General features: G+C 38.9%; 1 protein-coding gene and 1 non-coding gene across 5 annotated transcripts; one reads left to right on the forward strand and one right to left on the reverse strand.

The window, feature by feature from the left end:
• The first annotated feature begins 5,107 nt into the window (after positions 1-5,107).
• On the forward strand, positions 5,108-36,290 carry LOC130976623 (transcription factor HY5-like). Of its 4 annotated transcripts, XR_009084721.1 has the most exons (5): positions 5,108-5,404; positions 6,266-6,458; positions 6,607-6,775; positions 13,208-13,364; positions 35,962-36,017. XR_009084721.1 is itself a non-coding variant. In XM_057901532.1 (4 exons), exons 1-4 carry the CDS (start codon positions 5,212-5,214, stop codon positions 36,007-36,009), a joined length of 591 nt encoding a protein of 196 aa, XP_057757515.1. In that variant the 5' UTR covers positions 5,108-5,211; the 3' UTR covers positions 36,010-36,290. The 4 variants fall into 4 exon arrangements, 3 of the variants coding, with proteins under 3 accessions (XP_057757515.1, XP_057757516.1, XP_057757517.1); XM_057901532.1 differs by lacking the exon at positions 6,607-6,775 and having other exon boundaries at positions 35,962-36,290; XM_057901533.1 differs by lacking the exon at positions 6,607-6,775 and having other exon boundaries at positions 6,269-6,458; positions 35,962-36,290.
• Positions 36,291-51,681: 15,391 nt separating this feature from the next.
• Positions 51,682-51,789, reverse strand: LOC130977379 (small nucleolar RNA R71). The gene has a single exon (XR_009085072.1). It is a non-coding gene; the product is annotated as a small nucleolar RNA R71 (small nucleolar RNA).
• Between the last annotated feature and the right edge of the window lie 20,300 nt (positions 51,790-72,089).

Here is a 72,089-nt window from a genome sequence, read left to right on the forward strand (position 1 = left end):
CTTAGGCTAGTTTTATAAGCCTTTTTCATTAGTTCTCATTTGTTTTCATGCATTTCTTAAGCAATAAGTAAGCATTTGGATGAGAATTGTACACATGCCTTGATTCAATCAAACATTGTTAATTATGTACATCTTTGTGAGATTTATGCAAGATTTACTTGATGCTATGAATGATGCAAAATCTTATGATTATGGCAGGACTTTGATGCATTTGTTTGGTTGATGATAGGTGAGGAGAAGCAGAGGAAGGGCAAGGAAGAAGCAGAGAAGGCAACGTTGGTGGCTAAAGTTGGCTCATCAACGTTGCCTCAAACGTTGCTAAGAGGAGGAGGAAGCAACATTGGTGGCCAAAGTTGGCTCACCAACGTTGCCTCAAACGTTGATAGAGGAGAACAAAGCAACGTTGGTGGCCAAAGTTGGCTCACCAACGTTGCTGGCAACATTCCAAGGGTTAATGTGCAATGTTGGTGGCCAAAGATGGCTCACCAACGTTGCTGGCAACGTTACAAGAAAGGGTGTCCAACGTTAGTAGGAACATTAGTGAACAAACGTTACCACCAACGTCTTCGATAAAATCTCAATTTGAAGTTGGAAAATTTTGTTGTGACGCATACGCGTCGATGACGCGAACGCGTGAAAGTGGAATTTTAGCCAGTCTCGCGAATGCATGGGCGACGCACACGCGCAAAAGGCAATTTGACGCGTACGCGTGGGCAACGTGCACGCGTAACCAGATGAACGTTGGTGCACCAACGTTGAGTCAAACGTTAGTGGCAACGTCTAGAGGGAATTTTGCATGCAACGTTTGAGCCACCATTTGTACACAAACGTTGGTCAACCAATGCTAGCACCAAATCCAATTCAAATTGGCACCCATGCAAGTATGAACGTTAGTTTGCCAACGTCCTTGTCAACGTCACTAAAAGCCACTCCTAACTTACTTCAATTAAGGCCAAGGCCCACATCCAAGTACTTGAAGACCCATTTTGAAGATGAGAAGAAGAGTATAAATATGAAGACTTTTGAAGTTAGAGAGGGGGCTCTGAAGGCTAGAGGATTAGAAACTCTAGAACTCTCTTGGAAGATTAAAGACTCCAGAGAGCTTAGTATAGGAATCTTAGTTTAGGTACACTTTTCTTCTATGCAATTTTTACATTTCAGCTTGTATTGAGTTTAATTTCTCTTGTGCAATTTAAGTTTCACACAGTTCTTCTTCTTCACAATTTTTCATTTCCGTTCGTAATGCGTTCAAGTTACTTTCATGCAATTTCAATTTCATACACTTTTACTTCTCTGTACTTTTACGTTTGAGTTTACAATTGAGCTTGATCTACTTTCATGCAATTTAAATTTCCTGCAAGTGTTTTTAGAGCGATGATCAACTAAACCCCAATCACTAGGGGGAGGAGCTCTATTGTAATTCACATGATTGAATGAAATTCCTCTTCTTTTCAATACGCTTGTTGTGGCTAAGAGATAACTTCTATTTTCATTTCGATCAATTCACTCCGGAAGGAGGTTTTTGGATCCATGAATTTTCATGTGAGCCTTGGAAGGGGAATCATGGAAATTAGAATTGGAGTTCTATTTCTCACAATTCTCTTGACCAACACTATTCGGGAGGAATTAAGATCTTGAGAATTTGTGTGGCATATGGATAAGAGAATGCACTTAACCTCTTCTCATGACAATTAGATCAAGGAATTGGCAAGATAGATTGTGATTAGAGAAATTGGGTTGCCAAGGAATTGGGATCCAATCGATTACAATTCGCCAAAGATCTACTCATATGATTGAGAAGGAAGTTGAGACCCATTTGATTCATGATGAATTATGATATCTTCAATCCCTAATGAATCTTTCTCTCTGTTATTTCTTACTTTGATTGCCTTGAGTTTCATTTAATTGCTTTGAATTCACTGCTTCTTTTAATTTTCCAGCACCCAATCCCCATTTACATTTCATGCAATTTGCTTTTCATGCAATTTAAGTTTCTTGCTATTTATGTTTCCGCAATTTACATTCTGCCATTTACTTTCAGCACTTTAGAATTCTTGCAATTTACATTCTGTTATTTGCTTGATCCAACAATCCCTGTGAAATCGATCTCACTCTTGTGAGTTTTACTACTTGATGCCACCCAATATACTTGCCGGTAGTTTGTGCGGATGCGTTTTCCATCATCAAGTTTTTCATCTTTGCCAAAAGGATTTATAAGTTAAACTGCGTTAGATAATAGATATAAATCTTAAGTTTTTGTTCTCTCCTGAATTTGGAACTCTCGAGATATTAATGAGGTAATTTAGAGGCTGTTATTATAAGTATGAAATTCAGTGTGGAACGTGGATCTTTTGATTTGTGAAGTTGGAAGTTTGAAGCATTGAATTTAAGTGTGTTTGTTTTTTCGTTTTTTTTTTTTAAGTTAGAACATTGGTTTGTGGAAGAAGTTTTTTATGGTAACTAGCTAACGGCAAAGACATTAACCTTCTTGGGCATCAGTTTGCTAACCTAACTTCTTTTGGATCTGTTATGGTCACCTTGGGATGGGTTATCGGGCTTCCCAAATGTGATTTGATTTATATTTTGTTTCTGGATTTTAGATCTCCCTTTTCATTTTTGGTTTACTTGGGATTCAACAACTATATCCTTCAGTAGAGTAGAATTATCATTCTTAAGCCTTATATCTTATTGTTTTACTCATTTTTGGTTTCATTGTTAACAACAAATAAATTAACAATTTTTGAATTTTATTTACAATTTTATTTAAGGAACAAAAATAATTCTTTTGTGGGTGTTTTAAGGTTTTAATTATAATTTTAAAAGTAAAATTAAAACTAAAAAAAATACACGTTTTAAAAGCACAGTAAAATGCAGAAATTAAAAGAGAAAGAAAGATAAAGAAGAACAAATAAAAATAAATAATTTTGATTAAAAATAGAAAATAGAGTACACATTTGAGTTTAGATTTAAGAAGAATTACTTAAAATTTCCAGTTTTATTTTGTGATGCCAGGAAGGCTGAAAGTGTTTTTGGATTTTCAAGTGTTTCCAAAAAAAATTGATCTGATTACAATGTTTACCCAAAATTCTGTTTATAAACTAATCTAATGTAAATTGACAGTTACTCCTATAATATCTTCATGTTGAGCGAAAACTGAAGCTCACGGATACCGACAAGTGCACTAGATCGTTTAAGTAATACCACAGTGAATGGATATCGTTTCCATGAGGATTAAAGGGTTGAGCACGCAAATATTGAGTTAAATGACTAATTAGATCAATAAAGATTGAAATTGATGAATGTTAAAACTTGCTGAAAACTTGAAAGACTTGAATATTGGATTGCTTGAGAGCAGTGAATGTGTAATTGATTGAAAAGAATATATGATGGAGAAGTCAAGGATTTTTGGAGATGTTTAAGTCCTTAGAAAAACCAAACTTTCTTTTCCTATTCTAAGGAAAGCAAATCTTTTCACAACGAATCTTAATTAACCGAATTTCAATGTCTTAACTCCTTAGTTTCTCTTCAATTAACCAACCGCCAATGTCTTGGTCTATCGATTAATCAAAGAGGTTAAGTGCTAAATCTGATTTAATTCTTCATAAGATTCAAAAGTAGTCTTTAAGTCGGATTATATGTCACATATCCAAGTTAGTCCTGTCCAATTGAATCTTATGAGAAAATATAATTTTTGAAAATTGTCCTAATCCGAATTATATGTCACGTATTCAAAACTAGGGTAATTGACAAATCATTTATTGTGTCACACACGTTAAAAATCACTATGTCTAGTCGATTCAAAAAATCATATGAAAGAGTTTTCAAGCATAGTTCAGATATTAGTTATGTCGAAACAATAAACAAATTCAAAACGGAATTAGTATGCTTGTCAACACTACAAATCCTTTAGGGATGAAGAACGAAACACTCAATCATAAAGCAGATCGATCAATGCAATACTTTAAAATAGAAGAAAATTTAGATTAATAATTCATATAAACATAAACTGAGCTCCTACTGCTTTGACAGAGAAATTAGTTACTCATGGAGGAATTGAAAAATAAAGCAAAAGAAAATAATAAGAAGAAGAGAGACACGTGAGGGATCTGAAGATCCTTTCCTGGGGTGTCCTCCCTTGTGAACAATCACTACAACAAATATGGGATTTAGCAACATCAAAATTTGCAACGCCTTAAAATTGTTCTCTTAGATAGTTTTAGACAATGGTTTTTTGTAGTGTTACGGTTGAATTCAATTTTTCATTATTTTATAGCAAAAAATTAAAATTGTTCTCTTTGACTATTTTAAAGAACGCTTTTATAACCGTTACCATGATTAGTTTTTAAGCAACGATTTTTTATTATTTTTTAAATAATTGTACAAAAAAACGCATAAAAACAGTTGCTAAAATGCTACACTTTAAAACCGTTCTGTTAGATAATTTTAGACAACAGTTTTTACAGTGTTATTGCTGAAATTCAATTTTTCATCACATTATACCAACAAAATAAAACCGTTCTTTTTGATTATTTTAAAAAATGATTTTATAACCATTACAACAATTGTTTATCAAATAATAATTTTTTAATATTATTTAAATAATTATTACAAATTAAAAGATACATATAAAAATAATTATAAATACTCATATAAATTTAAACAATTTTTTTATAAATACTAAATTTATAAAATAGTAAAAAATTATTGTTATAATTATATAACAAATATTATTTTTCAAAAATATAAAATAAAAATAAATTTATAATAAATATTATATATTTTTTTATAAATATATAATGTAACAATCCGTATTTTTGAAAAAAATAATCTAACTTTTCTTAATGCTAAGTTATTTTCAGTTAAAGAATTGTATTTTTTTTTTTCCAAAAAAAAATGTTATAGATTAAAAGCAAAGTTTGCTATATATGGAGAGTGATCAATAGTGTTTGACTGTTTGATATATCATGTATGTATGTAGACGCGAAAAAGAGCGAGTAGCAAAGTGTTGGCTACGTGCGCATCAACGTGTTCATTTGTGAACCAAACTCTTAGGCCCCATCGATTCCTTCATTCGCAATGGTTTTGGTTTTTGGATATATGATGAGATTCCGACATTAGAAAACACGCTTACATACACTTTTCAGTTTTCCCCTTCTTTTTCTTTTCTTCGGTTCATTCGTTGCTAATGCTCTTTCAGAAACACTAATAGACATGTCTCTTCCAAGAGCCACAACAGTAGGCAATAATAGTCCAAATAACAGCACTCTTCAACAGCAACTGATGAACAATGAAGGAAGAATAGCAACAGCACCAACTTCTTCTTCTTCTTGGAATAGGGTTACCAACAACAATAACATCAGAAACTCTGTTAATCCCATACCTCCACAAAAGAGAAGCAAACTTGGTAAGTTACGTTATATATCAATCATATTAGGTATATATCAAAATTAAATACTAAAATTAACTACTAGTATAAAATATATATTTAAATATAAAATATACATTAAAAAATAAAATTATACATAAATTTATATATAAATACATGATAGTTAATTTATTAGTGGTTAATTTCTGGTATATATATACTATTTTTTATTATATATAGTTATATTATACATGTATGTGTTTTGTTTATTATTATTATTATTATTATTATTATTATTATTATTATTATTATTATTATTAAAATTTGACTAATTTGGGTGAAAACATTGTGAATATACATATCTGCTATGTTGTTTTATTTGAAAATTTTGGTTTTGGTCACAGTTTTTCTGTTGAAACATTATGAGGGATTACTCCAATCAAAGATGTGACGAAGTAATCATAATGTAAACGCATCCGCCCTGAACTACCTAACAATGTATTACTTCCTAGCTTAGTTTCAATTATTTTTAAACCAACCTGTACATGACTATATATATATATATATAACAAAGAAAGGGTATTGTACTGCATTCGGTGAGAAACACACATTCATTGGAGTTGAACCCAGCCATAACTACTTATTGATAAACTCTTTTTTACACATCTCTATTAAGTTTAATTAGGATCTTGTATTCCAGTCGAATTAGTCTTCTTATTGGCCTTGGTTAAAAATAAAAGACATGTTAATTGAAATTAAGTATACCTTCTAACAATAATAATATAACACAATAGGGAAAAGAATATAACTTTTTGCTATGGCATGTTGATAAAGTATAATCACATAATTCTCTAGAATTCATATCTGAATACATTAGCTTCTTCATTGCTTATCCGCCAGAAGATAGCGACGAAGATCTGTTCACAGTTCCTGATGTGGAAACCATGCTGAGTGTGCATTCTACAGCGACAAATACAAATAGTGGTAACGTTGATCAAAGCAACGCAATAGACTCTCAGCTTCAAGCTGCCGTTGCTGGGAAACGCCGCCGTGGAAGAAACCCTGTAGACAAGGAATATAGACGCCTCAAGAGGTACACATCCCAAATCATACAATGTTATTACCTCATTTGAATATTTATTAAAAAGATATAAAATACGGATAGTTATTAGTTGCCTTCACGCGTTCGTATGTGGGACACATTTTGGATATAACACTCATAGATATTTGTTTCGGTCTAGTCCAACCAGAGACTCAGGTCCGACTATAGACCACCGACCCATCGGGTTACTCAACCCAGATCGAGAGGTGACCTGCGTGTCGCCTCACACCTTGCGGAGAAGACTTAGACAGCTAACAGAAGCTTCCAAGCATATGGACCCAAGTGAAAGGACCCACCCGGTTTCAGAGGTATGTCACCATTCTACCCTAATTGGCTGCCTTTTCGTATGAACGCTAACTTTAGCATCGAAGTGTCTTTGTAGGTGGCCTTACCCGCTAACCAACCGAAGATTCAGACGAATGTTTGTCTTTCTCGAAGTTTGCACCGCAAGCTAGACCCCCCATCACACCCAGTTGCTCCAATCTCGACTCCACCCGAACCGCCTTTCACCCGAGTAACTGAACATTAGCGCTGTTTGTGGAGAACTGGCGTCAACATGGAGCTTTTCCCTCGTAGAGAGGAGATACGTGAAGAAGGGGGAGCCTGCTTGAGAAGCAGGGTAAGCTCCGCAACATCTTCTCAAGTATTTTCGAGACGGCTGTCCCGTCAGGATGACCCCCTCTCGATCTCCCGAGAGACGCCAGTTTGGTGGCATAGGTGATGACAACTCGAAGATTATGCAAAAACTTCGGTATCGAGCGCAAAACTTGGAGAGGGATCTGGCCGCGAGTGACCGTTACTATCCCGAGCACAGCAAAGGCTCCCGCTCAAACCTGTCTTGTACCCGGTCACCGACTAAGGGACCAGAGGACCATAGGAGCCCAGGAGGGTCAACGAGCACAGACGAACCGATGGCTGGCCTCACACCTACACCCATGCCAGATCGGAAGGCCATGGGGAAACAAGAAGAGATAAAGGGAAGAAGCGGCGGGATCCCATTATTATAGGCGCAACCTCTTTTCATCCCTTGATTCTCAAGGTCCGGCTACCAAAAAATTTTGACAAGCCTACGGACATGAGATATGATAGAACAAAAGACCCCCAGGAACGTTTGACAGTCTTTGAGGCCATAATAAACCTGGAGGGTGGTGATGCTGTCAGGTGCCATGCTTTTCCATAAACCTTTCCCACAAGTCTATTACGGCCTTTGCAGATATCTCTCAGAGGTTCTTAGCGCAATTCACCACACGGATATCCAAGGCCATGCACCCAATCAACTAGTTAAGTGTGACGCAATGTGCTGTCGAGCCGACGAGGAAGTTCCTCGATCATTTCAAGATGAATTCCTAGAGAATTATGGCTCGACGAACTTGGTGGCGAGTCTATGCCTAACAAATGGCCTATTGAATGAGGACCTCAGGAAACATCTCACTACCAAGCCCGTTTGGACTGCGCAAGAAATCCAAAATGTGAAGGAGTATATCAACAATGAAGAAGTTAGTCAAGTTGTCGCCGCCAATAAGCGGCAGCCACCCAACCTGCCAGCTCGTCAAGCCGGTTACACAAAAAATCCAAAGCATGTGCCAAAGGAGAGAACGTTCGGGAAGCCACTCAAACTGTTTCCCCGAGTAAGCAAGTTTACTAACTATACTCCTCTCAGAACCTATTGTGGAAATCTATTAGCAAATTGCGGACAAAGATATACTGTCCAAATCTCGGCAGCTCAAGGATAGAACGGGTGGAAACAAAAGTGTGTATTGTGACTACCACAAGGTTTTTGGACACAAGACCCAAGAATGTTTCAATTTGAAGGATGCTTTGGAGCAGGCCATTCAAAAAGGTAAACTGACTGAGTTCTCACAATTTATATGAGAACCGAGAAGAAGAGAACGTGAACGGTCCGAGGAGGACCGCAGCCGAGCTGTGAAGCCAAGGCAGTGGGCTCCCGATAATGGGAAAAATGCTCCAATTGTGGTCATCAATGTTGTAGTCGGAAGGGATGCACCACCCAAGTCAAAATCAGCATCAAAAAAGGATGCAAAGGTTCTGGCAGTGACATCGGGAAGCCCTAACACTCAATCCAGAGTGCTCCCCAAAATTTCTTTCGGCTTGAAAGATCACTGGTGCAACAACCTCTCCTAAGACCGGCCAATGGTGATTACGACGAGAATCGGGATGGGACTCATCAAGCAAATCCTGGTGGACACCGGAGCGGACTCGAATATCATTCTTAGAAATGTGTTTGATGCCCTAGGGCTCAAAGAAGGAGATCTCCGATGGATTGGTCACACTTTCGATCTGTGTTGGATTCGGGGAGAATAGGAAACCAGCGATGGCAGAGTTCGTGGTCCTAAGGGACTCCACAACATACAATGTGATCTTAGAGAGGAGGACTATCAACGAGGTGTCAGCTGTTATTTGCACGAAACTTCTCACAATGAAGTTCGTAACGAATAGAGGAGTTGTAGCATCTATCAGAAGATACCTAAAAATGGCAGTCACGTGTGACAATGCCAGTCTCTCATTAAGGAAGAAGTCAAAGGAAGCAGTTGGGGTGTTCCTAGAAGAGTTGGATGCAAGGGTTGACGACAAGCTGAGGCTGGAGTCTCAGGGCGACCTGGAGAAGTTCTGGGTGGAAGACGCGGTGGATAAGTGTACCTTTGTAAACTGGAACCTCCCCCAAGAGTTAAAGAAACCTCGCATCGAGGCTATCAGAACAAATAGTGATTTATTCACCTGGACCCCCGCTGACATGCCAGGGGTGGACCTCGATTTCATGTCACATCGTTTGGCTATGAAATAAGACACCAAACCAGTAACACAACGATGAAGAAAGATATCACCAGAAAGGGCTAACAAAGTGGTTAGGCAAACGGCCAACTTGTTAGAAGCCAATTTCATAAGAGAGTTAAAGTACTTAACACGGCTCTCGAACGCGGTCCTTGTCAAGAAAGCCAATGGGAAAGGAGAATGTGCGTCGATTATTCGGATCTTAATAAGGCATGCCCAAAAGATTCATTTCCGTTTACTAACATCGATGCCCTAGTAGATGTGGTTGCAGGGTACCGGTTTCTGAACTTCATTGACGCGTACTCAAGGTACAATAAGATCCTGATACACCTCCCTAACGAGGAAAAAATGGCATTCATAACACCAACGGGGAACTACTGCTACAAGGTCATTCAGTTTGGACTAAAGAATGCGGGAGTCACATATCAAAGGTTAATGAGCAAAGTCTCAAGGAGCAAAGTCACATATTGGTAAAGACAGCCGAACCATGCAACCTGGTTGCTGACTTAGAAGTTGTCTTCGGGTTGCTTCGGAAGCACAATATGAGGTTTAACCCTCTTAAATGCGTGTTTGCAATGGAGGCAGGAAAGTTTTTGGACTTTATGATCACGGAAAGAGAGGTTGAAGCCAACCCAGACAAATGCGAAGCCATCATTCGGATGACAACCCAGGGTGTGTCAAGGACGTACAAAGCCATCATTCGGATGACAACCCAGGGTTTGTCTCATTTCCTCGGGGTCTCAGCAGTAAAGGCCCTCCCTTTTTTCAATTTAATAAAAAAGGGAATAGCCTTTAAATGGACCCCGGCTTGCGAGGAAGCCTTCAACCACTTCAGAGGATCCTATTGGAACCACCAATACTCGAGAAGTCGAAAGAAGGAGAGACTCTATTCCTTTATTTAACCGTGACAGAGGAGACCATAGTGGCCATTTTGATTCGGAAAGAAGACGAACTCCAACAACCAGTATACTTCATTAGCAATGTGCTCCAAGGGGCGGAGCTGATGTACACTAAGTTGGAAAAATTAGTCTATGCTTTATTAATCTCTTCCCGGAGGTTAAGACAATATTTTCAAGGGCACCCGATCACACTGAGGACTGACCAAGCCATTTGACAGATCTTGAAAAAATTTGACCTAGCGGGTCGTGTGATGACTTGGACAATAGAGTTATCTCAGTATGACATCCAATACAAGCCTCGACATGCAATCAATGTTCAAGTAATGAAGATTTCTTGGTAGAGGTGATTGGGGATTCCTCTAGAAACCCGGGCATATGGTGGAAGCTCCATATTGATGGAGCCTCCAACCAAGCGTTCGGGGGGAGCCGGGATCATTCTAGAAAGCTTGGAAAGTATGACCTATGAGCAATCAATCAAATTCGAGTTTTCAGTCTCAAACAACCAGCCTAACCAGGGACTCGGGGCTTGGACGATCGTCTCTCTCTCTCGCGCCCCGGTCCAGATTTCCCCTCACACTCAGTTCGTTGCTCCAACCTCGACTCCATCCGAACTGCCATTCACCTGAGCAACTGAACAATATTTATCTGATACACAAGTTTTTTTTGTATCTAATTGTATTTTAATTAAAAATATTTTTTTTTCAAACACACTTGAACACACCTAAATATTGTCACGTATTAGCGTGTCTAGTTTTATTCTTAACATCATGTATTCTTGAAATAAATTTAGAAATAATATACATTATTTATTAACAAATATTTTTAATAATTTATATGGTTAAAGAATATTAAAAAAGTTAAAATTAATTTATATTTTAATATTAATAAATTATTAAAATAATATTATAATTTATTTAAAAATTACTTTATATATATATATTTATTTATTTATTGTGCTTTCATATCTTATAAAAATTTAAAATTTGTGTGTTTGTATGTTTCTATGTTCATGTGAGTGTCCATGTACCATAGTTAGAAGTGAGGGTGTTAGTGGTATGGGTTTTTGAAAGGAAAATCAATTTGATCAATGTGTTTAATTTATTGCAATTTAGATTAGATGGATTTGATTTATTTTCAAAACCAATCCAATCCTATTCATAGTATTCTGGTTTGGATTGGACTAATTTATTCGAATTTTTTTAATATTAACATTTTAAGGTTTTTATTAAAAAATAAAAATAATTTTAGGTCGGTAAAATAAATAAATAAATAAATTTAATATTATATTTATAAAATACTCAATAAATAATAATAATACATGAATAAAATAAAAATATATAATAAATTAAATCTATTATATATAAAATAAAATAATATTATATCATCTTTTGTTATTTAGATAGGATTAATTTAATTTTGAGAAGTGGATTTAAAATTCGATTTAATCTATGCGGTTTGTTAGTAATGAAATGCAATTTGATTCAAATGAGTATAATTTTAATCAAATTTTAGTTTGAATTCGATTAGATGTACGATTTTGTTTGAATCGATTTGAATTTGAACACTCTTTTTAAAAAAAAAGTCCTTTATTATAATGGATTTTTTTAAGGTGAGTTTGCAAAAAAAAAAAATATTATTTTTAGAAACTATTTTATTTAGTTATTTGTAAAAAAAAAAAATCGAAAGTTGCTTTTTTTTAATATTTATTAATATATAACATTTAATGCAAGTCTATGGAATACGATATTTTCATTAAGAAAAAAAAAAAGAAACTGATTTGTTTGTATCTAAAATAATATTTTGGTACATAAATTGACTTGCTCAAGGCCAATCCTTATATTAAAATCATTAATTACTTGATAATTCTTTTGTGCATATTTACATGGACTAAGAATAAAAATTTTTGTACCTCTAGCGTAAATTTGCACAAATCATGTGAAATAACTTAGGAATTTTTATTTAATATTACAATAAACTTTCCAAGTTAAGTTACGAGTAAATATTTTAAATTACAAGTACGACCATGTTGTTTGACATGATTTTTAGTATTTTTTAGTTTACAATTATGTTAGATATATACTAAAATTAATTTTTAAAATTATAGAATATATATTAAAATATAAAATATATATTAAAAATAAATTAAAATATATAAATATATTTATATATAAATATATTTATATATAAATATATGATAATTGATTTTGATGTACCCTTAATAATCTCGTCGACCTGAGTTACATGGCCTCAAACGGCCTCCCTGGTGTGAAGGGGCAAACTCACACACACACACCATGGTATAGAAAAGTCATTCGAGCAAATTATTGTAAATTAAAGTTAATCATTTAATTGATAATACTACTTAAAACGGTTCTAAATATCGGGCCAAAGCTTTAATATTCTTGCGCACGACTCCTGTACAAATTTGAACCAAACATTGATCCAAACATTCTATATAAACTTGCATGAGAGATATTATGCTGATAGAATTATCAAATGAGCTGTAGAATTTTCTGTTTTATGTTAGATTTGTTATATTTGGCCGAAGTCCGAAGAGGTAGTTAGGAAAAGTGGGCCCATATAACGCTTTTTTTGTGGTGGAATATGAATCTAGAATCGAAATGTAGAGAGCATACATGACAAAATGACAACAACAACAAAATATGAGGTTCAAATTAAGGGTAAATTTATTTGCACATTTTCATGCAAATATATAAATATATAATTTTCTTATTAGTTAGTTAGATCATTCTTTAGAGTAGCAATGCATATAAACAAATTAATCAACGTAACATTATTTAATGTACCAACTTCAATAATTCTCAGTTAAAATTGTTATTATTAGATGTACGTGAAATATTGTGTCAAATATTTGTCCGAATAATGCAACCATCTTCCATCATATATATCCCACTAATCCACTATGGCACTATCATAGTTGAAGACACTATTGAAGGCACTTTGTATAGATTGCATATAAACCCATGTGCAATTATCGAAAATATTTATGGCTCCAATATTTATTTCATGACTTTTTGGCATTATAAACAGATTATTGAGGAACAGGGTTTCTGCCCAACAAGCACGCGAAAGAAAAAAGGTTTATGTGAATGACTTGGAATCAAGAGCTAAAGACTTGGAAGATAAGAATTCCAACATGGAAGAGCGTATCTCCACCTTAATCAATGAGAACACCATGCTCCGCAAGGTAACTGATTAATACCTATCAGCCTATCACTTTTTCCTTCCGTCAATATCATTCTTTTATGATTAATTAAGGAGTTGGTCTAAAAATCAGTTTTGGTCTTACTTTAATAATTTATTTCCACCTGTAAAAATTAGTTCGCAATTCACTAAACATACGTAGTTTCTTAAGTGTAAAATAACTGTCGATTTTTATAACAAATTTAGATCAAAAAGAATTTTTGCGAAAAGCCAAAAACTGAAATTTCAAATTTTTATAATGTATTTATTGAAAAAATTAAATATAATTATATTTCTAGTATATAAATGACGTTAATAAATGTCTTTATTAGCACTTCTTAACGCGATAAATTTAGAAAAGTACTAAAAAATTTATTTGTTTCAAAATGAGACTGGTTGGAGTAATTCACCAATATAAGATGTGTGCATTGTCTCTTGATAGCTGGAACTGTTTATTAGTGTAGTATTATACACTTTTTTCTTTTTCAACTCATTTACCTTTCACCGCCAACCAACCACCCCCTTTTGTAATCATACACATCAAACTCACCCAAACCAAAAAATTTGAAAACTTTTAGTAATCCTTTTAAAAGAGCTATAATTTTTTTTCATAAAAAAAAACATACAAGAGGCTTACAATGAAGTGCCATCTAAATAGGAACCACCATCCAGAAGTGAAAAACAAAGAAGAAATAAAGAAAAATAAAAAAATGAAAAAAAGAGAAATCATTTGACATTGCAGATGCAACACTGACTTTCTTTTCTTCTTTTCTAATTTTTGTGAATTTTATGTTTCTGTTCCTTAAATACAACAAGAAGGTTTTCTTTGGTTTGTTAGTTTCATCTTCTGAATTCTTTGATTTCCTGAAAAAATAAATTGGCATGGTACATGGGTATCTGAATTATGTGAATTTCGTTTAGATTAATTTCTATTTTTTTAACTCTTCTTTCACTATTTGCAAGTTCTGTTTTTTCTTTTTTTCGTTTAATTTTATTAATCCTTTTGGTATATTGCAAGATGCTAAAACTTGCTTCGTCTCAGAATCTCGTAATGTGCGAGAAGTCTGCGTTAGGTCGTTAAGTGTGAGAAGCTATGTTAACCAAGGTTTTGAAAATCGAATCGGTCATTGAACAGCTCTGGTTACTGATTTACTAGTTCATAGGTTTAACCGGTTCGATTGTAGTTGAACCGAAAAAATCGTTTTATAATAAAATAATAAATAAAATATAAATAAACACATGAAAATATAATTATAGTCTAATGTAAGCTTTAAAATATCATTCAAAGAAAATGCTTTTCTGAATCTCTTTCAATAAACCTTTACCCACTCAAAAGAATCTTAAGTTGTTATATGAGTGCTGAGATAGCTGAATCTAGGAAATTGGCTGCACCTTAGATGGCAGTTTTGCAGGTTTTTTCACTTCAGAAACCAGGGACAGCTGCAAATCAGGTTCAAATATTAGCTAAATATATATCAAAGAAAGTATGGATCATATTAACATTGGAGAAATGAAATACAATTTGTAAGTACCTTGCTAAGTAAATCTGTAGGTGGTTCATAATTAAGTCTCTTGTCATTTGGTTCCTATAAAGACAAAAGAAAGAAAGAGGGGATAGGAATTCAAATAAGAAACATACACAGAATGATTCATTCACATCTCAAATACAAGCATAAGATTAGTACATTACCAGTGGATATACTTTGATATTTCGGAAGACACCTCTTTCACCTTTGTTCGATCGTTGCTAATAAAAGCACCATACCCAGTTATAATCAATCACTTTACTTTACTTTACTAACAAATAAAACATGAAAAATTGGACCTATTCAAAAATCAGTTTTACAAACCGCATCCTTAGGCTCTCCTCAGAGTTTGTTAGTCATTCCATGTTTCTCCTGCCTTGAGCCATTGCTAAAGTTTGTCCTAGAAGAGTAATATAACCAGATAACAGATTATAATTGCTCACTTAAATGCAAAGATAATGAACAAGTCTAGAATATGAAATTGACGAAGAAGAGGAATCAGATTTCAATTTGAATTTCAACCACAACAACAATAAGAAGAATCAAACAGAAATTGCTGATCAAACACGAATTCAAAATTCAAATCCAGAAATTCAATAAAAAATAACTCTAAATCCAGAAAATCAAGTACGCTTAGAGACAATTACAAAGAAAGTAGAATTATAAATCAAGTACGCTTATGAATCAAGTACGCTTAAACAAAGTTCACAGTTCAGTTCACACTTCACAGAGCTTCACAGCCTTCACACTTCACAGTTCAGTATCACTATATCAGATTATCAGTATATCAAACTTCAAAGACTTCAGTTCACAGAGCTTCATAGATTCAAACAATTATTAAGTCATACTCATTAGGGAGACAGAAACATGCAACAGTTATTCAATCAAACAATCATTGTAATGAGGGACAGAGACAAGGAGCAGAGTGACCAAGACGCCTTCAGTTCACAGTTCAAAAAATTACCTGGAAGCTCGAAGATGCCTTCAACAGAGCATGAAAGAGGGAGACAGACTGACAGAGACTTCAACTATTATTATTACAAAGAACAAAAATTATACCTAGGGTTAGAAGCTGGAAGCCTGAAAAAATACAGAGCTGGCAGTGGTTCTGATTTTCGAGCCCACTGCGTGACGAAAAGTGGTTGCGTGAAGCCGTGAACAGAGTGACTGACGTTAGCTTCACGGACTGTGCAGCGGCAGCGGTAGCTGACAGAAGTTGCGCCAGAAGCTCCAACTACTGCATTGCTGCACTGCTGCTTCACGTTCTGCACTTCTGCTTCTGCGTGCTGGAGAGGAGAGGCTGAGGGGGTGCTTGCAAATGTTAGGAATTAGGGTTCATAAGTCACAACCAAGCTTCAACGCACCGTTTTTGAATTTTTATTTTTGTCCCATTTCAAAAACTGGCCGGTTCACGGGTCGGTTCGACCAAATCACATTTTTATTTTTACCCTTTCAACGGTCTAATGTCGGTTTTTGAATTTGGCGATTTTTGCTCCTAATTGAGCTCTTTTTTTCTGAAATGAGAGTGATGCCTTTATATAGGCTTTTTACAAAATGAAAATAAAATTGAAATGAAAAATAAATTAAATGAAAATCCTAATTCTAGCTTGTTCTTGTGCCTTTGAGTGATGATGTGGGATTTGCTTGCTTTGGATTTGAGGAGAAATGGGTTTGGTTGGCCTTGATTCAATTTGGTAAGGAATTGAATTAAATTGAATTTTGGTTGATTTTGGCCCATATGTTGCTCCCAGGAGGCTGCCTTGCTCTTGTGGAGGGCAGAGCAGGGAAGTTGTGTGAGGAAGCATGTTGCGTGCCAAGTGTGGGAGAGGCATTCAGGATGCTGCCCTGCCCTTGCGAAGGGTAGGGCAATGTTGTCATGGTGCGACCTTGCCTCCCTGCCCGTGCGTCAATGTGCGCAACAAGTCCCTGGCCATGTCATGCGCTCATGCTTGTGTGTGCCAAGGAGAGTTCCCAAGTTTAAACCTTTGTGAAAGCATTTGGGGGAGCAATTTTTCTTGATTTTTCATGAAGAGAGCATGACATTGCCCTGCTCTCCAAGAGGGCAGAGCAGAATAATGAGCGCTACTTTGCTTTGGAGTGAGGCTCCAGCTTCGAACCTTGGTGAAAGCACTTTGGTTTATTTTCGCTTATTTTTTGCCCTTAAGGATGCCTTTCACTCATGCCTCAATTGTACGCCAAATATGGATTGCCATATATCGTTGGAAAGCTCTGAATGTCAGCTTTCCAACGCAACTGGAAGCACATCAATTGGACGTCTGTAGCTCAAGTTATAGCCCTTTGAAGTAGGCATGGTCATGTTGTGAGCAAGGTAATGTGCGTGCTGGTTGTTTCCTCCTTTAATTTGGTCATGGGCCACACTTTTAAAACCGTGGCCTAAGGCTCCAAAGTGTGCCCCAACTTCAAAGTGTTCCCCAAAGCTCTTTTTTTTATCCTTTTTAGCTTATTTTGTGCTTCTTTGCTTCTTTTTCTTCTTATTTCCTACAAGATTTATAAAATTAAAAGATCAAGAAAATATATCATTTAAGCACAAAAGCATTCAATATTTAAGCACAAATCATCAATTTCTTGTATGAAAAAGCATAGAAAAATAGGTATATGATGACATGTCATCAGGTACGAGTTGAGAGATGGATCGGGAACTTGCGGGTCGAGGCGGATTGGAGGATTGTTTGACTGGAGCAAGGAGGGGTGGTACCTGCAAAGACACTTCGACGCTCAAGTCAGAATGGATCTAAGAGATAGAAGGTGTGAGGAAGTGATCAATACCTAGAGGGATATGGGCCCTCTATTTATAGGTGATGATAGCTATCTTATCTTATGCACTTTGGCTAAGATAGGGGAGACGTTTGAATTCGAAAGTTAGTTAGGAGTTCTAGCGGGCCGGTTTCGGGCCTTTTAGAAGGGTAAAGCAGGTCAGACCCGGGTAATCGGGTTCGGGGATCACTCCGGGTGTAGGATCCGTGGGTTGGATCCGTAACAGTTGCCCCCGCAGTGGGAGAGCGAGCGAGGTCAGTCAGCCGCTGGGAGATGCGGTTTTGATCGTTTGTGGCCTTTTCTCGGGTCGTCGTTAGGCGCTGTTGAGGAGAGGCCGGTGAGCCGGCTTTGGTTTCTGTGGCTAGGCCAAAGTTTCACTTAGCCATTTTGGTGTTGATGTGACTCTTCCGTGTTCTTGCGCCTGTTGCGTGTTTCGAGGCGTACTTTATTATTTCTTCCGAGGGCATTTATTATGAGGGAGCATTTTTTGGGTGGCCTTGCTTTATTGCCCCTATGCCCTCTCTTATTTTTCAGGGTCTTTTGTGTCTTTTTGTCTTTTTTGAAACCGTTTTGGTTTTCCTTTTTATTTCCCTCGGTTGTTTCATTTCTCTTTTTTCTGAGAATCTCTTTCTCTCCCTTGTGTTCTGGTGTTTCCTCTTGGTTGGATTTCTACTTCGCTTTCCTACTGCAGTATTTTTTCTTGTTTTCTGCATTGTCAGGTTGGTATCCTCCTGTTTCATCTTTTTCCATTTGATGGTATCTTGTTGTTCAGTTTTTTGCCATGCATTGTTACTGCTGTCTGTGTTGTTGTACTCTGTTTTTGGGTGATGGTGGTATTTTACATTTTGGAGGGGTTGAGCACCGCCGTGTTTGATAGTGGGTAGTGGGTTTTTGGTTGCCTTTTTCTACTTCTACGTAGGGTTAGTAGGCTGATCGTGGTGCTCCTCCCTATTTTAGGTATGCATCGGCAGAGGAGTGAGGGTGTGGGTACTCCGATAGCCCCTTCTAGGGGCATCCCTGCTCGCTATGCTTGGGTGACTAGCGATGTGTGGGGTGTTCCGTCACGGATGACGGAGGCCGATCTCCAAAGGCTCCGTGATCAAGGGGTGGTGTGTGGTGGCGGTGATATGAAGCGGCAATATGAGCTTGTCCTCCCTGATGAGGACGAGCGGGTTTGTTATCTGAACCTTAATTCGCCATCTGTGCTAGACTGGATGTGGATTTACGAATCGATGTTTACTCAACTTCGTGTGCGCCTCCCCTTTTCGCCGTTTGTTCAGGAGTTGCTGAGTCGGTGTTCCGTGGCACCTTCGCAGCTTCATCCGAACTATTGGGTGGCTGTTCGGTCCTTTGAGCTTGTGTGTCAATATCTCGATCTTCCGGTTTCTGTGCCTGTTTTCCTTTTTCTTTTCTTATGTACTCTTCCGACTAAGGAAGGGAAGCATAAGAAAGGATATATGTCATTCCGGGCTCAGCCTCATCGTCGTATATTTGGTTTGTTTGAGGATTCTTTCCACGGTTTTAAGAGAGGATACTTTAAAGTGCGCCCGTTCAGGGGCATCGTCCTTTTTGGTTAACGTTAGAAGGCGAGCGTCGGTTTCCGACTTACTGGAATTTTGGTGTCGGGCCGTCGGTTTTGACCAAAGTCACGTATGATGGTTTGTCTCCGGAGGATAAGGACATCGCTAGTGTTCTTTGGCATTTGTTTGGGGATCGTCCGTTGAATCCTCGGGACGTCATGGGGGATCCTGTGGCTTGTCGGACATATATTGGTGTGTTTTTATCATTTTGTTTTTCCTTGTGTCTGCTTTCCGGTTTTGTAAGTTGTATTTTTTCCTTTGGTTTCTTTCAGTTGAGATGGCTGGTGGTTTGACTTCTCTGGCGAGGTTGAAGGCTGTGATGGACCGGGAGGAGGGGACGTTGGCCTCTCTTGCTACCCCTGCCTCGAATCCTGCTGCGGGTTCTCAAGCTGCTTCTCAGGAAGTGATCTCGGGTGGGGTTAGGGTTGGTACCCAGGCTTCTCTTGGTCTCGTGAATTCGCTTGAGGAGGAGGTCGTTGTGCTTTCGGCTGCTGAGGCTTCTCGAAAGAGAAAGAGGCCTGAGGAGCCCAGTAGCGAGAACTTGGAGGAGGAGGGTGTTGTTCCTACTGTAATGGATCGGCGTTTCGATGCTTCGGGTTTTATAGATCAGCACTTGATGCCTGGCACTGAACCATTTTTTGATTATTGTGATGTTTCTTTTCAAGCTAAGTCGGTTTATCGCACCCTTCTTCGATCTGCTGTGATTGTTTGGAAGGCTGAGCCCGTGATGGCTCAGGTCGGTTTGTTGGATAAGAAGCTTCGTCTTTTCCAGGCCGATGTGGTAAAGTTGAAGGAGCAGCTTGAGGTTGTTAAGGTGGCGAGGGAAAAGGCGGTGAAGTCTTTCGAGGAAGCCGGGGCGGAGATCCTCCGTCTTTCTGAGGTTAAGACTTCGCTTCTTTCTCAGCTTGGTGTGGAGCGGCAGCGAGCTTCCGATGCGAGTTCTCAGGTCGCCGTGCTTCATGGCGAGGTGGAGGTTTTGAAGGTCAAGGTTGCTGCTCTGAAGAAGGAGAAGGTGGTGTTGTTGGCTGACGTGAAGGGTGCGATTATGGCTATCGAGGAAACGATCAGGGCTCAGGCTTTGGTGTTGGCCCCGGGTGTGGACGTGTCCGTGATGGGGGCTTTCAAGACCGTCCGAGATGGCCGAATCGTTGACCTTGAGTAGTTATATTATAACTTATTGTTTTAGTTTGTTTAGACTTGGTTTTATTTTGGATATTTGGTTGGCCGTGGGCCGTGTATTCGGTATGTTTTGAACTTTGGTTTGTGCCGTTGTGGCCGCTTATATTTTACTTTTCTTTGATGACTTGTGTGGCCGTTCGGGCTTTTCGATTTTATTCTGAGCCATTATATGTTTAAGCCGTTGTGACTTTAGGACCTTTGGTAGGCCGTTAGTGTTTTGGGGATATCCATTTGTTAGGCCCCGAGAGTGATCAGTTCTCGGTGTTGCAGCCGTGTCTCTATTCCGTTTTGGAAAAGAAAAAAAAAGGGGAAAAAACCCAATGGAATTTTATTGGGCCTCGTTAAAACCTTCCGTTTCAAGCGGGAAAGAGTACCTGTGATTAATACTTTAAAAGAAAAAAAAAGGAAAAACAAATGTAGTATGGTAGAGAAGGGAAATGAGTAAAATCTAAAAAACATTAGAAGACAAGGGATGACCTCGGGAGGTCGGTCTAAGTGTAGTAGCGTCGTAAGTTGGCGGCGTTCCATATTCTCGGAATTTCGTCGTCGTTGAGTCGTTCGAGTTTGTATGCTCCCTTTCTGATTGTGGCTTTGATTCTGTATGGTCCTTCCCAATTGGGGGTGAGTTTTCCTTCTCCTGGGGTCAGGGTTTCGATGTCGTTTCGCCGTAAGACGAGGTCGTCGGGTGCAAATTCTCTTCGGATGACGCCGTGGTTGTATCTTAGGCTGATTCTTTGTTTTAGGTCTAGTTCTCTGACGTGGGCTATGCTTCTTTCTTCGTCGATGAGGTCTCGTTCTGCTTCCTCATCGTTACCTCCGACCGTTCTTCTTGGGCTTGGGCCTCGTATTTCCACCGGGATGACGGCTTCTGCGCCGTATGTTAATCGGAAAGGGGTTTTGCCCGTGGTTGTTTCGGGGGTTGTTCTATATGACCATAAGACTGATCCGAGTTCGTCGGCCCATAGTCTCTTGTCCTCGTCGAGCCGCTTCTTGAGCTCTTTGACGATTATTTTATTTGGGAATTCTACCTGCCCGTTTGTTTGCGGGTATTCTACTGAGCTGAAATGGTGGGATATACGTAGTCCTTCTAGGAATTCTCTGAATTTTTTGTCGGCAAATTGGGTTCCATTGTCCGAGATAACGATCTCGGGGATCCCGAATTGGGTGATGATCTATCGCTAGAGGAATTTTCGGCATTGGGTTGCCGTGATGGAGGCCAGGGGTTCGGCCTCGATCCACTTAGTCTAATAATCTATGGCGACGATGAGATATCGGAGTTGACCGGGTGCTGTAGGAAAAGGTCTGACAAGGTCGATTCCCCAGGTGCCGAATGGACGCTCTGCCGATATGATGCTGAGCTGGTGCGGGGCGGCCTGGTAGATGTTGGCGTGCGTTTGGCATTTATCGCAGTTTTTTACTAATTGCATGGAGTCCCGGATAACCGTGGGCCAGAAATAGCCGGCTTAGATGGCTTTCTGGGTGAGGGTTTTACCTCCGATGTGGTGGCTGCAACAACCTTCAAGGATTTCATGGAGTATGTACTCCGTGTCCCCGGGTTCGACGCATTTGAGAAGGGGTTGCGAGAGTCTGCGTTTGTATAGTTGTCCTGCGATGACCGTGTAATTGGCAGCTTCCCTTTTTGTCCGTTTTTCTTCCTTGGGGTCTTTTGGCAGTGTTCTGTTGAGGAGGTATTGTAGGATAGGGTAGGTCCATGACTCTTGGCTAGAGTTTTTCAGGTAAGTATTAGTCGTGGTTGATATTGATGGCGACTTAACGACTTCCTGTATTAGCGATTTATTGCCGTGTCCTGGTTTGGTGCTGGCTAGTTTAGAGAGGAGGTCTGCCCTGGCATTTCGTTCTCTAGGAACATGCTGTATGGTTACGCGATTAAATTCTTCTTTTAGCTCGTTTACCTTGGCGAGGTATTGTTGGAGTAGGGGATCCCGTGTTTGGTAATCTCCGTTGATCTGGGAGCTGACTACCTGGGAGTCAATATTTACTTCCAGGACTTTTGCTCCGACTTCTTTGGCTAAGGCTAGGCCTGCTAGGAGGGCCTCGTATTCTGCTTGATTACTTGAAACTGGGAACTCGTATCATACTGACTGTTCGATTATGAGTTCGTTTTGACTTTCAAGTATGACTCCTACGCCTCCGGAGGTGAGGTTTGAGGAGCCGTCGACGTGTAGTTTCCATGATTCGGGGGTGGGGTTTCCCGGCGTCATTTCGGCGATGAAATCGGTCATGGCTTGTGCTTTGATTGCATTTCGGGGTTCGAACTTGATTTGGAACTGGGATAGCTCGACAGACCATGCTAGCATTCTTCCCGCTAGGTCGGGTTTTTGTAATACCTGTTTGACTGCTTGGTCGGTTCGAACTGTCACGGGATGGGCTTGAAAATATTGTCGCAAGCACCGGGAGGCCGTGAGGAGTGCGAAAGCGAGTTTTTATAGACGTGAGTAGCGGGTCTCTGCGTCTTATAGGACCTTGCTTATGATATATATGGGTTTTTGTTCTTTCTGCTTGTTTTCGCGGATGAGTGCTGCTGTGAGTGCCTCTTCCGTTATGGAGAGGTATAAGTAGAGGGTCTCCCCTGTTTGGGGTTTGGCGAGAACTGGTGGTTCTGCTAGGACTTTTTTCAAGTGTTGGAAGGCTTCTTCGCATTCTGTTTCTCATTTGAAAGGGGCTCCTTTCTTCATCAGTTTGAAGAAGGGGATTGCTTTTTGTGCCGATGCTCCGAGGAAGCGGGATAGTGCTGTGAGCCGGCCGGTGAGCTTTTGGATGTCGTTGAGGTTTTTTGGGCTTGTCATGTCGAGGATGGCGCGACATTTCTCTGGGTTAGCTTCGACTCCGCGTTGCGTGATCATGAAGCTGAGGAACTTTCCTGCCTCCATTCCAAAGGTGCATTTCGTCGGGTTGAGTCGCATTCGATGCTTTCATAGGGTGTTCATTATGAGCCTGAGGTCACTGATGAGTTGTTTGCCGGATTCGGTTTGGCGAGCATGTCTTCTATGTAGACTTCTAATTTGGTTCCGGACAGATTTTGGAATATCTTATTGACGAGCCTTTGGTAGGTTGCTCCGACGTTCTTTAGGCCGAAAGGCATGACTGTGTAGCAGTATGTCCCGTCGGGGGGTGATAAACGCTGTTTTTTCCCCGTCGATGTTGGGTAGGGGGAAGGAGTCTTTTGGACAAGCTTTGTTAAGGTCCATATAGTCGACGCACATTCGCCATTTCCCGTTGGACTTCTTTACTAGTACAACATTTGCCAACCACGTCGTGTATGGTAGTTCCCTGATGAAATTTGCCTTGAGTAGGGCCTTTACTTGTCTCATGACCTTGGCTGCCCGGTCCTGGAACATTTTTCGTCTTCTTTGTGCCATGGGTTTGGCTTTGGGATCTACGGCTAGCCGGTGGGACATTAGGTCGGGGTCTATTCTGGGCATTTCGGCTGGTGTGAAAGCGAACAGGTCTCTGTTTTGTTTCAAGAATTGAGAAAGGTCTTCTTTAAGGTCGTATGGTAGGTTCCTGTTGATGAAAGTATATTCGTCTTTGGTTTGCCCTATTTGTAGTTTTTCCATGTCGCCTTCTGGTTCTAGCCTGGGCTGGCCGTCTTGTCGGGCGTCCAAGTCGGCTAGGAATATCCCAGCCGCGTCGCGAGACTTCATTCGTAAAGCTAGGCTGGTGTTGTCGCATTCTGCTACGAGCTCGCGGTCTCCGTGGATAGTTGGGATGGAGCCGTCTTCCGCTATGTAGGAGGTATTTGGTAAAAATAATGGCAGAGAAGTCATTGATTGTTTTCCTTCCGAGGATGACGTTGTAGGCAGTGGAATCTTTTAGGACCACAAATTCAGAAAGAATTGTCTTCCTTTGATTACCTGTCCCTATGGTGAGGGGTAGGGTGATGGAACCGTCCAATTAGAGGAAGTTGTCCCCAAGTCATGTGAGGCCATTGCGGTGTGTTTGGAGATTTTCATTGCGAAGCCCGAGCTTGTCGAATGCTCCTCGGAAGAGGATGTTGGAGTCTACACCGGTGTCCACCAGTATCCTCCGAACTAGTCCCGTCTCGATCCTTGCCGAGATGACGAAAGGTGCATCTTCGGCCGAGGTGCCGTGTTGGCAGTCCTCGGGTAGGAAGTTTATCGTTTTGTTGGCGGTGGTAAATGGGGCTTGATCTCTGATGGCCAAGACTTTTAGGTCCTTTTTTAGTGTCGATTTTGATTTGCCTGATATGTCTTTGCCTGTGATAACATTTACTATTATGGTCGGGTCATCTTCTAAACTTTCCTTGGGAGGTTGTTTTTGTGTTTTCGGGTTGCGTCCTTCTCTTTCAGGTGACCTGTCCCTTTCTGTGCGTTTTGGTTCTCTGATAATTTTGGCGAACTCTGGGAGCTTTCCGTCTCTTATGGCTTGTTCGAGGGCGTCTTTGAGGTCAAAACAATCTTGTGTCCTGTGCCCGTAACCTCGGTGGTAGTCACAGTAGAGGGTTTTGTTGTGGCCTGTTCTTTCTTTGAGTTGCCGGGCTTTTGGGATGATGCCTCGATCTGCTATCTGGTGGTATATCTTGGTGATGGGGCCATTAGGGGTGTGTAATTAGAGAATTTGCTGATCCTGGGTGGTCGGTTTGTGTTTGTTGGTTTGGGGTGTTCCCTTAGGCCTTCTCTGGGTGGATTATGCTAAGGAGTCGGGTTGCCATGTTTGGTGTTGTTGTGTTGCCGTTTGTTGGCGGCGACGACCTGGCTGACCTCCTCGTCGTTTACATAATCTTTGCCGACGTTTTGGATCTCGTGCATGGACCATACTGGTTTGGTGGTAAGGTGTTTGCGGAAGTCTTCGTTCATGAGTCCGTTTGTGAGGCAGAGGCTTGCAACCGAGTCTGTGAGCCAGTCGATTGTTAGGCATTCGTCGTTGAATCAGTCGAGATACTTTCTTGTGGATTCGTCGTGTCTTTGCGTGACTCCTTATAGGCTGATTGGGTGTTTGGCCTTGGTGATTCTGGTGGTGAATTGGGCCATGAACCTCCGTGATATGTCGCGAAAGCCGGTTATGGATTCGTTGGGGAGGGCATTGAACCATTTGATTGCTGGTCCAGACAGGGTCACCGGGAAGGCTCTGCATCGGACGGTGTCGGTGGCGCCTTCTAGGTTCATTCTGGCTTCGAATGTTGTTAAGTGTTCCTGGGGGTCTTTGGCTCCATCGTATTTCATGTCCGTGGGTTTATCAAATCCTTTGGGGAGCTTTGCTTTCAAAATTCTCTCTGTGAAGCGGGTAGCTCCCATTATCACATGGTCGTTTCTTGCGTGTTTGGTTTCTCAGTATCGTCGGTCGTCGTCCGTGTGAGCGGAATCGCGAGATATGCTGCGGTCGTATCTTTTTCTGTATCTTCGTTCTGGAGATCTGTTACGTGAGGTGCTTCTATCATGCCTCTTGGCGTGTCGCCGTTCTGGCGACCTGCCGTGGCGGGACCTGGATCTAGAGGTTGCGTGACTTCCGTGTTCGGTGTTGTGCCTTTCTTTGTTGGTAATCCGACCTTCGAGTTCCTGTACTCTGTGACAGAGTTCTTGGATTATTTGTGCTGACTTATCTTCCGGATTCTCGAGATTCCAAATCTTGGCGGGGTTGTTTTCTTTGTTATGGACGGTGCTTGCTATCCTCCCTTGGAGTATGGCCTCTTGATGTTCCGGAGTAGGGTTCCGTGTTCGGGAGTTATCTTGGTGGCTTATGGAATGCTCTTCATGTTCATCCGCCATTCCGACTTCACCGGCGTAAGTTCCCCATAGACGGCGCCAATGTACTGGATATCTCCGGTACGGGTTGAGAGATGGATCGGAAACTTGCGGGTCGAGGCGGATTGGAGGATTGTTTGACTGGAGCAACGGGGGGTGGTACCTGCAAAGACACTCCGACGCTCAAGTTAGAATGGATCTAAGAGGTAGAAGGTGTGAGGAAGTGATCAATACCTGGAGGGATCTGGGCCCTCTATTTATAGGTGATGGTAGCTATCTTATCTTATCCTCTTTGGCTAAGATAGGGGAGACATTTGAATTTGAATGTTGGTTAGGAGTTCTAGCGGGCTGGTTTCGGGCCTTCTAGAAGGGTAAAGTAGGTCGGACCCGGGTAATCGGGTTCGGGAATCACTCCCGGCGTAGGATCCGTGGGTCGAATTCGTAACACAACTCTATAACATTGAAGTAAATAGCAATGGAGATGTAGAAGACGACATAGTAGTGCAACGTGGCGAATCAAAGGTCGGTGACAAAAACAATGGTGCCTACCTAGCTATGATGGTATCTAGTTCCCATGCTAAGGTCAAGCAGGGGACAAGATAACTCAATTTCTTGGGAGAGGAGTTTACTTTTCTTACACTATAGAAAAAAAATATTAATTACCATAGGATATGTCTGCAGATTACAATAAAAAATATCCCACAGAAAAAGCCTTGATAGAAAAATGTTATCAGCTGATTTTTATATCCGATGCAAAAGTTTTAAATGTTACAAGTGATTTTTTTTATCACAAACAAATATTTTTATTTGACAAATTATTTAAATGTTAACTCTAAATTTGACCATAGTATGTGACAAAATCTCCATTTTTAAATAAATAATAATAATTACCATCGGATTATCTCACACTAAATCTGATGATAAATAATAAATTTTATTTTTTAAACTAATTTCTATTTAGATATATTATATATTTATATTTAAAATTTTTTAATATAATGCATTATTATTAAACACACGACAAAATAAATAGTATTTTATATCAAAAACAATAAAATTTTAATAATACAAACCAAGGAGTATGAAATCAATAAAGTGTCGAATGATAAGTGTACTAAGAAAACAAATGAGGCTAAAGTCGACATAGTCATCTGCATCGTCCTTAGGCCCATCCCCTTCCTTTTGCAGGGTAGGATATATTGGTGCTGATGATGAACCCCCCTCATGCGGAGTTGCTAACTACACAAGCTAGGTGATAGTAGATGGTGACATCTTCTATCATCTTGCAAATTTTCTCTCGGTCCCTCAAGATTTGGCATGGGCTACCACAAAGATCTATCTAACCTCATTGACCATCGACTCATGTTCATCCAGGCAAGCAAGTAAGATACGACTCCTATCCTTAACTTCATATAAGTGGCAACCTTAATCATCCAATCTTGCGTAGGGTTGTGAATTTGCTTCATATATAACTCTGCGACAATCTCTTGAGAAGGTGGAAGTGCATTTGTGGCTATGGTGGACGCTTCCAAAGGACCCCATGGAAGAGTGCTGACAAAGAAGGAAAACTTTTCGTGAATGCAGTTTTTGTATGACTCTCCAAGAGTATGCAGCCAAACTGCATTCAGATCCACTTGCATAGTATAACACTTTAGCACTCAAAGCTTTATGCTTAAATCATAAATTAGAGGTGATGGTGAGGTATTACGATATCTAAAAGAAAAATACATATATAGGTAGATTTAAAAAGAAGTTTAACTAGGAGTCTTGACAAAAATTTGAACAAAACAGAAATAAAAAGTCGCTTCACACTCGAACGGTTAAGAATAAAACGCGTAGATAATAGTGAAACAGAAGGAACATAATACATATGGTATAAGAGTTTCAAAAGAAATACATATTAACAAGTTCCAGACTCGACTTGCGAAGCAAAGACCAGCCAACAATATTTACATATATATAAACTAGCTAGGTACACCATAAAAAGTCCCCAAAACGTAGATCTTCGCTTTCAGAGAGTCTCCAGCATGTTCAGTGAGGCGCCTCATGTCTTGTATCTGAAAAACAAAAGAATACGTATGAAATGAGAATCGAGAGTTCTCAGTATAGTAATAGTACTTAAATAATTAAGATATAAGGCCCTGGAAAGCTCAAATTATAGTAATTACATCAAAGGATTCTCGTCTAACTCTTCGTTTTTTGTTCTCTGCAAACCTCCCAATCATCAAGTGGAACAACCCTCAGCGTCACCTTTACCAGCATGAGGGATCCCTCATAAACAAATTTACAAGACAAACAAAGAAAACACATATATGGATAGTAGATACAGTAAATATATCAAGTAGCAGCTAATCACAGTTAGACAGGTAAGCAAACTAATACAAATGCACACTCAAACAAAACATACAAGTACACATGATGCATGTCTGTCCTTTGGCTAATAATATCATCAGTCAGTTGACATGTCCGGTAGCAAACCCTGGACAGTCCTTGCGTGTACGCATCTCCAATAGTCTATGCATATATATAATCATTCATTTATCGTCTCATTGGAGAAATCCGGGGAGTTAAAGTGCCAAGACACATCTTGCGACAGAGGGTATCGAGTCTCAAACTAGAGTAAGTGGGGGCAAACCAATCCATCTACCTAAGAAAACTCGTGTCTCAGATAATTTAAATGCATATGCCATCTGGATCTTTAAATCATAATTCATCAATAACATCATCACCCTTATTCATATCTCATACAATCATAATTCATCATTATCATCACTATCCTTATTCATATCTAATATAACTTTACCCATGCCTCATTAATTCAATTATTCACTTCACAAATCTTTCTCAATGTCGGCCTAACTCCCTCAATAAGTTTGCTCTCTTTCCCAAGCTTAACACTAGCTATCAGACCTTAAACAGGAGTTACAGAGGTTTGAAAAGTTAGAGGAATGGTTGAAAAATTAAAAAATACAACTTTGGCAAAACAGGCTGGTCATGCGTACGCATGCCACCCACGTACACAAAAATTCGAAAATTTACATTACCGCATACGCGAGACATGAGCTCATGAGGCAGGGAGCAATCCTCACGTCACGTGGCACTACCACATACGCAAGATTGCGGATTTCACAATGCCGCGTACATGAGACCGTGTCCGCATACGCGAGATTTCTAAGTAGAGGCCAATACCCGCGTTGCGTGACACTGTTGCATATGAAAGCATGTCAAATTTGCCAAAAAGCTGTTAAGTTCAAAAAATAATTTTTTCACACTGGTTCAGAATTCAAAGTCCACAAACTTACCGACAAGTGCACCGGATCGTATCAAGTAATACCTCAGGTGAGTGAGGGTTGATCCCACGAGGATTGATAGACCGAGCAACGATAGTTGACTGATTCACTTAGTCAGGCAGGCAGAAAATGGTGTTTTAAGGTTCAAAAGCATTAAACAGTAATTCATAGAGTAAGAATAAAGCAAACAGTGAAATTTGTGTGAAAAGATAGTTAAGATTTAAGAGTTATTTATTCTTCCGAATTAATATTTCTTACCAACTATTTCAATTATGTAAGATTCATTTCATGGCAAACTGTAATTAACTAAACCCTAATTCCTTAGTGATTTAGTCTTCTCTAACCTAATCAACCACCAATTCCCTAGTCACTTAATATAGATTAGAGGGTTAGGTTCAGTTTGAGTTTATTAGCCACAAAAATCCTAATTACCCAAATATACGGGGATTATATGTCACGTATCCCATTAAGTCTAAGCAATTAGTAGTCAAGGAGGAGTTTACTTTCAAACTAGTATTCAAGTGAGATAATGTTTCCAAGAATCAACAAGAGTTCATATAGAATAAGAGTGATTTTCCAATACACTCAAATTCATAGGACGAAGAACGAAAGTAATTCTTGAAATTAAATCAATACATTAATTAAAATAGAGTGACAATAGTATCAATCCATAGAATAAACTACGCTCCTAACCTTAACCAAGGAGGTTTAGTTGCACATGACTCAGAGAGAAAAACTTGGGTTCCAAGGTGTGTAAAAACTAGAATGAGGTTGAAGAGAAAAGAGACAAGAGATGATGAGAGCCAGAAGAGCTAAATCTTTTTTCTTTTATATCTAACCTGATTTGATTTCAAAATAAAATAGAATAATCACTACTAAAGCCCAAAAGATTGTGTTTGGGAATAAAAATAACTAAAACGAAATAAAATAAGATAAATATGACCCAAATCTAACTAATGAAGCCCTTTCCTTAAAGTTGGATCCGCACTGCTGGCGCTAAATGCTAGAATCGCCATTTAGTGCTCCTGGAGATAGTAAGCTTCTAGTTGTTGCTATCTTCCTGGTACTAAACGCTAGGTTCGGTGTTTAACGCCCCTCGAGGCAGTGGCTTGGGCGCTGGTTACGAGGAACCTAGCACTAAACTCTGAGTTGTGGCATTTAGCGCCATGATGTCAGAAGAGAAGTATAGACTATTATATATATTGGAAAGCTCTGGAAGTTGGCTTTCTAATTCTGCTGTAACTACGTCAATTGGACCTCTATAGCTCAAGTTATGCTCGATGGAGTGCGAAGAGGTCAGGGTTGACAGTATCCAGTTTCTTTCTTTTTCATCTGCACGAACTCTGTCAAACTCACCCGAATCTTTCTTGAAATTAAAAAAATCATGCGCCTGAAAGTAGCATCAAAATAGGCTTCAAACACTAAAATCTAAATAAAACTGAATAAATTCACATCTAAAATAATAAGAAAATATAGAAAAGATGTTCAAGCATCACACACCAAACTTCAAATGCGTATAATTTTTTCGTAAAAAAACATTTTTAGTCTATTCTTTAGATGTTATAAACTTCACAGACCCAATTTTTATTCAAGACAAGTTTTACAATATTTGGGGGTCCAGAAGCCATGTTATGGCCCGTCAAAGTTGGTCAAAAATAGGTTTTTACCAAAAGTTATAAATCCTATAGTTTTCCAAAACTCTCAATACAAACCAAACCAATCACAACCAAAATCAATCCCAATCATTCACATACATCATCAAATATTTGTCTACTACTTATCAATCACCCAGACACCAAAGTTATTAAACATCCATTATATCAAGTCATCATTATACTCATGATACATCAAAAATATACACATTTAATACACCAAATCCAATAATTCAGAGCATTCAAGTTTAACTTATGGCAATTAGCCTAAGTTTTCATGCAACGTTATATATTAACTACAAGAAATGGAAACCATACCTTGACCGATTTCTCCCTAAGCTCAAAACACCTCAAAACCCTCCTCTTCATAAGCTTTCAAGCTAACACAAGTTTTCAGCCACAAGAGTTCCAATCCAAGCACACCACTTCACCAATTTGACTTCAATTCACATGGATTCAATCTAATTTCATATAATTTCATACAAAACTACCAATTTCAATACCTAAACTTCATAAAATTAAAGAATTCAAAGGGATAAGAGTTCCTCACCTTTACTCATTGAGCACTTCGATGAAACCCATCTATATCTTACACTAGAGTACACCTAAACTATCAAAAGCATAAACTTACTAAATACCCAAGAACCAAAATCATGAAAATGAAAGAAGTGGAGAATTGGGTGAGAAATTCGAGTTTCTTACCACTTTGTTCATATAGATTTAAAGAGCCCGACGAGGTGAATGCGTGGCCGCAAACGGTACAGCGATCAGAGCTCCGAATTGAGAATTATGATTGATAGAAGACTAAATTAAAAAATGGAAGTTAGGGTTCTTTCTCAAATCTCTCTCTCAGCATGTTTCATTGTGAATAAAGGGGAAGAGTGGCTGATTGGGTTTAAATGTGTTGGGTCTTGGGTCCAGTACGGGCCTAGTTCAATCAATTTAGCTCGTTGCCCAACTTTGGGCCAAAATATTTAAAATTAATGTTTTAATTTGTATTTTAAATATTTTTACTTTTTCAAATCATAAAATTTATTTCCTAATATTTTTGGTTCATAATTAATTTATTAGTTTATTATTTATTATTTTATTGAATTTTACACATAAAATTTTTGAATGTTGCCTTCCTCAACACTCTGCTAGGATTGCTGGGTTGTGGTCTCCATGTTTTGTATAAATTTGTCATAGGTAATAAAAATATATTTTTGTCATCAGATTGAAATAAATAATATTTGAAATATTTTTTTAAAAAATTGAGTCTTATATACAAACGATAAGACTTTTCATTCACTCATAGAGCCTTGTTCTCCTTTCTGATCTAGAGATGTCTGAAGACTTCAAAGTTAGTTGACTTATATTTTAATTCCTTTGTTTGCACATAGTCCAAAAAACTTAGAAAAATAAAAATTGGTTTAATTAAATAATACAACACTAACTTTCTTTTGGTTGATGCAATGGTTGTTAAGCCCCCTACAGTGCAAATAGCCTCCCTTGGTAGACATCATGTTCATGTTCATAGTTTGGAGGTGGTTGAATTTTGAATCACTGCCTAGTGGCATCTTAACTCCTACTTTAAATCAGAGTGCAACCACATTGTGGGCTCTTCTTTCCCATTATGGATATCCGAAAGCATTTGTTGAAATGATCGACCACAATAATAGTCAAATGCCTTCCTTATGTATAGTTGGTGTATATAATCCCATTTGAAGTCCCGTACATATTAAGTAAAATTACAATAATTAAATTGCTATTAAGTTTAATTTAACTCTCCACTTTTCAAACCATTTATCAAATGACATTACCCGAGTCGCTGCATTATATAGAAGGGAACTAGATATGAGAAAAGCTGTCATTGTTTGTATACATATAAAACTTATTAATGGCAGTGATATGAGGTGATATATTGTGTACATATACAAATTATTACCCAATAGCTGTGCTCGAGCTTTATAGCTGAACCATGGTGTCTTCGTTTGTTATAGATGCCTTTGACATGTCTGTAGGTAGGGGGAGGCATTAACTAGTCTATGGAAGAGGTAGGTGGAGTAGGAGATGTCCACTCCGTGTAAGCATAAGGGGAGAGGAGAAGAGGACCAATATAGTTCGAGTTAGGAATAATGAGAAATGGTTGCGAAAAAGGTGCCGATGATGTGGTTGGTTAAGGAGGAATTAAGGTAAATGGTGTTGGGGAGGCAGTTGTTGGAGTATCAGGGATAATCATCACCCTACACCTACCTAGTCCTCGAGCACTACCTAGATTGCTACCAACCATTATTTTTATATGAATAAATAAGCATTTTATTATCAAGTTAACATGACATAAATAATATACATAAGGATAAACATATGCAGTGAATCGAAATTATTATTAGTTAAAGAGTAAAGTATCATTTTTGTCTCCAACATTTGGGATAAGTCCTATTTGTATCCATAACATTTAAATCCTCCTATTTGTATCCCTAACGTTTGTAAAAGTGATTCAATGTTATCCTGCCGTCAATTACACATATGAGCTTTAGTTTGAGTTTTGAAAATCTCTTCTTCATTTTAAAATACAAATGTCTATGATAGAATCGATAATCCACTTCGAAAAACATATCATCAAAAGTTGAAACTAATTCCTGCAACATTTATATAATTCACTTTTCTATGAATATAATTGAACCTAAACACAAATAGTGGGTACAATATAAAAATTGAATACATCCAACTGAGACCTAATTGAGAATGAATACATTCAAGTGAGAATAATTAAAAAATACAATCTAATTTGTTAGTATAATTGATAGTAGGATAACATTAAATTACTTTTATAAATGTTAGGGATACAAATAAGACGATTTAAACATTAGGAACACAAATAGGACTATCCCAAATGTTTGGGGCAAAAATGATACTTTACTCTTTAGTTAAATTTTAATATTATAAAACATGAGCTAGTATCTTAATTCGAAATATAGAGACCATCTTTAGTATTTTTAAAGCAAACTTCATTGTCCAATTCATCTTCATCATCTATCCCTTTCAAAACGTCTATTACTCACATGAAATTATCGATTAAAAGATCAACTTCATCATTTGCTAAAGAGAAACTTACATTGGTCGGAGGATTAGTTTCAACAATTATCTTGTAAGGAATTGGCTCAACAACTTGGTAAGCACTTGAGTTTTGTCCATTACATTCAACTCGACATCGTGGCTTAGTATTAACTATAACCATCTAATTTGATTTGAAAATTCTTGGGTAATACAATTAGTAGTGTACTTGACATGCACTTTGGGGTAGGATGAATGGATTATTTTGATTACTACTATTTATCTCAATAATGTCGTAGTCTTTATGTTTTTGTATTTTATTTTTTATATGTTTGGATCAAATCATTTATATTTAAAAAAAATTGCATACAGTCTAAAAAATACTCTAATTAAATTATGGCATGCAACACCCTATTCCAATTGTTCGTTGATTAGAACGTAATTTATATCCATTGGATCGCTCATGACTTTGCTCACTGGACCTATTTGAGTGTGACTAGTTCAACGTTGGATGTGTTATTAAGGTTATCAAACATAATTCTTGAGCCACATTGAAAATTAAACAAGGGTCATATCAGGATTTTTCTCATGGAATATCCTAAAATTAAAAACCATTTTCAAATTGTATTATATGCTGAGAATGATAAAACCATTTTCAAATTACATTACTTGCATGATAGTATGAAACCTTATCATAAGTTAAGTAGAACGTATAGCTGCATAGCAATTTTTTCCTTCTCATCTAGCCAATAAACATTACTCGCCCCTAAATACCATTGTCAAAAAATATTGGCACATTGGGTTAAATTGAGGATGATTCTCCATGTCATCATTCCTACTAAACGATAAATTGAAACTATTGCGTCACAAAGTGAAAACAACAGAAACATTAATAAAATCGTAAGTTTAAATTTATTTTACAAAATTTTAGTAGAACTTTTCCTTAAATTAAAAGCATCAACTAAAGAATATCCTCATTTTTTTGGGGCAAACAATTTGAGAAACATGAATCAGAATCATGATTACACAAAAATTCTTTATGAAATTTCGACAAGATTTTCCTTTAAATTACAAACAATCCACCAAACAACATTATTTTTGATAGAATAAATAATTTAAAAGTCATGAGTTAACAAGCAATCATACCATCCTAAGAATTTTGTTGCATTCTCTTTATTACTCCGTAATTTGCAATAAACAATGGCTGAAAATGGTTAACTAGTTATTCTGCAATTTCATGGCTTACAAATCTCTCCTATTAAAAATAAGTTTAACCTAAAGTTAATGTTTCTTAAACTTAAATAATTAAGTGATAGAGAACCAGCCTCAGCTCCAAGCAACAACAAAACTACACAATTCAAGTCCTACACGAAACAAAATGCAATTGACAAAAGAGAAATGATCACAATCCTAAAATTTAACTATATTTATTATTTATAATGAAAGATATTTAAAACCAAACAAAGTGGCATTATATTTAACTTTAGAAATAACAGAATATTTTGTTATATATATTTTGTATAGTGAAAGATATTTAAAAAAGAAAATTTGTACACCATATCCTTCCTAATCTGCATTATATATGTAATAGAAATAATAGATAATAGACTGATGGATTAATAGACACACTACCTATAATTCATTTTTTTAGTAAAAATGTATAGGAATAACAAATGGAAATAGTAAAAATAGTAAATAAGTTATAGTATAATTTGAACTAGAGATTTTCTTAATTAGTTTAAAATTTAAAAAATAATAGAAACTATTTATGAAAAAAAGTTATACACCAAATTTCTTTATCATACTGAAGTATATTGAATGTTGCTAAATTTACTGGCAGGTTCTGATGAATACGAGGCCTAAAGTTGATGAGAATGTTAAAGCATAGTCAAAGACGATTCAATAATAAAATATAAATGCTAAGCAGACTAAGATAGAGATGGCTAGCAGAGGAAAGCATTCAATAGTGTGTAAATATCATTGTTCCTTGTACACACAAGAAATATAAATCTCTACCTTCCCCTTCTACTCAAGTCTTTGCCCTATATGTATATTTATATTGACAAAGTTTTAATTATTTTGAGACAAATTAAGCATAGAGAGAAATGACAGACGTTTATTTGAATCCGCATTTTACACATCTGACAATATAATTACCTGTTGATCAAAGATTTTGAGTTTCTGATTTATTTCTAGTATAAATTCATACTCATAACCATAGAAATTAAATTCATATAAATGTGAATGCAACATTTTTTATCTATGGCTACTTATAAAAAGAATCATGTGTTACATGTATATATAGGACTACATATTCAAAACATAACGCTCTAATATGGTTCTCAACTTTTTATACGATAATATATTATTTAACTCCTAAAATTGTTTAATAATAAAGGTCAACTAAGTTTTTACATTATAAATAAATTCGTATTTTTTTGTCTTGACTAGTTTAGTGGTTTAGTGACACATTAATAATGCTCTAATTCTACTATTTTGACATATTGATACCTTGACATCTTTAGTAGTTTTTTAGCATTTCTTTAGTAGTTTTTCTTAGGTTAATTTCGATTTTGTTCGCTAATCTATCTTATTTGGAGTTGTTTTAGAGTGTTGTGTATCCAGGGTGATTTTTAAGAAAACTTAGATGATGAGAAGAAAAGCCAAAATTAGTCAGGAAAGGTGGGCGCAAAGCTCTTGCACGCTAGCACCCAGCCCTCAAGAGGAGAGAAAGGGTAGGTGCCCAGCGCCCAAGAAGAGAGAAAGGGTGGGTGCCCAGCGCCCATGACCAGCGCCTAGCTCCCAAGATTTCTTCATGTCCAGAGCCCCAGCGCCAAGCGACCAACCTTGATGCCCAATGCCTCAAAATAGAACAAAACAATAACTTTCCAATGCCAAGCGCCCAACCTTGGCACCAAGAATCCATGATCAGGAGAAATCCAAAAAGCCTAGGCGCCTAGCACCACAAGCTAGCGCCCAGCTCCCATAAAGAATTAAAGAGGGATGCCAGTGCCCAACATTTGGTGCCAGTGGCCATGCAAAATCAAGGCCCAGTATTCTGTCAAATGGACATGACTCGGCCCACACGCTCTAAGAATTTAAGATTTGATTAAACTTAGTTTAAATTTAAGATATTGTTAGGTTTATCTTATCCTTCTAGAAAAGATAAGACTAGGATTAGTTTAAATTTAAAATTTAGGTTAGGATCTAGATTATAAATAAGCTTGGGACGATCCATCCATCATCCACCATTCATTAGCATATTTCACATTTTTTTCTATTTTTGTTGAGTTTCAAAAAAATAATAACAATAATTGATGATGAGTAACGTTATAATCGTGGGCTGAAAGCCCAAAATGTAAGAATCGCGATTAATTAACCACTTAATTAAAATAAATTAATTGTCCAAAATAGGTTCAAAAATTTAGAATATTAATTAGAAAATTTAAATATGATATTTGGACTCAGTAGATTTTTCTGAGTTGAAAAATGTAATTTTCAGCAGAAAAATGTGTAAAAATGCGTACCGGTAAATTAGCTGGCAGTACCGGCTTAAGTCTGTCTAGTACGGCGTGAGAGTAATAAAAATGTTAGAAAAACTTATGAAAATAACTAAAGTTGAAAACCGGGCGCCAAAGTTGGGCCAAATGGCCAAAAACTCTAACTGGTGAGTTGAGAGAAGAGAGGAGAGGGTTTTACTATTCACATTCATCTTCTTTCGCTTATAATTGAGCTACGGAGCTCCGATTGACGAGCCGTTTGTAGCTACGTGAAGCTCTTGTTGAGCCCATTAATTTTATCTAACCAAAGTGGTAAGAATATCAAAAATTCCTGTCCAGTTTTTCCGCCCTTGTGAAATTTGAATTTTAGGTTTTAGTTTTGAGTGAAATTTTGTGTTTTGATTGTTTAGGTGCTAACAATTAGTGAGGAATTGTTGGATTCACCCCCAATTTCTGTGAATAGGGTAAGGTTTCTCAAGACCCTTGTAGTTTGGTATATTGTGAGTATTAGGTTTTGATTTTATAAAATATATGATGTTAGTTTGAGTATTAGTGCTTGTTGGAGTTGCCTTGGATATTTGGAAGCATTTGGATTGGAATTGGTGGCTTGATTTTGGTTGAAAGATTTTTTGTACTCAAATTTCGGTATTCTGCATATTTGGAATTGGCCAATGTATGGTGTTGGTTTCCTTTATGTAATACGTAATATTTCTGGACACTTAGACTAGTGGACCATAGGATTGGATTAAAATTTATTGTTGATAATTGTGATGTATGATGATTTTGATGATTGTGATGATAATGGTGAATGTTGATATTGAGATAGGATAAGTGATGTTTATGAGTAGTGAGATTATGTTAAAGTTGTTGATGTTGGAACCTTGATGTAGAAATTGTGGAAATTATTGGGTTTATGTGGATGAATTGATTGAGGTAGATGTTGAATCGATTGAGTTGGAATAGAAAGGTAAAGTATAGTATTTGGTAGGGTTGTATGGTGAAATTGAATAGGCTTTGAATTGGTTTGGTTGTGAATTTTGAAGGTTTGAGGACCTAGTGAACTTTTAGTAAAAACTAGTTTTTGGTGAATTTCGACGGATCATATCTTGAGCTAAGGTTTTTGAAATTTATTAAATTTTGTATCAAAGTAAAGATAATTTAAAGAGGTTTAAAACAATATATATTTTGTGGAAATTGAAAATTTTTAGAAGAAGATATGATCGTTGGAAGTTAGTGTCAAAAATCTAAAATTCTGTGATGTTGCAGAATTTGTGATTTTGGTATGTGTGCCCACGCACACTGCTATGCGTGTGCTCTAAACAGGGGCCACATTTTTACTTGTGCGTACGCACACCATTGTGTGCACGTACACCCTGTAAAATTGTGAAAACGTGCGTACACACTCTGGTGCGCACGCATACATAGGGATATGCCTACTGTTGAGAGTGTTTGCACATTATGTGGGCACACACACCTTGCAAAATTTGCATGTTGTGCATACGCACATGCTGGAAAGTGCCTTCTGTTGAGGGTGTTCGCACGTACCCTTGCGTGCACACAAAATGGAAAATTTTACTTTTTGTGCGTACGCACACCTATATGCATATGCACACGTTTGGAAAACTATTATGGGCATGCGCACGCACAACTCTATGCGTATGCACACTGCCCTATTTTTCAATGAAAACTTTGTTTTTAACTGTTTTACCTTCCCGGCAAGCTTGTGGACTGTTGGAGTACTTTTTTGATGAATGAGTATTGGTGGACGAAATTGTGATTCCTATTTTGTGCCTTTTGGCATCATTTGTGAAATTATTCCTTTTAGAAATTGACCTTCTTTCACAACTCCGTTCAACTAACCAGCAAGTGTACTGGGTCGTCCAAGTAATAACCTTACGTGAGTAAGGGTCGAATCCACAGAGATTGTTGGTATGAAGCAAGCTATGGTCACCTTGCAAATCTCAGTCAGGAGGATTAAAGATTTATGGGTTTGAAAATAGAAATAAAATAAGAAAATAAAAAGGGATAGAAACACTTATGCAGATGCATTGGTAGGAATTTCAGATAAGCGGAATGGAGATGCTGTAGAGCTCTCGGACGCCTGCTCTCCCACTGCTTCTACTCAATCCTTCTTACTCCTTTCCATGGCAAGCTTTGTATAGGGGTTCACCATCAGCTGTGGCTACTTTCAATCCTCACGGGGAAATATCCTATGCGGCTGTCACTCGCACAGCTAACCAGTCTGGAGGCATCACCCATGGTTGATAGCTACATCCCATCCTCGCAGTGAAAGCTAATGCTCACGCACTCTGTCACAGTACGGCCAATCACCGGTTGGTTCCCTCCCCTACTGGAATAGAATCCCTCTTTTGCGTCTGTCACTAACGCCCAGCAGGTTACAGGTTTGAAGCACGTCACAGTCATTCATGAACGGAATCCTACTCGGAATACCACAGACAAGGTGAGACTTTCCGGATTCCCAGGATCCTACTCGGAACACCACAGACAAGGTTGGACTTTCCGGATCCAGATAAATGCCGCCATCTATCTAGCTTATACCACGAAGATTCTGTTGGGGAATCTAAGAGATACACATTCAAGCCTTGTTGCATGTAGAACGAAGGTGGTTGTCAATCACGCGCGTTCATCAGTGAGAATAGTGATGAGGGTTATCTAACTCATCACATTCATCATGTTCTTGGGTACGAATGAATATCTTGGAATAAGAATAAGATAGAGATTTGAATAAAAGAAAATAGAACTTCATTAATCTTTGAGGTACAGCAGAGCTCCACACCCTTAATCTATGGTGTGCAGAAACTCCACCGTTGAAAATACATAAGCAAAGGGTTCAGGCATGGCCGAATGGCCAGCCCCCTAAAACGTGATCAATGATCTCCTAAGATGAAGAATAAAACAAAACTGAGACCAAAGATGTCTAATACAATAGATAAGTGTCCTATATATACTAGACTAGCTACTAGGGTTTACATGAGTAAGTATTTGATGCATAAATCCACTTCCGGGGCCCACTTGGTGTGTGCTTGGGCTGAGCTTGATCAATCCACGAGCTGAGGCTTCTCTTGGAGTTGAATTTCGAGTTATTATGTGTTTTGGGCGTTCAACTCCGGATCATGACGTTTTTCTGGCGTTTAACTCCAGAAAGGAGCGTGTACTTGGCGTTCAACGCCAAGTTGCGTCGTCATTCTTCGAATAAAGTATGGACTATTATATATTGCTGGAAAGCCCTGGATGTCTACTTTCCAACGCCGTTGAGAGCGCGCCATTTGGAGGTCTGTAGCTCCAGAAAATCTATTTCGAGTGCAGGGAGGTCAGAATCCAACAGCATCAGCAGTCCTTTTGTCAGCCTTTTTCAGAGTTTTGCTCAAATCCCTCAATTTCAGTCAGAATTTACCTGAAATCACAGAAAAACACACAAACTCATAGTAAAGTCCAGAAATGTGAATTTAACATAAAAACTAAGGAAAACATCCCTAAAAGTAGCTCAAACTTACTAAAAACTATATAAAAACAATGCCAAAAAGCGTATAAATTATCCGCTCATCACAACACCAAACTTAAATTGTTGCTTGTCCCCAAGCAACTGAAAATCAAATAGGATAAAAAGAAGAGAATATACTATAAGGTCCAAAATATCAATGAATATTAATTTAATTACATGAGCGGGACTTGTAGCTTTTTGCTTCTGAACAGTTTTGGCACCTCACTTTTTCCTTTGTAGTTTAGAGGTATTGGCGTCTCTGGGGGAACTTAGAATTTGGGATAGTGTTATTGACTTTCTTAGTTAAGCATGTTGATTCTTGAACACAGCTACTTATGAGTCTTGGCTGTGGCCCTAAGCACTTTGTCTTCCAGTATTACCACCGGATACACAAATGCCACAGACACATAACTGGGTGAACCTTTTCAGATTGTGACTTAGCTTTGCTAAAGTCCCCAGTTAGTGGTGTCCAGAGCTCTTAAGCACACTCTTTAGCTTTAGATCACGACTTTAACCACTTAGTCTCAAGCTTTTCACTTGGACCTTCATGACACAAGCACATGGTTAGGGACAGCTTGTTTTAGCCGCTTAGGCCCTGGATTTAATTTCCTTGGGCCCTCCTATCCATTGATGCTCAAAGCCTTGGATCCTTTATTTTTCGCCATTTTTTTTTTTTGCTTTTTCTTGCTTCAAGAATCAATTTCATGATGTTTTTCAGATCATCAATAACATTTCTCTTTGTTCATCATTCTTTCAAGAACCAACAATTTTAAACACTCATAAACAACAAGATCAAAAGACATATGCACTGTTCATTCATTCATTCAGAAAACAAAAGCATTGTCACCACATCAATATAATTAAACTAAATTCAATAATAATTTCGAAAATTATGTACTTCTTGTTCTTTTGAATTAAAACATTTTTCTTTTAAGAGAGGTGAAGGACTAATGGATTTTATTCATAGCTTTAAGGCATGGTTACATACTAATGATCATGAAGTAGAGACACAAAAACATAGATAAAAACAATAATTAAAAACCGAAAACAGAAAGAAATAAAGAACAAGGAATGAGTCCACCTTTTAGTGGCGTCTTCTTCTTGAAGGACCCATGATATTCTTTAACTCTTCTATGTCCCTTCCTTGCCTTTGTTGCTCCTCCCTCATTGCTCTTTGGTCTTTTCTTATTTCTTGGAGAATGATGGAGTGCTCATGATGTTCCACCCTTATTTGTTCAACGTTATGGCTCAAATCTTCTAAGGAGGTGTTGAGTTGCTCCCAATAGTTGTTGGAAGGGAAGTGCATTCCTTGAGGCATCTCAGGAATTTGTTGATGATGGACTTCCTCATGCACTTCTTGAGGACCGTGAGGTGCTTCCCTTGCTTGCTCCATCCTTTTCTTGGTGATGGGCTTGTCTTCTTCAATTGAGACATCTCCTTCTATGATGACTCCAGCTGAGTAACATAGATGACATATGAGGTGGGGGAAGGCTAGCCGTGCCATGTATGAAGGCTTGTCAGCTATTTTGTAGAGTTCATTAGATATGACTTCATGAACCTCTACTTCCTCTCCAATCATGATGCTATGAATCATGATGGCCCGATCCACAGTAACTTCAGATCGGTTGCTTGTAGGGATGATGGATCTTTGAATGAACTCCAACCATCCTCTAGCTACAGGCTTGAGGTCTAGTCTTCTTAGTTGGACTGGCTTGCCTTTGGAGTCTATTCTCCATTGGGCGCCTTCCACACAAATGTCCATTAGGACTTGGTCCAACCTTTGATTAAAGTTGACCCTTCTTGTGTAGGGGCGTTCATCACCTTGCATCATGGGTAAATGAAACGCCAACCTCACATTTTCCGGACTGAAATCCAAGTATTTCCCCCTAACCATTGTGAGATAATTCTTTGGGCTTGGGTTCATACTTTGATCATGGTTCCTAGTGATCCATGCATTGGCATAGAACTCTTGAACCATCAATATTCCGACTTGTTGCATGGGGTTGGTTATGACTTCCCAACCTCTTCTTTGGATTTCATGTCGGATTTCCGGATACTCATTCTTTTTGAGCTTGAAAGGGACCTCAGGGATCACTTTCTTCTTTGCCACAACATCATAGATGTGGTCTTGGTGGCTCTTGGAGATGAATCTCTCCTTCTCCCATGAGTCGGAAGTGGAAGCTTTTGCCTTCCCTTTTCCTTTTCTTGAGGAAACTCCGGTCTTGGGTGCCATTGATGGTGAATGAAAAATAAAAAGCTTAGGCTTTTTACCACACCAAACTTAAAATTTGCTCGTCCTCGAGCAAGAAAGAAAAGAAGAGTAGAAGAAGAAGAAGAGAATATGGTAAAGAGGGAGAAGAGTGGGTTCGGCTATATGAGAGAAGAAGGGGTTTGTGTTGTGTGAAAATGAAGAAGAAAGGAAAGGTATTTATAGGGAGAGGGGGGGTTGGGTTTCGGCCATTTTGGGTGGGAAAGGGTGGAAAATTGAATTTGAATGTAATGGAGGTAGGTGGGGTTTATGGGGAAGAGGGGTTGATGTGAATGGTGAATGGGGTAATTGGGAAGAGGAATTGAGGTGATAGGTGAAGATTTTTGGGAAGTGTGACATTAAGAATGAGATTTGGATTAGGAGAGTGTGATTAGGATTAAAAGAAAAGGTAGGTGGGGATCCTGTGGGGTCCACAGATCCTGAGGTGGGGATCTTGTGGGGTCCACAGATCCTGAGGTGAAAAGAAATACCATTCCTTCACCCTATAGGCATGTAACATGCCTTCATGCAACATTCTGGCGTTCAAACGCCCATTGATGCTAGTTCTGGGCGTTAAACGCCCATGTTATGCATGTTTCTGGCGTTGAACGCCAGTTTCATGCTTGTTTCTGGCGTTCAGCGCCAGATTGTCCTCTGTGTGCGCAACCTGGCGTTTAACGCCAGGTTGTTGCTTGTTTTGGGCGTTCAACGCCAGAAAGATGCTCTGTTCTGGCGTTGAACGCCAGAAAGATGCTCCTTCTGGGCGTTGAACGCCAGCCCGTGCGTCCTCCAGGGTGAAAAATTTTTTTCTTCTGTTTTTGATTCTGTTTTTAATTTTTTTTTGATTTTTTCGTGACTCCTCATGATCATGTACCTAATTAAACACAAAAATAACAAAGAAACAAAATAAAATAAAATTGGATAAATAAAATTGGGTTGCCTCCCAACAAGCGCTTCTTTAATGTCAATAGCTTGACAGTGGCTCTCATGGAGCCACAAGGTGATCAGGTCAACTTAAGTGTGGTATTCCCAACACCAAACTTAGAGTTTGGATATGGGGTTTGGACACCAAACTTAGAGTTTGGTTGTGGCCTCACAACACCAAACTTAGAGTTTGACTGTGTGGGCTCTTCTTGACTCTGAACTGAGAGAAGCTCTTCATGCTTACTCTCTTTTGTCACAGAGGGATGGCCATGTGTCTGAAACACAAGGTAGTCCCCATTCAATTGAAGGACTAACTCACCTCTGTTGACATCTATCACAGCTCCTGCTGTGGCTAGGAAAGGTCTTCCTAGGATGATGCATTCATCATCTTCCTTCCTAGTGTCTAGGATTATGAAATCAGTGGGGATGTAAAGGCCTTCAACCTTTACTAGCACGTCCTCTATTGTTCCATAAGCTTGTCTTATTGACTTATCTGCCAATTGTAATGAGAACAAGGCAGGTTGTACCTCAATGATTCCCAGCTTCTCCATTACAGAGAGTGGCATTAGATTTATCCCTGACCCCAGATCACATAGAGCTTTTTCAAAGCTCATTGTGCCAATGGTACAAGGTATTAAGAATTTGCCAGGATCTTGTTTCTTTTGAGGTAGAGTTCTCTGAATCCAGCATCTAGTTCACTAATGAGCAAGGGAGGTTCACTTTCCCAAGTCTCATTACCAAACAGCTTGGCATTTAGCTTCATGATAGCTCCTAAATATTGAGCAACTTGTTCTCCAGTCACATTTTCATCCTCTTCAGAGGAAGAATATTCTTCAGAGCTCATGAATGGCAGAAGGAGATTTAATGGAATCTCTATGGTCTCTAGATGAGCCTCAGATTCCTCAGGATCCTTAATAGGAGACTCCTCCTTGCTTGAGGGACGTCCCAGGAGGTCTTCCTCACTAGGATTTTCGTCCTCCTCCTCCTTGGTGCATTCGGCCACTTTGATTAAATCAATGGCCTTGCACTCTCCTTTTGGATTTTCTTCTGTATTACTTGGGAGAGTACTGGGAGGAGTGTCAATGACTTTCTTACTCAGCTGGCCCACTTGTGCCTCCAAATTTCTAATGGAGGATCTTGTTTCATTCATGAAACTGAAAGTGGCTTTTGACAGATCAGAGACTATATTGGCTAAATTAGAATTATTTTGTTCAGAGTTCTCTGTCTGTTGCTGAGAAGATGATGGATATGGCTTACTATTATTCAGCCTATTACGTCCACCATTGTTAAAACCTTGTTGAGGTTTTTGTTGATCCTTCCAGGAGAAATTTGGATGATTTCTCCATGATGAGTTATAGGTGTTTCCATAAGGTTCACCTAAGTAATTAACCTCTGCCATGGCAGGGTTCTCAGGATCATAAGCTTCTTCAGAAGCTGCCTCTCTAGTATTGTTGGATGCATGTTGCAGTCCATTCAGATTTTGAGAGATCATGTTGACCTGTTGAGTCAACACTTTGTTCTGAGCCAATATGGCATTCAGAGCATCAATTTCAAGAACTCCTTTCTTCTGAGGTATCCCATTGTTCACGGAATTTCTCTCAGAAGTGTACATGAACTGGTTGTTTGCAACCATGTCAATGAGTTCTTGAGCCTCTTCAGACGTTTTCTTCAGGTGAATAGATCCACCTGCAGAATGGTCTAGTGACATTTTCAAAAATTCAGAGAGACCATAATAGAATATATCTAATATGGTCCATTCTGAAAACATGTCAGATGGACATCTCTTGGTCAGCTGCTTGTATCTTTCCCAAGCTTCATAGAGGGATTCACCATCTTTTGTTTGAAGGTTTGAACATCCACTCTCAGCTTGCTCAGCTTTTGAGGAGGAAAGAATTTATCTAAGAATGCAGTGACAAGCTTATCCCATGAGTCCAGGCTATCCTTGGGTTGTGAATCCAACCATACTCTAGCTCTGTCTCTTACAGCAAAAGGGAAAAGCAAGAGTCTGTAGACTTCAGGATTAACTCCATTTGTCTTTACAGTGTCACAGATCTGCAAGAACTCAGTTAAAAACTGATAAGGATCTTCAGATGGAAGTCCATAAAACTTGCAGTTTTGTTGCATTAAAGCAACTAGTTGAGGCTTAAGCTCAAAGTTATTGGCTCCAATGGCAGGAATGGAGATGCTTCTTCCATCAAACTTGGACGTTGGCTTTGTGAAGTCACCAAGCATTCTCCTTGCATTATTATTATTATTTTCTTCTGCCATCTCTTTCTCTTGTTCGAAAATTTCTAAGAGGTTGCTTCTGGATTGTTGTAATTTAGCTTCTCTTAATTTTCTTTATTTATTCTTTTTACTTTAATAATCCAAGGTAATGGCTCCCAAGATTTGGTGCACAGAACCTGGTCCAAAATCAACTTCACAGTTTGTTTCAACAAGAGTGCCTTTATCCCTGTTCCTGCTCATATGAAAGAGAAGAAAACAAGAAAAGAAAGAGGAATCCTCTATGTCACAGTATAGAGATTCCTTTATGTTAGTAGAAGAAGAAAGGGGTAGGAGAAGAGGGGTAGACAAAGAATGTAATGTAATGGAAGAAACACAACTGTGAGGATGGCAGAGATGTGAGATGAAGAGAGGTGAAGAGAAGTGTTAGTAATTAAATAATTAAATAGAAGAAGAAAAGAGGAGAATTCGAAAATAATTTTTGAAAAAGTGGTTAGTGATTTTCGAAAATTACAATTAAAATTTAAACATGAAACAATTAATTAATTAAAAAGAATTTTTGAAAAAGAGAGAGATATTTTCGAAAATAGAAGAGGGAAAAGTAGTTAGGTGGTTTTGAAAAAGATAAGAAACAAACAAAAAGTTAGTTAGTTGATTGAAAAAGATTTAAAATCAAAATTGAAAAAGATAAGAAGATAAGAAGTTAGATAAGATATTTTGAAATCAAATTTTGAAAAAGATAAAATTTTTGAAAAAGATAAGATAAAGATAAAATAAAAGTTTTAAGAAAAAGATATTTTGAAAAAGATTTAATTTTTAAAATTACTTAGCTAACAAGAAACTACAAGATAAGATTTTAGAACTTAAAGATTGAACCTTTCTTAACAAGAAAGTAACAAACTTCAAATTTTTGAACCAATCACATTAATTGTTAGCTAATTTTCGAAAATTAGATGTAAAGATAAGAAAAAGATTTTGAAAATATTTTGAAAATAAATTTTGAAAATTTTCGAAAATAATAAAAAAAATGAAAAAGATATGATTTTTGAAAAAGATTTTGAAAAGATAAGATTTTTTAAAATTGAAATTTTGACTTGCCTTGTAAGAAACAACTAATTTTGAAAATTTTTGATCAAGTCAACCCAAAATTTCGAAATTTTGGAGAGAAATAAGGAAAAGATATTTTTGATTTTTAAATTTTTAAAGAAAAACACAAAAATGACCCAAGACATGAAAATTTTGGATCAAGACACAAGATGCATGCAAGAATGCTATGAATGTCAAGATGAACACCAAGAACACTTTGAAGATCATGATGAACATTGATGAGCGGATAATTTGTATGCTTTTTGGCATTATTTTTAGTATGTTTTTAGTATCTTTTAGTTAGTTTTTAGTATATTTTTATTAGTTTTTAGTTAAAATTCACTTTTCTGGACTTTACTATGAGTTTGTGTGTTTTTCTGTGATTTCAGGTATTTTCTGGCTGAAATTGAGGGACCTGAGCAAAAATCTGATCCAGAGACTCAAAAGGACTGCAGATGCTGTTGGATTCTGACCTCCCTGCACTCGAAGTGGATTTTCTGGAGCTACAGAAGCCCAATTGGCGCGCTCTCAACGGTGTTGGAAAGTAGACATCCTGGGCTTTCCAGCAATATATAATAGTCCATACTTTGCCCAAGATTTGATGGCCTAAACCGGCGTTCAAAGTCACCTCAAGAAATTCCAGCGTTAAACGCCGGAACTGGCACCTAATTGGGAGTTAAACGCCCAAACTGGCACTAAAGCTGGCGTTTAACTCCAAGGAGAGTCTCTACACGAAAAAAGCTTCATTGCTCAGCCCAAGCACACACCAAGTGGGCCCGGAAGTGGATTTTTATGTCATTTACTCATCTATGTACTAGTTTTCTATAAGTAGGACCTTTTACTATTGTAAAAGGAGAGACTTTGGGTAGCTATCTTTGTTTTATGCTATCTTAGGCCTTTGGAGGCTGGCCATTCGGCCATGCCTAGACCTTATGCTTATGTATTTTCAACGGTGGAGTTTCTACACACCATAGATTAAGGTGTGGAGCTCTGCTGTACCTCGAGTATTAATGCAATTACTATTGTTCTTCCATTCAATTCCGCTTGTTCTTTATCCAAGATATCACTTGTTCTTCAACATGATGAAGGTGATGATTGACGCCCATCACCATTCTCACTCATGAACAAGGTGACTGACAACCATTCTTGTTCTACAAGCATCTGAGGCTTAGTGAATATCTCTTGGATTCTTTAATCGGAATCTTCGTGGTATAGGCAGGACTTGATGGCAGCATTCAAGAGAATCCGGAAGGTCTAACCTTGTCTGTGGTATTCTGAGTAGGATTCAATGATTGAATGACTGTGACGTGCTTCAAACCTGTAACCTACTGGGCGTTAGTGACAGACGCAAAAGAGGGATTCTATTCCGGTAGGGGAGGGAACCAAACCGGTGATTGGCAGTACTGTGACAGAGTGCGTGCATTAGCTTTCACTGCGCGGATGGGAGGTAGCTGCTGACAACAGTGAAACCCTACACGAGCTTGCCATGGAAAGGAGTAAGAAGGATTGGATGAAGGCAGTAGGAAAGCAGAGAGACGGAAGGGAAGGCATCTTCATACACTTGTCTGAAGCTCTTACACCAATGATATGCATAAGTATCACTATCTTTATCTTTTATATTATTTTTGTTCATCATCATATATATTTGAGTTTGCCTGACTAAGATTTACAAGATGACCATAGCTTGCTTCAATGCTAACAATCTCCGTGGGATCGACCCTTACTCACGTAAGGTATTACTTGGACGACCCAGTGCACTTGCTGGTTAGTTGTGCGAAGTTGTGTAATGCCATGGAATTGAGCTACCAAGTTTTTGGAGTTCATGACCGGGGATTATGAGAGTTGTGAAAAGTATTGTTCACAATTTCGCGCACCAAGTTTTTGGCGCCGTTGCCGGGGATTGTTCAAGTTTTGAGCAAGCTTTTGGTAACAATGCCTGGGATTGTTCTAGTTTGGACAACTGACGGTTCATCTTGTTGCTTAGATTAGGTATTTATTTTTTCGAAATTCTTGAAGATGAATTCTAGAGTTTCATGATGATTTGTTGAAATCTGGCTGGCTGAGAAGCCATGTCTAATTTCATTGGACCGAGGTTTCAACTCATCACCACAAGAGCTTGTTGATTTTCATCAATTTTGCTTTTGGAGCAGTGATCTGCTAAGGCTTGGCTGACCTTTGGTCATGTCTAGTGTTTTGGACCGAAGCTTTCTTTGAAAGCTTGGCTGGCTGTGAAGCCATGTCTAATTCCTGGACCGGAGTCTTAGACTAGCAATGCACTGATTCCTGGAATTCTCATTAAGAATTTTGATACCTTTTTCCACTTAATTTTTGAAAAACACAAAAAAAAAATTTTTTACAAAATCATAAAAACCAAAAAGATATTTGCTGTTTCTTGCTTAAGTTCAGTGTCTCATCTTAAGTTTGGTGTCAATTACATGCATTCATTCATGTGTCTTAAAGATCTTCAAGTAATTCTTGATGATTTCTTACTCTGATCTTTGAATTCTTTTGGCTTGAGTATTTATGTGTCTCATATAGTGTCAGTAGTACACAAACTGCTAAGTTTGGTGTCTTGCATGCATTGTTATTTGATTCTTGTTGCATTTTGATTATTAAAAAAAAAATCCAAAAATATTTTTAATTTGTGTCTTTTCAAGTCAATAATACAAAGAATTGAAGATTCAGAACATACTGCAGAGGAATTATACAGAAAAAGCTGAGCATCCAAAAATGCCCAGTGAAGAAGGCAGACTGGCGTTTAAACGCCAGCCAGGGTACCTGGTTGGGCGTTTAACGCCCAAAAAGGTAGCATTTTGGGCGTTAAACGCCAGAATGTATACCATTCTGGGCGTTTAACGCCAGGATGGTGCTAGGGGGAAGATTTTGTTTTCAAATCAATTTTTTTTCAAGTTTTCAAAGTTTTTCAAAACCAAATCTTTTTCAAATCATATCTTTTCAATCAAATGTTTTCAAAATCAATTTCTTTCCTTTTTCAAAGATACTTACTAACAATTAATGATTTGATTGAACGTTTTTTGCCTTTTCTATTAAGGAAGGTTTTATGTTTGAATCATATCTTTTCTTGTTAGGCAAGTCATCAATTTTTAAAATCACATCTTTTCAAATTGTTTTCAAATCATATCCTTTAAAATTGTTTTCAAATCATATCTTCTCAATCACATCTTTTTAAAACCATAACTTTTCAATCAAATCTTTTTAATTTCTAATTTCAAAATCTTTTTCAAAAATCACTTGATTTCTTTTTCACTTTTGATTTTCGAAAATTACCAATCAAATTTTCAAAATGTTTTCAAAATCTTTTAATTGAATTTTCGAAAGTTCTCTTCCCTCCTTCCCACATCCTTCTATTTATGGAGTACTACTCCTTCTTAATGCAAAATTTGAACTCTAACTACTAAAGTTCGAATTCTTCTTCTCCTTCTTCTTTCTATTTCTCTTTTCCTCTGACACTTCAAGGAATCTCTATACTGTGACATAGAGGATTCCACATTTTCTTGTTCTCTTCTCTTTCATATGAGCAGGAGCAGAGACAAAGGCATTCTTGTTGAAGCTGATCCTGAACCTGAAAGGACCTTGAAGAGAAAGCTAAGAGAGGCCAAAGCACAACTCTCTTTAGAGGACCTGACCGAATTCTTCAAGGAAGAAGAACCCATGGCAGCCGAAAACAACAACAATGCCAACAATGCAAGGAAGGTGCTGGGTGACTTTACTGCACCTACTCCTGATTTCTATGGGAGAAGCATCTCTATCCCTGCCATTGGAGCAAACAACTTTGAGCTTAAGCCTCAATTAGTTTCTCTAATGCAACAGAATTGCAAGTTCCATGGACTTCCAATGGAAGATCCTCATCAGTTCTTAGCTGAATTCTTGCAAATCTGTGACACAGTCAAGACTAATGGGGTTAACCCTGAGGTCTACAGACTGATGCTATTCCCTTTTGCTGTAAGAGACAGAGCTAGAATATGGTTGGATTCTCAACCTAAAGAAAGCCTGGACTCTTGGGAAAAGCTAGTCAATGCCTTCTTGGCAAAGTTCTTTCCACCACAAAGATGGAGTAAGCTTAGAGTGGAAGTCCAAACCTTCAGACAGAAGGATGGAGAATCCCTCTATGAAGCTTGGGAAAGATACAAACAATTAATCAAAAGATGTCCTTCAGACATGCTTTCTGAATGGAGCATCATAGGTATTCTCTATGATGGTCTCTCTGAACTATCCAAGATGTCTTTGGATAGCTCTGCTGGAGGATCTCTTCATCTGAAGAAGACGCCTGCAGAAGCTCAAGAATTGATTGAAATGGTTGCAAATAACCAATTCATGTACACTTCTGAAAGGAATCCTGTGAACAATGGGACTAGTCAGAAGAAAGGAGTTCTTGAGATTGACGCTCTGAATGCCATATTGGCTCAGAACAAGATATTGACTCAACAAGTCAATTTGATTTCTCAAAGTCTGTCTGGAATGCAAAATGCACCAAACAGTACTAAGGATGCTTCATCTGAGGAAGAAGCTTATGATCCTGAGAACCTTCAATGGAAGAGGTGAATTACCTAGGAGAACCCTATGGAAACACCTATAATTCTTCATGGAGAAATCACCCAAATTTCTCATGGAAGAATCAAGAGAGACCTCAACAAGGTTTCAATAACAATAATGGTGGAAGAAACGGTTTAGCAATAGCAAGCCTTTTCCATCATCTTCTCAGCAACAGACAGAGAGTTCTAAGCAGAATACTTCTGACTTAGCAACAATGGTCTCTGATCTAATAAAGACCACTCAAAGTTTCATGAATGAAACAAGGTCCTCCATCAGAAATTTGGAAGGACAAGTGGGACAGCTGAGCAAGAAAATTACTGAACTCCTCCTAGTACTCTTCCAAGTAATACAGAAGAAAATCCAAAAGGAGAGTGCAAAGCCATAGACATGGCCGAATATGGAGAGGAAAGAGAGGAGGAGGACGCCACTAAGGAAGACCTCAGTGGGCGTGTACCAATCTCCTCTGAGTTCCTCAATGAGGAACCATGGGAATCTGAGGCTCAAAATGAGACCATAGAGATTCCATTGGACTTACTTCTGCCATTCATGAGCTCTGATGAGTATTCTTCCTCTGAAGAGGATGAGTATGTCACTGAAGAGCAAGTGCTAAATACCTTGGAGCAATCATGAAGCTAAATGACAAGTTATTTGGAAATGACTTGGGAGGAAGAACCACCTTTGCTCACCAAAGAACTGGATGACTTGTCTAGGCAGAAACTGCCTCTAAAGAGGCAAGATCCAGGGAAGTTTTCTATACCTGTACCATAGGCACCATGACTTCAAGAAGGCCTTGTGTGACTTAGGGTCAAGTGTAACCTCATGCCCTCTCTGTAATGGAGAAATTAGGGATCTTGAGGTGCAAGCTGCAAGAATCTCATTAGAGATGGCAGACAATTCAAGAAAACAAGCTCATGGACTTGTAGAGAATGTTTTGGTGAAGATTGAAGACCATTACATCCCTACTGATTTCATAGTCCTAGAGACTGGGAAGTGCATGGATGAATCCATCATCCTTGGCAGACCCTTCCTAGCCACAGCAAAGGCTGTGATTGATGTTGATAGAGGAGAGTTAATCATTCAAGTGAATGAAGAATCCTTGGTGTTTAAGGCCCAAGGACATCCCTCTATCATCATGGAGAGGAAGCATGAAGAGCTTCTCTCAAAACAGAGCCAAGCAGAGCCCCCACAGTCAAACTCTAAGTTTGGTGTTGGGAGGCCACAACCAAACTCTAAGTTTGGTGTTGAACCCCCACATTCAAACTCTAAGTTTGGTGTTGGGAGGTTCCAACACGGTTCTGAGTATTTCTGAGGCTCCATGAGAGTCCTCTGTCAAGCTAATGACATTAAAGAAGCGCTTGTTGGGAGGTGTTCCGAGGGTAACCTGAAACTGTAGGTCGATCTCGGATGAGATCTTCTGTGCTGGTCGGAGCTGTTGTGTCCGACTTGTTGATGGTGGTCGGAGCCGCCGCGTCCGACTTGTAGATGGTGGCCAGAGCTGCCGCGTCCGACTTGTTGGACTGGTTGCACTGCTGATCCTTCGTCACCGGAGGGTGGGGGGTACCTGCAAGAGACTCCGATGCTTAAGTTAGCATGGGTATTAAACAGGTCTTATGTAGAATCAGAGTATGAGTTATACCTGGGTGCCCCAGTGTATTTATAATGGTGAGAAGTGACCTTCTTAGATAAGATAAGTTAGTTATCTTATCTTATCTTATCTTTGGGTGAGGTCAGCTTATCTTCAACGGAACCGCCTTTATCTTTCGGCTGCCTTTGGATTGGGCTGTGTTCCTTCGTTTGGGCCTTCTTGGGCCTCTGTGGCATTTTGGCCAAGCTCTTTGAGAAGAGGTCGGATATTGGCCGAGCTCTTTAAGAAGAGGTCGGATATTGGCCGAGCTCTTTAAGAAGAAGTTGGATATTGGCCGAGCTCTTTAAGAAGAAGTCGGATATTGGCCGAGCTCTTTAAGAAGAGGTCGGATAGCCTGACCTGAAGAGGTCGGTTGGCTTGTTGCTAAACATCCCAGGTCGGACATCTTGACCCAGGGTATGAACAGGAGGCAACCCAATGTTTTATAGCTAACTATTTTTTTTTGTTATTTTATCTTTTTTGTAGGATGATGATCATAAGAAGTCACAAAAACAATGAAAAAAGCAAAAACAGAATGAAAAAAACAGGAAGAAAAACAGCACACCCTGGAGGAGAAGAAGCTGGCGTTCAAACGCCAGTAATGCTAGCTGTTGGGCGTTTAACGCCCAGTCTGGCACCATTCTGGGCGTTTAACGCCAGAAAGGGGCACCAGACTGGCGTTAAACGCCAGTAAAGGGCAACAACCTGGCGTTAAACGCCAGGAATGGGCACCAGCCGGCGTTTAACGCCAGAAATAGCTCAAAACGTGATTTGAGCAACATTTGGTGCAGGGATGACTTTTCCTTGACACCACAGGATCTGTGGACCCCACAGGACCCCACCATCACTCTCTCTTCTTCCCCATTCACCAATCACCTCAATACCTCTTCCCCAAACCCTTCACCTATCAAATCCCATCTTTCTCTTCACCACTCACATCCATCCTTCATAAATCCCCACCAACCTCACCCTTCAAATTCAAACCACTTTCCTCCCAAACCACCCATCATGGCCGAACCATTATCTCTCCTAAATACCCTTCTTCAACCCATTTTCACACAACCTAAACACCCCTTCTTCCCTTCTTGCCGAACACACCACCTTCCCCCTTCCTCATTCTTCTTTTCTACTCTCTTCTTCGATTCCTCTCAAGGGTGCATCAAGTCCACTTCTATGAAGTTTGGCCTTGAAGAGGTGATCCCCGAAGTCCCCTTTTCACTCAAAAGGGTGAATATCCGGAGATCTGCCATGAGATCCGAAGAAGAGGTTGGGAAGTACTCACCAACCCCATTCAACAAGTCGGAATCTTGATGGTTCAAGAGTTCTATGCCAATGCATGGATCACAGAACCATGACCAAAGTATGAACCCGGATCCAAAGAATTACCTCACTATGGTTCGGGGAAATACTTGGATTTTAGTCCGGAAAGTGTGAGGGTGGGTTCAACTTGCCTATGATGCAAGGAGATGAGCATCCTTACACTAGAAGGGTCACTTTGATCAAAGGTTGGACCAAGTCCTCACAATCATATGTGAAGAGGGCGCACAATGGAAGCAAGATTCAAGAGGAAAGCCGTTCAATTGAGAAGGCATGACCTCAAGCCCGTGGCTAGAGGATGGTTAGAGTTCATACAACGCTCAATCATTCCCACTAGCAACCGGTCCATTCCCACTAGCAACCGGTCCGAAGTTACCATAGCCGGGCTATCATGATCCATAGCATCAGATTGAGAAGAAATAGAAGTTCATGAGGTTATAGCCAAGAACTCTACAAGGTGGCGGACAAGACCTCCACTTTGGCAAGGTTAGCCTTTCCTCATCTCATCTGTCACCTCTGTTATTCAGTTGGAGTTGACATAGAGGGAGATACTCCCATTGATGAGGACAAGCCCATCACCAAGAAAAGGATGGAGTACACAAGAGACCTCTCTCACCATGAGATCCCTGAGATTCCTCAAGGGATGCACTTTTCTCCACAAAATTATTGGGAGCATTAAACACCTCCCTAGAGAGTTGAGTTCCAACATGGGACAACTAAGGGTGGAGCATCAAGAACACTCCATTCTCCTCCATGAAATTAGAGAAGACCAAAGAATCATGAGGGAGGAGCAACAAAGACAAGGAAGAGACATTGAGGAGCTCAAGCACTCCATAGGATCTTCAAGAGCAAGAAAGAGCCGCCATCACTAAGGTGGACCCATTCCTTGATTTCCTTGTTCTTTATTCTTCTATTTTTCGAATTTTATGCTTATGTTTATCCATGTTTGTGTCTTGTGATCATTAGTGTCTTAGTGTCTATGCCTTAAAGTTATGAATGTCCTATGAATCCATCACCTTTCTTGAATAAAAACGTGCTTAATTGAAAAAGAAAAAAATTGCATGAATTCTGAATTTTATAGTAGTTTAATTAATTGATGTGGTGGCAACACTTTTGTTCTCTGAATGTATGCTTGAACAGTGCATATGTCTTTTGAATTTGTGGTTCATGAATTGGCTCTGAAAGAATGATGAAAAAGGAGACATGTTACTGAGGATCTGAAAAAATCATTAAAAATGATTCTTGAAGCAAGAAAAAAGGAAAGCAACGAAAAGTAGAAAAAAAAAAACCGAAAAAAAAAGAGAGAAAGAAAGAAGAAAGAAAAGAAAGAAATAAAGTTGTGATCCAAGGCATAAGAGTGTGCTTAAGAACCCTGGACACCTCTAATTGGGGACTTTAGCAAAGCTGAGTCACAATCTGAAAAGGTTCACCCAATTATGTGTCTGTGGCATGTATGTATCCGGTGGTAATACTGGAAGACAGAGTGCTTTGGGCCACAGCCAAGACTCAATAAATAGCTATGTTCAAGAATCATCATACTTTACTAGAGAATCATTAACACTATCTGGATTCTAAGTTCCTAAAGAAGCCAATCATTCTGAATTACAAAGGATAGAGTGAGATGCCAAAACTATTCAGAGACAAAAGCTAAAAGCCCCGCTCATCTAATTAATATGATCTTCATAGATGTTTTGAGTTCATTGCATATTCTCTTCCTTTTATCTTATTTGATTTTTAGTTGCTTGGGGACAAGCAACAATTTAAGTTTGGTGTTGTGATGAGCGGATAATTTGTATGCTTTTTGGGATTGTTTTTAGTATGTTTTTAGTATCTTTTAGTTAGTTTTAGTATATTTTTAGTTTTAGTTTTTTAGTTAAAATTCACTTTTCTGGACTTTACTATGAGTTGTGTGTTTTTCTGTGATTTCAAGTATTTCTGGCTGAAATTGAGGGACCTGAGCAAAAATCTGATCCAGAGACTCAAAAGGACTGCAGATGCTGTTGGATTCTGACCTCCCTGCACTCGAAGTGGATTTTCTGGAGCTACAGAAGCCCAATTGGCGCGCTCTCAACGGTGTTGGAAGTAGACATCCTGGGCTTTCCAGCATATATAATAGTCCATACTTTGCCCAGATTTGATGGCCCAAACCGGCGTTCAAAGTCACCTCAAGAAATTCCAGCGTTAAACGCCGGAACTGGCACCTAATTGGGAGTTAAACGCCCAAACTGGCACTAAAGCTGGCGTTTAACTCCAAGGAGAGTCTCTACACAAAAAAGCTTCATTGCTCAGCCCAAGCACACACCAAGTGGGCCCGGAAGTGGATTTTATGTCATTTACTCATCTATGTACTAGTTTTCTATAAGTAGGACCTTTTACTATGTAAAAGGAGAGACTTTGGGTAGCTATCTTTGTTTTATGCTATCTTAGGCCTTTGGAGGCTGGCCATTCGGCCATGCCTAGACCTTATGCTTATGTATTTTCAACGGTGGAGTTTCTACACACCATAGATTAGGTGTGGAGCTCTGCTGTACCTCGAGTATTAATGCAATTACTATTGTTCTTCCATTCAATTCCGCTTGTTCTTTATCCAAGATATCACTTGTTTCTTCAACATGATGAAGGTGATGATTGACGCCCATCACCATTCTCACTCATGAACAAGGTGACTGACAACCATTCTTGTTCTACAAGCATGAGCTTAGTGAATATCTTGGATTCTTTAATCGGAATCTTCGTGGTATAGGCAGACTTGATGGCAGCATTCAAGAGAATCCGGAAGGTCTAACTTGTCTGTGGTATTCTGAGTAGGATTCAATGATTGAATGACTGTGACGTGCTTCAAACCTGTAACCTACTGGGCGTTAGTGACAGACGCAAAAGAGGGATTCTATTCCGGTAGGGGAGGGAACCAAACCGGTGATTGGCAGTACTGTGACAGAGTGCGTGCATTAGCTTTCACTGCGCGGGCGAGGTCTGCTGACAACAGTGAAACCCTACACGAGCTTGCCATGGAAAGGAGTAAGAAGGATTGGATGAAGGCAGTAGAAAAGCAGAGAGACGGAAGGGAAGGCATCTTCATACACTTGTCTGAAGCTCTTACACCAATGATATGCATAAGTATCACTATCTTTATCTTTTATATTATTTTCGTTCATCATCATATATATTTGAGTTTGCCTGACTAAGATTTACAAGATGACCAAAGCTTGCTTCAATGCTAACAATCTCCGTGGGATCGACCCTTACTCACGTAAGGTATTACTTGGACGACCCAGTGCACTTGCTGGTTAGTTGTGCGAAGTTGTGTAATGCCATGGAATTGAGCTACCAAGTTTTTGGAGTTCATGACCGGGGATTATGAGAGTTGTGAAAAGTATTGTTCACAATTTCGCGCACCAAACATCAAGAACATAATTTTGAAAAATTTTTGATGCAAAGAAAACATGCAAGACACCAAACTTAGAAATCTTTAATGCATGGAAAATATGAATGCAAAAATGCACATGAAAAACAAGAAACAACACAAAACAAGAAATCATCAAGATCAAACAAGAGGACTTATCAAGAACAACTTGAAGATCATGAAGAACACTATGAATGCAAGGATTTTCGAAAAATGCAAGAAAAATTTTTAAAAGCATGCAATTGACACCAAACTTAAAAATTGACTCAAGACTCAAACAAGAAACACAAAATATTTTTGGTTTTTATGATTTTCTAATTTTTTTGGATTTTTATTATTATTTTTCGAAAATAAAGTTAAGAAAAACGAAAAATAAAAAGAAAAATTTTGAAAAAGATTTTTGAAAAGAAAATTACCTAATCTGAGCAACAAGATGAACCGTCAGTTGTCCATACTCGAACAATCCCCGGCAACGGCGCCAAAAACTTGGTGGACGAAATTGTGATTCCTATTTTGTGCCTTTTGGCATCATTTGTGAAATTATTCCTTTTAGAAATTGACCTTCTTTCACAACTCCGTTCAACTAACCAGCAAGTGTACTGGGTCGTCCAAGTAATAACCTTACGTGAGTAAGGGTCGAATCCACAGAGATTGTTGGTATGAAGCAAGCTATGGTCACCTTGCAAATCTCAGTCAGGAGGATTAAAGATTTATGGGTTTGAAAATAGAAATAAAATAAGAAAATAAAAAGGGATAGAAACACTTATGCAGATGCATTGGTAGGAATTTCAGATAAGCGGAATGGAGATGCTGTAGAGCTCTCGGACGCCTGCTCTCCCACTGCTTCTACTCAATCCTTCTTACTCCTTTCCATGGCAAGCTTTGTATAGGGGTTCACCATCAGCTGTGGCTACTTTCAATCCTCACGGGGAAATATCCTATGCGGCTGTCACTCGCACAGCTAACCAGTCTGGAGGCATCACCCATGGTTGATAGCTACATCCCATCCTCGCAGTGAAAGCTAATGCTCACGCACTCTGTCACAGTACGGCCAATCACCGGTTGGTTCCCTCCCCTACTGGAATAGAATCCCTCTTTTGCGTCTGTCACTAACGCCCAGCAGGTTACAGGTTTGAAGCACGTCACAGTCATTCATGAACGGAATCCTACTCGGAATACCACAGACAAGGTGAGACTTTTCGGATTCCCAGGATCCTACTCGGAACACCACAGACAAGGTTGGACTTTCCGGATCCAGATAAATGCCGCCATCTATCTAGCTTATACCACGAAGATTCTGTTGGGGAATCTAAGAGATACACATTCAAGCCTTGTTGCATGTAGAACGAAGGTGGTTGTCAATCACGCGCGTTCATCAGTGAGAATAGTGATGAGGGTTATCTAACTCATCACATTCATCATGTTCTTGGGTACGAATGAATATCTTGGAATAAGAATAAGATAGAGATTTGAATAAAAGAAAATAGAACTTCATTAATCTTTGAGGTACAGCAGAGCTCCACACCCTTAATCTATGGTGTGCAGAAACTCCACCGTTGAAAATACATAAGCAAAGGGTTCAGGCATGGCCGAATGGCCAGCCCCCTAAAACGTGATCAATGATCTCCTAAGATGAAGAATAAAACAAAACTGAGACCAAAGATGTCTAATACAATAGATAAGTGTCCTATATATACTAGACTAGCTACTAGGGTTTACATGAGTAAGTATTTGATGCATAAATCCACTTCCGGGGCCCACTTGGTGTGTGCTTGGGCTGAGCTTGATCAATCCACGAGCTGAGGCTTCTCTTGGAGTTGAATTTCGAGTTATTATGTGTTTTGGGCGTTCAACTCCGGATCATGACGTTTTTCTGGCGTTTAACTCCAGAAAGGAGCGTGTACTTGGCGTTCAACGCCAAGTTGCGTCGTCATTCTTCGAGTAAAGTATGGACTATTATATATTGCTGGAAAGCCCTGGATGTCTACTTTCCAACACCGTTGAGAGCGCGCCATTTGGAGGTTTGTAGCTCCAGAAAATCCATTTCGAGTGCAGGGAGGTCAGAATCCAACAGCATCAGCAGTCCTTTTGTCAGCCTTTTTCAGAGTTTTGCTCAAATCCCTCAATTTCAGTCAGAATTTACCTGAAATCACAGAAAAACACACAAACTCATAGTAAAGTCCAGAAATGTGAATTTAACATAAAAACTAAGGAAAACATCCCTAAAAGTAGCTCAAACTTACTAAAAACTATATAAAAACAATGCCAAAAAGCGTATAAATTATCCGCTCATCAAGTATGATGAGCTATGGAGATGAGAAAGATTAAATACTGAAAGTGATCACTGATGGAATATGTAATGTTTGATACTGGTATTGTTGAGACGCTATGCGCCTGGCAGGGACAGTAGGTTAATCCCACCTGTCGAGGTCGCGACAGTGGTGTGGGGGCTGTGGTTAGTCCTGCTTATATTGAGATGTGAGGTCTGTGGCTTAGTATCCCGCTCGCATCCTTTCGAAATTACAAGAGTGTGCGCGGGCACTATATCCTTAGACCGTGTGCCGGGCACGATATCCCCGGGGTACCCATTTTATTCGTGACCGAAAGGCAATATCTCCATCGGGATGTGTCGGGTTGGCAGTTGAACCGACAATGTGATATCACAGTCAATAGGGCAGGTATTCATCATGTTCATCTTCTATATGGTTGCTTGCTTTATTTACTTGCATAATATGTCTAATTGTGTAACATGCTTACGTACTTCTTGATTTACCTGCTATACTTGATAATTACTTGTTCTTTACTTGTATGAATTACTTCTGTTTTTTACTGGGATTGAGGAGGTCCGGTAGGCGGTGGTGATGGGATCGCATGGCGGTTAGGCTGGCGAATGCTGTGGGACACCGGTGTGAATGTTAGTTTAGTAATACCTTAATATAGAATACCCTGTTTCATTATGGAATTTTAAAGTGATGATTTTAAATTTAGTTATGCTTTAAGTTGAATTTCATGATTGATATGAAGTTCTAGGATTGCCTCTGGCCTCCAAGAGTCTTATATTTTACATTACTGGCACTGTTACCATACTGAGAACCTCCGGTTTTCATTCCATATTTTGTTTTTTTTAGATGCAGGTCATAACTCACCTTGGCTAGTTGCGTGGTGGTGACAGAGCGGAAGATCTTCTATCACCTTTTTTCTTTTGATTTCTTTTGTCTTTAATGCTCTCACTTTTTATTTATATTTGCCTTAGAGGCCTACTTTCAGAGGGATATTGTATAAACTATTTTAACTTTCAAAATTCTGTATGTCTGTATATAACTAGTTGGCCTAAACTCCGCGGTCTGAGGCTAGTATCTTATGACTATTATGCTCTTATATCTATATATGTTTTATTATCTTGTATCTATACCTTGTACCATATGCTTTTAGCTTTGGGTGAACATTTTGCGCTTTTGAAACTTTGTTTTTGAGCTTATTTTTTCATCGGGCTTCTAGAATTATTATATATATATATATATATATATATATATATATATATATTAATGTATAAGCCTTAGAATTGTCGTGACCTCTGATTAACCTTTGCTTTACGGCATGAGGTAAGGCTTATGGTAATTAGGTTGTTACACAAAACATGTTTGTGATGTGTGTGTGCATTGTGTAGAATAATAAAATGCTCAAAACAAGCCTAATAGTGTGTGTAATTCATTATGTTATTATGCAACAGGCCCAAGACCAAAAGCAAACATTTCATTCTCATGTGTCCCATGATAATTGTTACTGATCACAAACCAAGAAAGAAAGCAACACTCTCTTTTTCGGCTTGTAACCAAGCAACCGTACACTCCGTTTTCTCTTCAGAACTGCAACCCACGTGATTACCCCTAAATCAAGGTTAAAAGTTTCAAAAGCAAGCAAAGAAAAGGAAGCTCAGTTTAGGGTTCCATCAAAAATAAAAAGGTAATCACCAAGTTCAAGTAGCAAAGAAGAACGAAGAGGAAAAGTCAGAGGCTAGTATAAAAAAGCAAAATCAAATCAAAGGTTAAATCAGAACAACGTTTTCATCTTTGTGCTTCCATTGCAACTTGTTGAAGCTGCCTTCCTCCTACATGCATCATTCGAGTAAGATCAAGAAAATGGAGATTGTGTATCACTACTTGAAATCAAAATTCAAAAACAAAACTTGGAGCTAAAGAATGGATGAATAACTCAGATCCTTGAAGCTAAAGGAAATAAGAAGAAAGAGAAGCCGTAAGGTAAGGATGCATGCTAACTCTAATAACTGCTGTTATCCTATCTCTCCTTTATGTCTCTGATATGAAATTTTGGAGAAAAAGAACAAGTCAAATGTGTTTAACCAAGCTCAAGTTTTCAAAGCTTTAACCTTCTTTAAAAAGGGTAAACGGCCAGAAATTGAAACAAGGAGAGTAAGCATACTATTTGGGTCTTCATAGCCTTCAAGCTATCCCTTCTTTTCCTTAATGGCTTTAAATTGAGTTTTCTATTCTTCGGTTCTTATCTTTTTTTCTTTCTTATCAATGAAAAAAAGGCATTATGTAAAGTAATAGAAAAAGCCATTGAGAGAAAAGGGAAAGAGAGTTTTCTTAGAGAAAAGCCAATAAATTATTTCAAACTCTTTTGTTTGTATTTCTGTTTCATATTCATGATCCTGAAGAGATTTCCTTGCTAAGTTGGGTGAGCACTTAGTGGTTGAAAGTCTAGGGAGTGAACCTAGCTAAATCAAGCTTAGGTAGTGTTCTAGGGGTTACCTAAAACTGAAGGTAGATCTCAGAAGAGTATGCTATTGTAGCCAAAGCTGTCGTGCCTGACTTGTTGTATTTGGTGGAGCTATTGATCCATGATCACCGGAGGGTGGTGGTACATGCAAGAGACTCCGATGCTTAAGTTAGCACGTGCTTTAGGCAGGTTTTTTGTGTAGAATCAGAGTATGAGTTATACTTGGGTGCTCCAGTGTATTTATAGTAGTGTTGGGTGACCTTCCTTTGAGTAAGTTTGTTATCTTATCCTATCTTTTGTGGGTGAGTCCCCTTATCTTTTGCCAGCTTCCTTTGGGTGGGCTGTTATCTTCTGCTTTAGGCCTACTTGGGCCCTTATAGCAATTTGACCGAGCTTTTTGGGAAGAGATCGGTGTCGACCAACCTTTATAAGAGGTCAGTCATTTTTGTCTTCATCCAACCCGGCTCGCCTTACTCAACCCATGGTATGAACAGTGCCCCTGCTCGAGCTTCGATCCTCCCATGAGATCACACTTGTCAGCCTCGATACCTTAAGGAAGTTGTGTTCGAGCATTGATTTTGACATCGGGTCGTTCCTCCTCGCGTGATTCTTGGCGCTTGCTTTCGCTTTTAATGCGAAGCATTTTTTCACCTCCTTGGAAATACACATGTGCTTTTAATGCCCATTGATTAGGTTTTTATTTTGTTTTGCCATTCCATTCCCTCACTTTATTTTTAAATTGAAAAACTTTGAACCTTGGTTTTCTGTTTTCTTGCTTTCATCCGTTTCGTTTGCTTAGTGAAGAAAGACTTCCTTTTGTTCATTTATTTTGTTTTCACCTTTCTTGAAAAGATCAGCCTTTTGCTAAAAAAGGTTTTTGCCCCAAGCTTTTCTTCTTTGAAGTTTCGAAGCTTTCATCGGACTGTTCACGCTTTTTGGTTACCCCTCTATTGTCGCCTCTCGCTTTCCTTTGCAGGTTGGTGCTTATACCCTTTCTTGTTCTATCTGCTTTGTTTGTCATTATTCTTATTGCTTTTACTCTTGCATGCTTTCCCTTTGCACAAAGTTTTGGTTTTTGTTGAACTTTAGTAAAAAAGGTTGAAACTTTCTTTCCTTGATCATGTGTGGTCTTGTTTTTTGATGATTATAGTCTTTTTGTCTTTTCTATTTGTATGAAGAAATGCTGGTACTTAGGTTGAACTCCTTGCATTCTCTTGTGTTTGAGAAGGTTAAGGCTGGTTAGGGCTCTGATTTTTGCATTGTTTCCCTTTTCTGGATTTCTATTCTGTTGTTGCCTCCAAAGGGTGCGCCAGGGCTTTGGTGTTGATCCTCCGTTCTTTGCGGGTCTTACACGTATTACCAATATACGCGGACGCGCGCTTGCCGCGCGTGCGTCCCTTACATGCTGCCACCATTCTAGGCTCCTGACCCGAGAGTTGGGCGTGCCTTGAGCCCACTCTAGGCCTCAGGCCCAACTTCATGTACGCGTGCGCGCACTGTACGCGCAAGCGCCGTTGCATAACCTTCCAACCCACGCTAGAGCGCACTGCACGCTCACGCGTGGATCTCCATTTCCCTCAATGCACGTGGACGCGCAAGGTGCGCGCGCGTGGATTCAAAAAATGAGATAACCCTAACACGCGACGCACACTGCGCAGTCGCGCACCCATCTTCTTCCTCTCCTCTCCCTCACCGTCTTCTTCTCTTCCACCATAACCGCCGCAGCTCCGCCATCGCCGCCACCGCACGACCAACATCCGTCCTTGCCATCAATTCTCTTCTCCTCTCATCACCACCTGCCCTCTTTCTCTCCCTCTCACTTCTCTCACCCCTCTCACGGTAACCACTCGCAACCGCCGCCACCCCATCCTCACTGCCGGCGGGTTCTCTCTCTCTTCTCCTACCTCACATTCGCCTATCAACCACCGCCAGCTTCTTCTCCTTCGTCTCTCATCCCTCCGCAACACCACCGAACGGCCGAACCACTGCCGCCGGCTGTCTTCACCGTCGCCGGCTGTCTTCACCGCCACCATCCACGGCGGCGTAAATTCCTGCCCCTATCCTAGTTCACCTTCCCATTCCTCCCAGCTCCCAGGTTCCTGCTCCAATTCTGTTTGTTTTTTTCTGTTTTTTTTCTTTTAATTGTTCATTTCTGTAGTTACTGTAATTGTTTGTTAGTTAGTTGAATTCAAATGTTGCATGTTAGGTTAGATAGAAATATCTGCTGTTAGGTAGCTAGAGCTGGATAGAGGATTCTAGGCCTGATAAGTGCTCCGTATGTGCCTATTTTCTGTTTGATTGATATGTCTGATAAGTGCCAATTTTGAGCTGCTCTGTCTGAAATTTGTGCTGCTAAATGCTATCTGATTTCCGTTGCGCTTAATTGGTGTTGTTTTCTATGCTATTCGTGCTAGTTTGCTATCCGGGAACGTCTAATTTTAAGCCGGAATGCTGCCCAATTTTCAAGAAAATTGTTTTCATCTTAATCTCTATTGTTTTCATCTTAATTGGGCTAATTTCGGTTTCCTTTCAATTTCCCGGATTTGCACCAATCATAGTGAACATGAACCACAACTTATCTTTTCATTGAGCCTAAATATCATCATAGCACTAACCCACTTTTATAACTCACTAGTTTCTTTAACCAATTAACCTCTACTCACTTTTAACCATCTTTAACAATTCTTTCAAAAATATGATGATATTATTGCCTTTTGAATATGAGTTGTTAGCTTTAATGAAAGATTGCATTCTTGGTTTACTTGTTCACTTTTGCATATTCACTGCAAACATCATGATTGGTATTAGCCAATTGTATCCTGAACATGCCTTCTTTGTTACATGCTAAGTGTTTTATATATTCTATCATATTTTTCAGGATGTCGGATAAAGGAAAGGCTATAGCCACTGCCACCTCTTCCAAGAAGAGAAAACACTCTACCCCTTTCATTCCTTCCATCTACAAGCATTATGCTAAGAATCCACTGAATGACGAAGAAAAAGAAAATCAGCAGTTACCTTCTACCGATCCAACCAAATTTCCCAATCTCTATTGTGAGCTTCGATTTTCCAGATATCGAACAACAAAACTGAATATTGAGAAGAAATTTCTCCTGCCTAATGATGTGAGACGATCCATTACTGGTCGGATCCTTGAGTTGGGTATAGACTTTGTTGACCGAGATTTAGGGGATATAAATATATCTTGGGTGAAGGAATTCTACTGCAACTTCTTCCGTCCGACTTTGGATTCGGTTCAGGTGCGGGGTAGAGAGATTATGATCACTGAGACTGCCATTGGGGAGGCACTACAGTGCCGACATATTCCGGATGACATATGTGCCCATCAGCAGGCAGAGATAGCTATCCATACCATGACCTTTGATTATGAGGCGCTTAGGTGCGTGATTGGGTTACCAGATGCTAGTTGGGTCATGGATGCGACGAACACCAAGCCTAAGGGGATGTTATTTGCTCACTTGACCAGAGAGGCCAAGACTTGGCAGATGATCTTTGCCCATTATGTCTTGCCTACTACCCACTTCTCTGAGATCCCTATGGAGATGCTTCTGCTGCTCGGGTGTGTTATGGAGAGGAAAGACGTCTCTTTTCCTAGGCTTATCCGACAGTGCATGTGGCGGGCGCATATTCGTGGCCTACTTCCCTTTCCTACCTTGGTCACGAGTATGGCGGCCCTATCTGAGGTACCATGGTCAGATGATGATGTGCGACCACCACCACCTGATGCAGATGACAGGGAGGTTACTATTCCCTGGGGTGGTTGGGTGCACGAGAGGCCCCCTGCTAGATGCCGTTCTAGGGCCAGAGCAGTAGTGGGGACACCTTCACCATCAGCCCCTACAGCAGCCCCATCCTCTTCTACTACAGCAGCTCCATCTTCATCTACAGTTCCTCCTGCGGCACCTGAGCCTACTTATCTCCTGGTCCAGCGTCTATTCCGATTCCTAGAGCGTGAGAGACTCCATGTCAGACGCCGATTGGATCGGATGGACCAGGCACTTATTTCACTGGGTGCTGAGTTACCTCCGCTTCCCGATTCTCCAGCCTCCGATGAGCAGGATCATCAGGAGGAGGATGTGGAGGCACCGATTCTGCAGGATGCCCCTCCAGTTGCTCCGGACACTACAGAGCCAGCTCAGCCTCATACGGAGCTGGTCCCACAGCCTCAGCCTGAGCCAAAGCCTATCGTTGTACCTCCCACTGATCCTCCGGTTTAGCATCGAGGACGATGCTTGATCTTAAGTGTGGGGAGGGCACCGGTAGCATCATTTGGGGACCGGTGAACTTTTCGGCTACTCTCTTAGTTACCTTATTTTGCACATCTTTTGTATATATTGTGACGCATCTTTAGTTTACTTTGGATACTTTTATTGCTTATTTTGGATTTTAGATATTTGGATATTTTGGATATTTTTAGATTTCATACTTTTAGTTGGATTTTTCTTTATGCATTTTTGCTTATCTTCCTTTTAGTTTGTGGTTGTGATTAGAAATCATACTTTGGATTGCAACTTAGTGTCACCCTTTTTGCATAAGAAATTGGTTTTAAGTAAAAGGAAAGGGTAACTAAGGAAATTTTTGGATTTTTCAATCACAACGATGCTTAGTCAAACATTGAGATTTTTCAAGAAGTTTAAATATAGGGCATCAACCCAATTGATTGAAAGAATTTTTTTTTTTGGTGAAACTTGCTTGAATTTCATACTTTGTGAAGCATGTATTGAATTGAGAACACAAGCTTGTGAGACTTGGGCCTATTGATGTGGTTACATTTTATAACCACTTATCTTCCATTCTTGTGTGAAATTGCTCTCTTTCTATGATTGTGATCCTTAATTTGCTTGATTCTATATGTCCATTTATTTCTTGTATTTATGCATTTATATGATTGAAGCCGTCACTTCATTAGCTCACTTATCCAAATGGCCAACCCTTTTTATATTCCTTTGTTAGCCAATTTGAGCCTACGATTAACCAACTTATTCTCATTTTAGCACATTACAAGTCTAAGGCGGAAAACCAATGAAAAGTCCTTGTTTGGATCTTTGATTAACCTAGGCTAGTGAGAGTGTTTATTATTCAAAGTTGGTGAGGCTTGGGAACATTGGATGGGATAAAAAGGGTAGTATACTTTCATGTTTAAGAATTGGGAACATACTCATGTATTGATTAAATGTATAGACCTTATGCATTGATGTTCTTGTGTATAGTTTGAAAGAAAAAAAAGAAAAAAAATTAGAAGAAAAAGAAAAAAAAGTGAAAAAAAAGAGAAAAGAAAAGAAAAGAATGTATATAGAAAAAGAAAGAAAGAAAGAAGAGCAATAAAAGGGACAAAATGCCCCAAAGTGAAGCTCAATAAGAATCAATGCATAAGTGTAATGAAGTAAAAAAAGAAAATGCATGAGTATGTGAAAAAGTGAAGAATGGGTAGTTAGATTAGTACTTAATTGTATAGGTCATTATATAGGTTAGGTGGGAAAGTCTACGCTAATCAAAGATTCAAATCCTAGTCCACTTAACCATAAATGATCCTACCTTGACCCTAACCCCATTACAACCTAAATGAAAGACCTCATGATGAATGTATGCATGCATTAAATAAGTGTAGATTGTTAGGAGGAAATCAAATTTTGGAAAGCATGACTAGAAGAGAATTGAGTGGATTAACCCTTAAACACTTGAGCGAATAGAGCGGATACACATCCGGTGAGGGTTCAAAAGTTTGATCACATGTGTTCACCCATATATATATTCTTGCAAGTTTGAACTCTTTTTGATGATTCAATACAATTGTGGTTTGGACTTAATTCCTATTGCCTAGCTCTTGTGCTTACACATGCTCTCTTGGGAATTGACTTGTTTGAACTAAGCATTTCCATTTGCTTAGAGAATTGCATTTAGATAGGATTCATATAGTTTAGCTGCATTTAATAAATGTCATAACCCTTAGTTCCTTCTTATTTTAGCATGAGGACATGCTAAGGTTTAAGTGTGGGGAGTTTGATAAACCCCAATTTGACGGTTTATCTTGTATTGAATTTAGGGTATTTTGATAACCTTTTCTCGCATTTAACCTATGAATTGGCATGGTTTTGTAATCTCTCCCGTATTTGTGCCTAAGTGTAAAAACATGTTTTTTAAGCCTTATTTTGATGAATTCTAGTTCTTCGTTGATTCCATAAGATGCCTTGATGTGTTTGCTAGTAATTCCAGGATGAAATAGGTAAGGCATGGATCAAGGGAGCAAGGAAGAAAGCATGCAAGTGGAGAGAAGCACAAAAAGCCAAAGAATTGATCTAGGCCATGCACGCGCACGCGCACAAGGCGCTCGCGCGCACATTGCGAAGCAAGCCAGGGACGCGCACGCGTACCGTGCGTGCACGCGTCGATGACGGCACATGACCTCACTAATGCAACACGTGCCTGGCGATTTGAGAGGGTTTCTGCACCCATTTTTTTGGCGCCAATTGCTAAGGGAAAGGAATAAAAGGATGAAGGATTAAGGGGAAGGCATGAATCAATCACAATTAGTAGTTACCATTAGTTTAGGATTAGTTTAGAGAGAGAAGCTCTCACGTCTCTCTAGAATTAGGATTAGGTTTAGTTCTTAGATCTAGGTTTTAATCCTTGCTTACTTCTATCTTCTCAATTCCTTGTAGTTACATTCATTCTTCTTCCATTCTTTTGTTATAATCTCTCTTATGTTGTTCTTGTATTTTGTTATAGATTGAGTATTGTTCCTTCTACTCTCTTTCAATTCAATAAAGGTAATTCATAATAAATGTGTTTCTTTTGATTGTTGTTGTTATTTTCTTTCAATAATTGTTGTTAGAATTCTTTCTTGTTGTGATTTACTGTGTTTTCCTTTTATGCCTTCCAAGTGTTTGATGAAATGCTTGGTTGGATTTTAATGTAGGTTTTGTTCCTCTTGGCCTAGGTAGAGTAATTAGTGACTCTTGAGTTATCTAATTCTTTTGTTGATTGATAATTAGAAGTTGCTAATTGATTTGAATGCCTCTAAAGCTAGTCATTCCTTTAGGAGTTGATTAGGACTTGAGGAATCAAATTGATTCATCCACTTGACTTTCCTCCATGGTTAGAGGTTAACTAAGTGGTAGCAATGAACAATTCTCATCACAATTGAGAAAGGTAACTAGGATAGGATTTCTAGTTCTCACATCTTGCCAAGAGCTTTGTTAGTTGTTAGTTTATTTTCATTAACATTTACTTTCCATGCTTCTTATCCAAAACCCCAAAATAACTCACAACCAATAACAAGACACTTCATTGTAAATCCTAGGGAGAACGATCCGAGGTCCAATACTTCGGTTTATAAATTTAGGGGTTTGTACTAGTGACAAACAACTTTTTGTATGAAAAGATTATTGTTTGGTTTAGAAACTATACTTTACAACGAGATTTCATTAGTGAAATTCTAAACCGTCAAAAATCTAATCATCACGCGTACGCATGACCGACGCGTACGCATCACCTCCTATTTTCCCCTATCACGCGTACGCTTGCCAGACGCACACGCGTCGCATTCCATTCTCATAACCCGCACCTATGCGTGACCCATGCGTACGCGTAGGCACCTCTGGTTCATACACTCTTCTTTTTTTCTCCTATCTCTATTTCTTTTCTTCTTCTCTCTTCTCTTGTTTTCTTTCTTTCTTCCAACCATCATCTACAACCACCATGTACCATCCACCGTCATCTTCTTTATTTAGTTAGTTGGTAGTTAGTTTCATTTTTTGTTAATTTTCTGTTTCGGTGCAAAGTGTTGGATTATTAATCTTGTTTGATGTTTATTGCTGCTGATTACTGATAGGATGCTATTCTAGCATCATTATTGTTAATATTCATTGTTGGATTTCCTTTACTGAGGTTACAATTTGTTACTTGGTTATGAATTCTTCATGATTAATATTTTTGAATACCAAGTACTTATGACATTGCCTTCAAAGCTCTCTAAATCTTTTGAATTGCATGGTTTGGCCACCATGTGATTTGAATTCTTTACTTGACTAGGTAATTTTTTATGTTGGATGATGTGCATTTATCTCAATGTATTATTTTGCTTGATCATATGCATCTATATTGTTTTTGGCTTAGGTGATGCCAAGGCATCTTAGGCTAGTTTCACTAGCCTTTTTCTTTTATTTTTAGTTGTTTTATGCATTTTCTTGAGCCTTAAGTAATCATTTGGGCCAAATAGTCATGCTTGTCTTAAATCATTCAAACATGAAGATTTTGATGCAAATTCCATGAGTTTTAGTTATATTACTTGAATGCTATGAATGGATGATTTCTCATGAAATTTTGCAAGACTTTGATGCAATTGTTTGGATGATTTCAGGGAAGAAGAGGCTAGGCAAGGAGGCAACAAAATCAATAAAGGAAGCTTGAAATTCAAATGGGACGTTTAAGCTCCAGTTTAAGCCTAAACTGGAGCTTAAACGCCAAAATCATGAGAAGAAAGGAAATGCTGTAACTGGCGTTTAACCTCCAGTTTGACCTTAAACTGGAAGTTAAACGCCAGAATGAGAAAGGGCACTAAGAAGCATTCCACGTTTAACCTCCTGTTTAACCTTAAACTGGAGGTTAAACGCCAGAATGATGATTTGAACCAAGGGAGCATTCCACGTTTAACCTCCAGTTTGACCTCAAACTGGAGGTTAAACGTGTTCGACACTTTCTTTTCTCACCAAGAAGCATTCCACGTTTAACCTCCAGTTTGACCTCAAACTGGAGGTTAAACGCCAGAAGCAAGAGAGGCACCAGAAGAGTTCCACGTTTAACCTCCAGTTTAACCTCAAACTGGAG

Source organism: Arachis stenosperma, chromosome 4, assembly GCF_014773155.1.
Source record: "Arachis stenosperma cultivar V10309 chromosome 4, arast.V10309.gnm1.PFL2, whole genome shotgun sequence".
In the NCBI taxonomy this organism is placed as follows: domain Eukaryota; kingdom Viridiplantae; phylum Streptophyta; class Magnoliopsida; order Fabales; family Fabaceae; genus Arachis; species Arachis stenosperma.

What these genes read in the sequence shown, in the direction of transcription:
- LOC130976623 (XM_057901532.1), top strand. Translation starts at nt 5,212, where the DNA reads ATGTCTCTTCCAAGAGCCACAACAGTAGGCAATAATAGTCCAAATAAC. An exon ending in ACAAAAGAGAAGCAAACTTG is followed by an intron (nt 5,405 to 6,265) that starts GTAAGTTACGTT and finishes CTTATCCGCCAG; the next exon opens with AAGATAGCGACGAAGATCTG. An exon ending in AGAACACCATGCTCCGCAAG is followed by an intron (nt 13,365 to 35,961) that starts GTAACTGATTAA and finishes ATTTACTGGCAG; the next exon opens with GTTCTGATGAATACGAGGCC.